The sequence below is a fragment of the Entelurus aequoreus genome, linkage group LG07, assembly GCF_033978785.1.
Source record: "Entelurus aequoreus isolate RoL-2023_Sb linkage group LG07, RoL_Eaeq_v1.1, whole genome shotgun sequence".
NCBI lineage: Eukaryota > Metazoa > Chordata > Actinopteri > Syngnathiformes > Syngnathidae > Entelurus > Entelurus aequoreus.
In genome coordinates, this window is record NC_084737.1 from 20730513 (window position 1) to 20802601 (window position 72089).

The window sequence follows — 72089 nt, forward strand, 5'->3', positions numbered from 1 at the left end:
GGGGTGGAGAGAGGGAGAGAGAGGGAGAGAGAGAGAGAGAGACAGAGACAGAGACAGACAGAGACAGAGAGAGACAGAGAGAGACAGAGAGAGACAGAGAGAGACAGAGAGAGACAGAGAGAGACAGAGAGAGAGAGAGAGAGAGAGAGAGAGAGAGAGAGAGAGAGAGAGAGAGAGAGAGAGAGAGAGAGAGAGAGAGAGAGAGAGAGAGAGAGAGAGAGAGAGAGAGAGAGAGAGAGAGAGAGAGAGAGAGAGAGAGAGAGAGAGAGAGAGAGAGAGAGAGAGAGAGAGAGAGAGAGAGAGAGAGAGAGAGATAGCCATCACTTTCCAAACACACCTGATGTACTGGATTGTCCGTACATGTTGATAAATTAAGTTTGCTTGTGTTTGAAGTCGAAATATTCCAACACTGGAAACTTGGCTTTGCAATAATCTGTTCTCCTTCTTATTTTGTTACCTTGCAATGCTTCTCACCAGCAACAAGCAAGGTTCTGTTACTGTCGGAAGTTAGCAGTCCCGCCTCTACTCACAGAGACAAAGATTGTGGATGACTGACAAGAGGGTTTATACGAATATAGCAATATATCGATGCTGGCAAAGTTATCCAGTTCAATGTCATTTATCGTTTGATTAATTGACTTTTTGATTAACAGCCCAGGCCTAATAATCCCACAGTAAAAAATCTTCCCACCAGAAAAAGAGCAAAAGATGTCATGAAGCCTTCTTTGGTGAGCTCCCACGTTCCCCCGTACTCCTCCTCATCGATCTGCTGAAAGCTGCTGAAGTATACGTACAGGACACCCGCATTGATGATGCAGAATCTGAAGAAGCAAATGCAAAAAGGGAATATCAGCCTTTCAGAACAAACAAATGCAACATATAAAGTATGAGGAAATATGTTTAAGTCAGCAGTAGCTGAGGTTGGTCGGCAAAGCTGAAGAAGAATGCTTACTTACATGGCTATTCCCAAAAATCCTTTCAGTGGGGCAACCCCCCAAATTACACCAAGGATCACCGCAATGATTTGCCGCAGCCAGTAAATGACATCTAAAAACTCATCCTGCAACGACAAATGGGATTAAATAAATCACTGCAGCAATGTTACAAATTGATCCAAATAAATACTATGTTGTGTTGATAACAATTGTGTGCAATTCTATTAGGGTTGCGCTATATAAATTATAGAAATATGGCCGACAATAGAGATTTGAATACGAATGTCATGTCGTGATAATGCATGTTGATGACAAGTTTTAGCGGTCCCCGCCAAATTTGACAGCGACAAGCTGTAGGGAACGCTTCCTCAGCGCAACGCAGCATCGTCGCCAGGGATATAGCAGCAAACGTCCTTCCACATTGCAAAGCTGCTTCTAAGTCACTAACCAAGTACCATTAACACTTGAGGACGAAGAATAGCCAAAAATTCTAAACTACACACCACAAGGGGAAACAAGAAGCCATGCTAACTGGAGCTCTTAAATGTAAACAGATCATTACAAATATTGACGATACCAAGTATAGTATCCTGGGCTGCACTTGGTTAAACTGGGGCCTTAAACAGAATATAATACAACCGGAAATGATGTTACCACATACATCATAATTAGCAGCATTTTGTAATCCGTTTTGAAATGGTTCTATTATATGCCCAAATAAACATATTGTGATGTATTGTTAGCACAAGAGGATGCAATGTATATCGCAATATACCTGTAGATTTTAGGCCATACAGCACTACCCTAAGTGCAATTAATAACTACATGGAATAACATTTTTAATACACAAAAATATATGGTCACTTGCATCTGAATTTAAGGGCAGTTAATTACTGTTCATTTTCAATATACTTTGACTATTTTTGAGTTATAACAATGACTAGGAGTAGTGTTGCACACACTATGTGGTGATAGTTGACCTTAAGTCACAGTTTGGTGTCATGGAACAAAAACTGAGATCCTCACTTAAGTCGGAGTCAACAAAACAGTAACTAAAGAATGAATGCACATGGTTTCTTCTTGGCAAAATCATTGAATATAAATTGTTGGCAGTGAAAGACTGCACATTCATGCAATGTTTGTCATGCATGTACAACTATGCCACTAACACTTTAAATCATTCAGATTGGACTGCGTTTTAAAAAAAAACTGAATAGTACTAATCTTTAGCATGAGTGCAAGCTAATGTGCTCTGGTTAGCAAATCAGGTATTGGGAAGCCAACATGACGGATTGTATATCTAGAGCGCTGCTGACTGACCTTCTCCTCCCAAACTGCATTACTGTTGAACGCTTTGCTCCATGTGGATTGTTTTACACCCCCATTCTGTAGATGATTTTCTTCTTTCCGCTTCACGCTGCTCGTCATTCTCCACGGCTTCCTTTAGACACCAGTGTCGAAAAACAACAACTCAAAAGGACTTAAAAGTAAAGTAACGTGAATTAGTATAGTTGAATAAGGTTAGGTATTTGCGGTGAGGACTGTCCGCTGATCTGACAGATTTCAGAAGCTAGTTTGCAAAGGCCGACTGAGCATGCGCAACGTTGTTTGACCCCGACGAGGAACAGCCAATCAGAGAGTGCGACGTCCCTGCGTTTATGTTGCCAATAAGGCCAGTAAGATCTACAGCGACATCAGGTGGTCAGTTTCGGTACATATAAATACATGCATAAACAGTCGTGGTCAAAAGTTTACAGACACTTGTAAAGAACATAATGTCATGGCTTTCTTCAGTTTTCAATAATTTCTACAACTAAATTTTTTTTTGTGATAGAGTGATTGGAGCACATACTTGTTTGTCACAAAAAAAATTCATGAAGTTTGGTTCTTTTATAAATGTATTATGGGTCTACTGGAAATGTGACCAAATCTGCTGGGTCAAAAGTATACATACAGCAATGTTAATATTTGGATACATGTCCCTTGGCAAGTTTCACTGCAATAAGGCGCTTTTGGTAGCCATCCACAAGCTTCTGTCAAGCTTCTGGTTGAATTCTTGACCACTCCTCTTGACAAAATTGGTGCAGTTCAGCTACATTTGTTGGTTTTCTGACATGGACTTGTTTCTTCAGCATTGTCCACATGTTTAAGTCAGGACTTTGGGAAGGCCATTCTAAAACCTTAATTCTAGCCTGATTCAGCCATTCCTTTACCACTTTTGACGTGTGTAAAGGAATGGAGAAAAGGTGAGGCCTTTAATCCCAGGAACACCATACCTACCGTCAAGCATGGTGGTGGTAGTATTATGCTCTGGGCCTGTTTTGCTGCCAATGGAACTGGTGCTTTACAGAGAGTAAATGGGACAATGAAAAAGGAGAATTACCTCCAAATTCTTCAGGACAACCTAAAATCTTCAGCCCGGAGGTTGGGTCTTGGGAGCAGTTGGGTGTTCCAACAAGGCAATGACCCCAAACACACTTCAAAAGTGGTAAAGGAGTTCCCAAATCAGGCTAGAATTAAGGTTTTAGAATGGCCTTCACAAAGTCCTGACTTAAATGTATGGACAATGCTTAAGAAACAAGTACATGTCAGAAAACCAACAAATGTAGCTGAACTGCACCAATTTTGTCAAGAGGAGTGGTCAAAAATTCAACCAAAAGCTTGTGGATGGCTACCAAAAGCGCCTTATTGCAGTGAAACTTGCCAAGGGACATGTAACCAAATATTAACATTGCTGTATGTATACTTTTGACACAGCAGATTTGGTCACATTTTCGGTAGACCCATGATAAATTCATAAAAGAACCAAATTCATGAATGTTTTTTGGAACCGACAAGTATGTGCTCCAATCACTCTATCACAAAAAATAAGAGTTGTAGAACTTATTGGAAACTCAAGACAGCCATGACATTATGTTCTTTACAAGTTTATGTAAACTTTTGATCGCGACTGTATATATACAGTTCATGCATTTATGCAAATATAATACACAATAAATATAGTGTGTGTGTGTGTGTGTGTGTGTGTGTGTGTGTGTGTGTGTGTGTGTGTGTGTGTGTGTGTGTGTGTGTGTGTGTGTGTGTGTGTGTGTGTGTGTTAAAGTAAAAAGGAAGAAGACCATCTTGAACCTTATTGATGAATAAGACATCATTTGTCATTTATATTCTGCCAGTTATGTGAACCACACTTTATTGATTATCTGTGTGAGCTTTATTTATTCATCCAGTTTTCTGTGTGTTTGTGTTACATTTTGAGAGGAAGTGAACAGTGTCATGAATTGCTTCGAAAATGGAAAAAGGGTAGAATTAAATAAACTCTGCTTCTTCCTACTCATTTTCTGAGTTGGAATGTGAAACTGTAAATATGTGATGTACTGTATTGTAACTGCATGCATGTTCGAAATAAATTAAACTAATACCCACTTAACCTAACATGCATCTGTTTTAATGTGGGAGGAATTCCAGAGTACCTGAAGAAAACCCACAGAAATGGAAACTCCACACAGAGATGCCCAAAGGGTGATTTAAATCCCAATTTCCTCACTATGCAGCCAATATTTCATATGTACAATTTATATAAAGTTAAAATGCCAATGATTGGCACAAACACACTAGGTGTGGTGAGATTATCCTCTGCATTTGACCCATCACCCCCACCCCCTGGGAGGTGAGGGGAGCAGTGAGCAGCAGCGTTGGCCGTGCCCAGTAATCATTTTGGTGATTTAACCCCCAATTCTAACCCTTGATGCTGAGTGCCAAGCAGGGAGGTAATGGGTCCCATTTGTATAGTCTAACAACACCATTCTGTAAAATGTAGTCAGTAACAAAAATGATGCCACAGAACTATAATTACTTTTGATGTATAAAAAACAGCAACAAATATGTGCCACTTTGTTAGCTTTACAGCTGCTTTAAACACAGTAACTGGAGAATTGCTATGCACATTTTACTTCATAAAGGAACGAACAAATATGAGAGGAGGAATAGATCATATTTTTAAAGTGGTTATGTAAACTAAATTGCACAGAAAGTGGAGCCAGATGTAAATAAAATGCAATTACAGAAAAGACAATATATAAACATATTAACATAAGACTTGATGAACACATCAAACCATACAGTGTATATTGCTTCTTTCAAAAGTTTTAACAGCCATTTATTGGATTAATGTCATACACTGGTATGTCCAGTAGATGGCCTCCTTTTGATTGTTGAGCTTGACATACCATGGATCCACATGCTTTTAACAACAACTGGAGCTCAAAATAACCATGACAGTTTGACCCCAATTTTCCTGAGCTGATTATATATTAGTAACTCCATGTAGTAACGACATATCTTCCACACGTTGTGTGTACTTTTTGTGTGAATTTTCATTAAAGACAGACAATATTAGACAGACAATATTACAATTTAATTAAAAGTTTTATTTTATAAATTGACAATGAGGATTATGGGGATTTTGGACTAAATTTTGCCTTAATATTGTTTTGGTTCATTTCTATCTAACAAGATGAACACATTGTTTTACGCTCGATATAACGATATTCAGCACAGACACAATATGTGATATTTTATCTAACAAAGAATTCACCCATGTGTGGACATTTTAGGTGTGCCCATGCCTGACTGGATTGACAGCCAGCTAGGCAAAACCAGATATTGTTGCAGGCAATACCTAGCTTCAAACGTTGAAAGTTCAGTATATTACAGATCCTTAACTTGCAAGTTTGGTGGAGAAACATGCATGGTTCTGAAATAGCTTTTTGGGGTTTTTTTGTGCATGAAATACAGTTAGAAGAAGTGTGTCTACTACAGACAAGCACTCAAAACATTTTCTCTTCAGTTTGCATCCTTGTGGAAAGTTTTACCATGGCTGTTTTGTACACTGGTATGTAATATTGTTTCATAAAATGCATCATTTGGTTGACTTCATTGTAATGTAGGCAATGAAGTCAGGCTATGAAGGCAATAAAGACGGCTAATAGCCTGGATAGCAGCCGTGAGACTATCAAACATGACTTTTAACACCATCACCTGGTACATGTTGGTGTTTTCACAGCAGTTTTCGGCTGGTAAGTTCAAATAAAGGCATTTTTAATTATGTTTCACGTGTAGCATTTAGTAGGCTGTTAGCGTTAGCCAAGCTTGCTGCAGGTAACAACGTACAGTATTTTGGGGGGAAAAAAGCATTTTGTCTGTTTACGTCTAGTCTCGGGTAAGCACAAAAATGAATGAGTATTATTTTTGGAGAACTAGTGCATTTATCAAAGTATCTTAAACTAATAAGCGGCTTACTCTTTCGGGGAAACCTACTTGTGAAATGAGACTGGACACCATCTATTCATCTCAAACACATAAGAGATGAAAGCCGTAGATTATGCGCAATTAGAACAGAGGACAATTAGCCTTTTCAGACTTTGCATTCGGAAATTCTTAACCGGACTGCGTTGACAAAATATATAAAAGTTTGGCTTTGACAATGGCAGCAGCTTACTCAAATCTCTTGACCATTGGACATGCTCATATGCAGTGGTCCCCAACCTTTTTTATTTACATTTTTGTCATAAAGAAATACAATCATGTGTGCTTACGGACTGTATCCCTGCAGACTGTATTGATCTATATTGATATATAATGTAGGAACCAGAAATATTAATAACAGAAAGAAACAACCCTTTTGTGCGAATGAGTGTGAATGAGTGTAAATTTGGTTAGGGAGGTTTTTTGGGTTGGTGCACTAAGTGTATCTTGTTTTTTATGTTGATTTAATTTAAAAAAATAAAAAATAAAAATAAATGATTTATTTATTTTTTGTGCGGCCCAGTACCAATCGATCCATGGACCGGAACCGGGCCGTGGCCCAGTGGTTGGGGACCACTGCTCATATGGATCGATTCCACCGATTAAACTTTATTTCATGAGCTAGCGAGCCTTTAAAATAGGGTACAGTTTGTCTCAGTACAGTCCCTTAATTTATTTTTGAACGATCCATTTTAATCCAGTTTGTTGCTCTCTCTCACATTACCGCAGGTACAGTACAGCCATGGAAACAGAACCTTAAGTCCAGCCAAAATGGCTACCCGGTACCATGAATTGATTTACGTGGACCCCGACTTAAACAAGTTGAAAAACTTATTCGGGTGTTACCATTTAGTGGTCAATTGTACGGAATATGTACTGTACTGTGCAATCTACTAATAAAAGTTTCAATCAATCAATCAAAAATGCATTGGGAAATCATGTGCCCTTTGGAACCATATAGGAAAATAAATAACAAGAAAGTGGGATAGTTTGTAGAGTTTATTCAGGGAGGGGGAAACAGAATAAATTGACATAAATACTGTATTATAGACAAGGAATTACTCAAATACTGTACTGTAATGACCTTGAGTGAATGAGTAAGTAAATGCAGAATATATTTCACAGCCATAAACACTAGGTAAATTCAATGTCAAGTTAATCTGAATTAAAATGAATGTTATTTTTTTGGTTTAGAGTTGAATTAAGCATTTGGTGATGAGCAGTGGGGTTGTTTGAGGAACATGGAGCTATTTGTGCGTGCCTGTCTCTTTAAGAGCTGTCACCTGGGGGAGACAGGTGTGTAAATGGCGTTAAAGCAGGGCCGTGTGCCGCTAAGATGCACCAAAAAGTTTGACCCCCCCGGTGTTCGGTGACAAAGCCATGGCGGCTGCTCTTGTGTAGTCGAGCTCTTCGCTCTCACGCCAACTCCACCGTCAGTGACGTAGACATCACGTGTCCGTCTCTTCCCTCGCTACGTCCGCCGTGTTTTCCTCCCCTTCGCTGGCTGCTTTCACACTGGAACCACTCGAAATAAACAAGCCCGAGACGAAGGGGGTGGTCGCGGTCGCCAGCAGCCGGGTTCCAGCGTCTTGCCACCGGCCGATGGACCGAGCAGCTCCCACCTTGAAGTTACCATCAATGAGGCGCAGACCGCCCGTCAATTACTGGTTCCGCTGAGCTCCTGTGGTTGAAAACTTCTGCGTGCGTATGTTCCGACCACGGCGAGGTGAGTGTCGCTTCCTGGTCTCCTCTAGCACAAAAGGCCGGTTCACCTCCGCCGAACTTCGCCGCGGCGGAGCGTCCACCTTCGCGGGCTACGGCCAGCTGCACGTCGCCTGCTTAAAATGGCGACAGTCGACTGAGAGGGAGAGAGAGAGAGGGAGAGCGAGAGGGTTGTTCTAGGAACTGAGGGGTGTTTGTCTTTCCTCATTCAAAGCTTTTCGTTTTATTGTCAAACCCACCAAGTTGTGGGACTCACTCCGCCTGCCTAACTTGAGTAGGAGATGAACACGCATCGTTGAGGCAAATGTTTGACGCAGCTGCGCGCAGGCTGGCTATGACGTTTCCTACTTGGCTTTTTTTTTTTTTTTTTTTACTAACACATGCTACTTTTTATATATTATTATTCATACAGTGCACATTGAATTGCAAACACTTAAACCTAAATACAATTGTTCTTCCAACTATTGAGTAATTGCACTTTTAAAGATTGCAAGTTTTGATTAAATTAATTTACTGAGAAGCCATAAAGTAATGGATAATAGTTACCAATTTGTTTGCAAGTTAGCCTGGTAAAAACTCATGCAGTGTTATGAGTGTATGTGTGAGGCTCTTATGGGGGGGGTTAAGATGTCACAGACCTGCATGTAATCCCGCCAGCTCTATCTATGTGTTTACTAGTAGACTAGGTCAAGTTGTTCTGTTGTGAAGGCAGAAAGCGACAAAAGTTTGGTCGACTAAATGCGCTTCAAGCTTGCAGTGTTTGTTCCTTGTGCTGCTGGAAGCCAATGTTTACTCTCTTGGAGAAAAGATTCTTGAATTGCCTTTGCACATTGGTTTGTTTATTGTATTGTCTTCACTCAAGGCCTTGGTACCTCCTTCATAATCATTATGATTATTTGTTCGCATGGATCTACAAAGTTGACATACTCCTAGCCAATTATATTTCCAAGAGCACACTGATCCCATCCAGCCATAGTAGGTTCGGGTCAGCAAACGCCTCGGCTTTGCACTGTGTGCTCGGCTGGTTAACAGCTTGTGATGTCAGCCATTTTAGGCTGGACAGAACAGAGCACGATGCTCCGCCATTTTTTCCCTCTCTCTCTCTCGCTCTCTCCCTCTCTCTATTCAGCAGCCCAGTTCTGCTTGCTCCAGCAGAGGCCACAGCAATGCAGGCCTTCACAACCCACGCCGCCATCTGCTCTCTGACCTGAGAGTTGCCTCGAGGATGATCTGACCCTGTAGGAAACTGTCATTGAAGTGTTCTTTGTATTGAGTCCGAGGCATGGGCGATCAAAGAAGATGTTTGGCTGAGTTGAAGTGAATGGTTACAGATAGTTAATTTACTAGCGCCTAAAGGTTCATCATTTACCATCTAAAAGATGTTGCGCATGGGTTGTGACACCATACCTGCAGGGCCTTGGTCGCTGCAGGACAAACCCTGAGCAACGAAGAGCAGGAACAGGGCAGTAACCCGGGCACACGTCTGGAAGAGCACTCAGACGTTGAGTCAACAGGAAGAGTCTGCATCATCTCTGCCCAATAACTTTCTTCTAGCAGGGAAACGTCCGAGTGACGTTCTAAAATAGAAGCAAGGCAGGGCCGCGCCAAATACTGCCAACAAACAAACCGCTCTCGATCCAGTGATTGTGTGTGTGTGTGTGTGTGTGTTGGTGGGTGGTGGGGTTAAGGGGTAGGAGGTGGTTGCTATGGGGACAGTAACACACCAGTGGCGCTGCCGACCTGTCTCCCTCGAATAAACATGCTGCGAGGGGGAGTAACTATGGTGAGGGAGGGGAAGCAGAATGGGTGAGGGGGCGGGAGGTGAGTATGAGTGACGTAAAAAGCAAGGAAGCATGAAACAGAGTAAACAAGAACCTGAACAGTGTCATCAAGCGTGTCCGCTGCTTGGTGATGGATGTTTTTGTTCACACATAGCACTCGCTATGCAATCCTATGCTATGCAGCTAAGTTTGCAGGGTCCCAACTCCCCTGTATGTATGTGTGCACGCGAGTGTCTGCTATTATTGCCCTTTACTCGGTGCAGGATTCACTCGAGGCCGTAACAAAAGTCAGGCCGGGGAGTGAAAGGAGGTTACCTTGTGCAGAGCCACTGACCAGGCGTGGATAATACAGGTTATGAAAGAGCAAGACAAGACAAAACACATTTGTTTTTGTATCATCTGTGACTATCCCACGCAGGAAAACGAGCCACCTCGCTACCGCCGTAAACAAGCCTCACACACAGGCATGCAGGCAGCCACCCCCGCACACCACATACACGCACTAACGTAAGCATATATGCGCCCTCGCTCGCCCCGCCTCTGTCTCTCACAGGAAACCTACACATGCAAATGCTGAGACAAACTGCATCACCACAAAGTGACATCCAATTTGAAGCCATAGCTTTCATACCTGATGAGTCAACAAACGACCTGAAAGTGTTGTTGGGAACGTGGCCTGCATTGTGCTTTGTTTGCATCCTCACCCGAATGAGACCTTCAGGCCTGATCTTTTAGGCACACATTTGCAGACTCACTGGTTTGGAATATGAGACACGGCTGTTCAATTCTACACGGTCATATTTTGTGTTTTCATTCATGTTGGTTGCATGACGATGTTAAAAGCATGTGTATGCCTTCTACACAGTTGCCGAGGCCGAACTTTAGCCTATGTCCACTGGCTGAGAAGCTTCTTGGGTTGGAACATTCCAGGCTGAGCAAGCAAGGAAGGGGGCGGGGGGCACTGCACGATTGTAATTTGGAGCAAAAAGGGGGCGTTGAAGAGCGGGGGTGGGCAGGGTGCTGCGGTTGGAGGGGGGTATCTGGAAGGAAAATTCCTCTGAGAAACACCTCCGCGCTTCCTCCACGACAGTTAACACCCCTACTCGCCCTAAAGTGGCCTCCCATCCCCCGCCGTCCTCTCCCGTTAGCTCACGCTTGTCACACCCAACTCAACCACGTAATGGATGGCTGAGACTGTCCACCCATAAGCCTTTGTACCGTTCATGTGATCGCTCTGCCTTGGCAGCATGGTGCCCTCTGATGCAGAACTGAATGGCAGAAGAGCAGGAGGGGTGCACCATAGCCTGAGTCCAGGGCAGTAACTCGGGTAGGGTTGGAGGGGGGGTGCACAAAGGAACAAGGGGCATCACGTTCCTTCGACAGTCGCGGATCGTTTGCGTGTTAACCCTTCACGTTCTTTACTATGCTACTTTTACAGATAAAGACATGAAAACAGAGAAACTTTTTAGCTTCTAAGACTTGACGCACACCGTTGATGTTTTTTGTGTGATGTCAATAAAAGTGGCACGAATTATAACCCAAGTTAGCATAATTTCCATGAGCAAAGAGACCGAGAGATAATGTTTAAGAGTGTAGCACCCATGATGAGTGAGGTTTGATTAACAATTTTAACTTTCCTAGAAACTTTTGGTGTGTCTGTCAGCACCAAAGAGTGAGCCTTTGCCGGTGTTTGGCGAAGAGCAACTCTCTGACTTGGCAGACATTTTGATATGGCATACTACTGCATCTTGTGTTAGAAGGTGCGGGACTTTGAGAGGCTTTTGGATTTACCTGTTAAACTCGAGAGCCATTAAGCGTTTGCAAGGTTTGGCCACTCTGTGCATGAGGCATCATGTCTGCGCAGAGCGGCCGTGAACTGTTGCCCCAGAGCCATCTTTCAATGCTTCATCATTCCCTTCTCCATCTGGGGGAGGGAGGGTGTAGTGGTGAACCTCTCACACAGGAAGCTTCGTCATTTGTTTGGATACGCCGGGTACAAAGGTAAAATACTATAAAATGTTCTAATATTCCCACTGATAAGACTTTGATTGGTTTGTCTATTTGTATCTATAAACCACATACAAACTGATGGATGTTCTAGTTTGTCACAATATTTGTGAAGGTGTTCAAGCTACACAAGCTTTTTTTTTTTTTTTTTCCAAATACCCTTTTTGTGAGGGGGTGTGTCATGAAGGAGGGGAAGTGAGACATAGCGACGTGGGGGAGGGGGGAAACAAGGGGGTAAGACAGGAGCACTCCCAAAAAGCCTTCAGTTAGTTAAGAAGTGAAGAAGCAGTGGGCTAGACTAATTCTCCTTAATCAGTCTTATGGCGTAAAGAAGCCTTTACTTAATCATATTTGGGGGTTTCGTAGGTTTCAGTAAGGCCTTGGAACAAAGGGAGACTGGTTGCCAATATCTTTGTTTCGTGTTTATAATTAAACTTGGCAAATCATGAAACCAACCAAGCCTACTGAACAACTTATTGGTGTATTTTTAGCTTATAATTGTAACTGATGAATGTTTTGTCATCTCCAGTTTTGTTCTCCAGGCTGCCATGAGAGCTACAAGTTGACCTATGGACATGCTGTGTGCTCTTCCTCCCTCCACGCCTGGCCTATAGGCTACTAGCAGCGGCCCATCCTCCCAATCACACCCCACTTGCAGCCATTAGAGCACCCCTCCCCGCTGTGTGGCCACACTATGGCCAGCAAAAGGAAGTCCACTATACCTTGTATGATCCCCAGCAAGATCATACACCGATCAGAGGATGTTGAACCGGACATTCCTGTTCTTCAGCGGCAAACAGCGATTTCTGGAAGGGGCACACATAGCCCTGCAGACTTTCCTAAGACCGAGGCAGCTGACATTGTCTTTGATGACATAGGGACCTATATTTGCAAGCCTTGCAACTTTGAAACCTATGACCTTAATTTGTTCTTGGACCATGTGTACGCTGGACACCCAGAATTCCGTTCAGACCCGAGTTTCCTCTGTGTGAACTGTGGGTTTTCTGCGCTTAAATTTGAGGGCCTGGCTCTGCATAATGCCAGGATTCACCCAAGCACATTTAACAGCCCTCTTCAGCTGAGAAAGAGGGACAAGAGGGTAGTAGTAGAACAGACTATAGTAACTGGGACGGACGAGGGGAAGGATAATGAAATTACCTTCACTAAAACCCCAATCATGAGGATGCTAAAAGGCAAATCGGAGCTTAAACGAATTGTAATGTCCCACGCAGTTTCTTACGATCCTTCCTCTGACCCACACTCCATCTCCAGCTCTAAGGAACCTGAGAGGAAAGAGAATTCGGTTGCAGTGGCCCATGTACCCACAATCATCCACAATGGAACCACTAAGGTCACGCTACCTTCAGCAATCCAGATAGTCAACGGCTCTGGAGCGTTACCTGTGCTCAAAAGCCCCATCACACAGGTAAACTGCACTTTGTCTTGCGGTTCTCTTCATTGTTGAACTTAATTGTTTGCTAAATATTTTTTGTAGGTCGTGTCAGTTCAGAACAAAAGCCTGCATCAGTCTTTACCCATCACAACTTTCCCAGATGCCTCATCTTCCAAAAATCTCCCTAAGGTAATTATAGTTTTTTTAGCTTTGTTAAAAGTTCAACATGTATCACAGTCTCTTTAAACATCTTCTTCCTATCCAGGTGATGATTCCTCTGAGCAGCATCCCCACCTACAATGCTTCAATGGACTCCTCCTCCTTTTTGAAGACCTCTTTTGGTAAATTCCCATATCCTACAAAGGCAGAACTTTGCTACCTGACTGTGGTCACAAAGTTCCCGGAGGAGCAAATCAAGATCTGGTTCACAGCGCAGAGACTCAAACAAGGGATCAGCTGGTCCCCTGATGAGATTGAGGAGGCCAGGAGGAAGATGTTCAACACCATCATCCATACTGCATCCACCAGCACACAGAATCAGTCGCAGAGTCGCCCAGGTCCCACTCATCCTACAATCACGTTCCTGGGGGCCACTGGGATTCCTCAAATTCTGCAGGGCTCTCTTGTTAGCCAAGGGGGAGTAATCGTCACTCAGCCCGTGGTGGCTAATGGCATTCAGGTCAGTAGCGCCCCTGTGGCACTGGCTGTCACACCCAAGCCCCAGGCAGCAGCCCGGCCCATGATGCAAGCCCGACCTGCTGCAGCCCTAGTAGCCGACAAGGGCACCACCATGATTGTGGGGGCGGTGGCCAGCAGCAGTACAGGGAGCAATGTCATTAGCAGCAGTAAAAGTATCAAGAGTGGGGGAGGGGTTGCTAGCAGCGTCATTAGTAGCAGCAGCCAAGCCAGCATTATCAACCTCACTCTGGGCAGCAATAATCTCGGCAATGCAAAGGTGAGCAACGTCGGCACGAAACACAAAAGTGCTAATGGCAGGAGCAATAGTAACACAAGCAGCCATGCCAATTCTGCTCGTGAAAGCACTGTTGCTAAGAACCCCAATGTCATCAAAACTACCAATACAGGCGTCGTGCAGAGCGATAATAAAGATGGCAAAAAGCTGACGGACAGCAAGCCTTCACATGGCAGCAACACAACAGACAACAATGGACTGAAGAGCAAAGATGTAAAGGGTAATAAAAATGACACCTCAAGCACAAGAGCAGATGATGTGGACCTCGGTGACTCCTTCAAAATGGATGAGGCCTCCTCCCCTTCTTCCAAATCCTCCTCGCCATCTCCAGCCGTGGGCGCGTCCAGCAGCTCCCTGAGCTCCCGCAGCATCAACGCATTCCTGGATCCCACTTTTTTCAAGGGCAAGAAGTCTCAGGAGCAGCTCAACACTCTCAAGGATAGTTTCCTGTGCAACCAGTACCCCGACCAGGAGGAGGTGGATCGCCTCATCTCTTTGACCGGGCTTACCGTGCGAGAAGTACGCAAGTGGTTCAGTGATCGACGCTACCACCTTCGCAACCTTAAAGGCCCGCGCTCCAGCACAGGTGCTCCCAACAAGTCATCAGCAGGGAGCGGCGCGTCAGGGGGCGGAGACACAGACAGCCCCAGCCCTATGGATCTATCTGAAACCAGCAGCAATGGTGCAAAAACACCCCAGCACAGTTCTGCTCCTCTGAGCCCGACCTCATCGGCACATACTCCCACCTCTCCCACCACTCCCTCACGCAGACTACCCAGATCACCGTCTCCTGATTTCACAGCTGTCCGTTACAAGGAGAGAGAACCCCACCAGGTGAGTGCCACACGTTGTTTTTACATGAAATTATGGTATATTGTCTACTTTCCTTACAGTTTTCCGTTCAACGGTATTGTACATACACTCAGTGTAAACTCACAGGCACAGGGATCAACACATTCTCTGATTTTCTTTGGTACCCATTTGCATGGCCACTTGTTGCTTTGTGGAATGCGAACTGTGATGTCTGACGCTTTTTGGGCTGTTTGAATGACAAAAACTAAGGAGCTGACAGAAATAAAAGAAGCCACACACAAAGGCGACTACTGTACAGTTTTACCTTGATTATATAAAAAAAAATGTGTTGAACGCTCTCCTCAGCCACAGGTATACGCTGTTCCTCTTTCCTAAACTCCACACTGAATTGCAGGACAAGGAGACGACAGGGGTGCCGAAACAAGCTCGCTAGTTAGCATTGTACGCATCATCAAGCCAGCTTACATGTTGTTGCCTGCGTTCGCTCTCTGAGCCACAACGTTGACGCCTTTCTACGTTGCTGCTAATCATATTTAGATCATTACAATCCGAACACTGTTGATTCCGAACCAGTTGTAGTTTTAGAGCATTTATTAGGAACAAGCGAGAAGGTATATTTTTTATGTGACTGGTGTAAACAGAGGTCACAACACAGGAAGTATATTGCCTGAGGGGGCGTGGCTACAGGATCGAGTTGCCAAATGGGAGACGTTTTCTGAGTTCTTTGCATGCATGTTATAGGATTTCACATTATATTTTCAATGATAGTAATTAGAGATGTCCGATAATATCGGCCGATAAATGCTTTAAAATGTAATATCAGAAATTATCGGTATCGTTTTTGTTATTATCGGTATCGTTTTTTTTTATTTTATTTTTTTATTAAATCAACAGAAAAAACACAAGCTACACTTACAATTAGTACACCAACCCAAAAAACCTCCCTCCCCCATTTACACTCATTGGGACGGCGTGGCGAAGTTGGTAGAGTGGCCGGGCCAGCAATCGTAGGGTTGCTGGTTACTGGGGTTCAATCCCCACCTTCTACCATCCTAGTCACGTCCGTTGTGTCCTTGGGCAAGACACTTCACCCTTGCTCCTGATGGCTGTTGGTTAGCGCCTTGCATGTCAGCTCCCGCCATCAGTGTGTGAATGTGTGTGTGAATGTGGAAATACTGTCAAAGCGCTTTGAGTACCTTGAAGGTAGAAAAGTGCTATACAAGTATAACCCATTTATCATTTATTATTTATTCACACAAAAGGGTTGTTTTTTTCTGTTATTAATATTCTGGTTCCTACGTTATATATCAATATATATCAATACAGTCTGCAAGAGATACAGTCCGTAAGCACACATGATTGTGCGTGCTGCTGGTCCACTAATAGTACTAACCTTTAACAGTTTATTTGACTAATTTTCATTAATTACTAGTTTCTATGTAACTGTTTTTATATTGTTTTTCTTTCTTTTTTATTCATGAAAAGGTTTTTAATTTATTTATCTTATTTTATTTTATTAATTTTTTAAAAAAGGACCTTATTTTACCATACCTGGTTGTCCAAATTAGGCATAATATTGTGTTAATTCCACGACTGTGTATATATAGCGGTATCGGTTGATATCGGTACCGGTAATTAAGAGTTGGACAATATCGGAATATTGCATATCGGCAAAAAGACATTATCGGCCATCCCTAATAATAATCTTAGTAAATTATCTACTAAAAATACAAAAATATTTGTGGTACATTACATTACAAAACACAATACAAAAATACAATTATAGTCAATATTTCAGAATAATTAGATTTACTGCTTTACATCTTATCATATAAGTGATATTAGTGATTGTTTCCTTGATAAAAATACAAATATTTTGAATGGCTCTTTGAAAGGAAAGGCTCCTCAAAATCCAGCCGTAAATTCCATCTATATAATCCACGACATGTAGGAGGAGGGCGAATCGATCTATAAATTGGTGTTGTTAATACCAAGGGTAATATCAGTATTTGATCGATACAAGAGTAATTACATCAATATTTTGATTTGTTGTCGTATTTGTTAATGTTTAACAAACTCTGTCACTAGACACAGGAGGACTTTAAGGGCAAAAACCAATGGGTCTAAATAAGAGAGTTGTATATTGTAGTATTTACTTTTTGGTTTGGTTTGAATTCACTTTGAACATTTATGCAGCTACAAGTGACACATCCTATAGTTTACATATTTACATTTGTCTTTACAACATGTTCGAAAAGGAGAAGGAAGAAGCCCAATTTATTTAATCCTACCCCTTTTCAATTTCCTGCCCTCATTTTGTAACATAATTGACATCAATGAACACAACAGATCTCTTAATTTAAGTCAGTTATGATTCACATATGAGATTAATAATATCACATTTTCAATAGTTAAAGATTCTTCCTGTAGTACATTCTTGGGTAGCAAATTATCGTTTGCTTTGTGCATCATTTTTAGATGTTTGTAAATGTACTAAATCATTGAACTTCAATATTTTTGATTCAATAAAAAGTTTGTACGTTCTCTATATACAACTTTTGTTTAATAATGTGTGCTATTGACTTTGTTTTGATCAAACAACTGTATGTAATAAAAGATAATAAGGAACTCGTTTAAACTAGGGCTGGGCGATAGGACCTTTTAGTAATATCTCAATATTTTTAGGCCATGTCACGATACACGATATATATCTCGATATTTTGCCTTAGCCTTGAATGAACACTTGATGCGTATATTCACAGCAGTATGATGATTCTATGTGTCTACATTAAAACATTCTTGTTATACTTCATTAATATATGCTTATTTTAAACTTTCATGCAGAGAGGGGAATCACAACTAAGACAATTGACCAAAACTGTATTTATTAAGCAGTGGCACAAACATTCATGTCATTTCCAAAACAGAAAGTGCAAGATTGTCAGAGACATTTTAAAACAAGCTATGAGTGCACTTTTGTGCATGATGTCACTAAGATGACATATCAAAACAACACTAAATTAAAGTGCACTTTTTGTACAGAATGCCACTACAATAGTTTAAAACATATAAAGTGCACTTTTGTGCATGATGTCACACAATATATTTCAATTATTGTCAAATATAAATGAGCTGCATAATTAGAAATCAAATAGTGTATGTCCTTCGCTATGTGGTAGGTTCCTGCGGACATTATCTCCTTCTGTTGTTGACTTTGTTTCATACGGTGTTGATGTGGAAATGGTTGCTTCGGCATTTTGTTGGTGTGGCACCGGCCGGAGATGTTGACATGCGGAGTTTCAAGCACTCCTCATTCTCTAGCAGGTGACTTTTCAAATGATGCTACATTAGCAGTGATGCTACTTTTTGTAGCAACGCTTTTGCCGCATACTTATTCAACATCTTCCCGCTTAAAGCCAAACCACCGCCAGACGATGGACCCGTGCTGTTTTTCTTGGGAATTAATTCTGCCTTCATTTGTTACCAGATTTGCACCTTCTTTCTCTCGTATTACCACCCGCACCGCACCGTTAGCATCACAGCTAACGTTACCATGTCGCTAGCTCTCTGCTCCGCGGGAGCGTGTGACGTTGCACACGTGACGTATGTAAGAAGGTGCGCTTGTTTTAAGTCTCTGTGAGAAGGAGAGACAAGAAAGAGTGAGAAACACATGCAGTGTAATGCCAGCAGCTAAAAACAACTGCGTGAGAATGTATACGCGAATATCACGATATAGTCATTTTCTATATCGCACAGAGACAAACCCGCGATATATCGCCCAGCCCTAGTTTAAACATTGTGATAATATTGTTGAACTGTCAATAGCAATTTCCATAAATAAATTGAAACATATACAGTTAAAACAAGTGATCTGTAATGGTATCGGCCAATCTCACTCATGGATGATCGGTATTGGAATCGGCAGTATAAAACCTTGATCAGAACATCCCTACTTAAAACAATTCACAAACGCGAACTCTGCATAATTTTTTACATGAAAACTTGTATGTGTACTCAAATGTCAATGTACTCGATGGCACTTTAATATCTGTCATGAACTGAGACCGCATTCTGCTCTCTGAGTGACTGTTTGTTGTCTGGTTCAGATAAAGGCGCTGGAGGCCAGCTTCGCCCTGGAGCCTGAGCCCTTAGCAGAAGAAGTAGACCGACTGCGAGGTGAGACCAAGATGACCCGGAGGGAGATCCACAACTGGTTCACTGAGCGGAAGAAGAAAGCTGCAGCAGCTGAGAAAAGGAAAGAAGAAGCACTGCGAGCGCTGAGAAGAACCGAAGAGGAGGCGCAGGTGGAAGTCGAAGGGGAGGAGAGACTAAACGACGATGCTTCTGGAGAACTCAAAGTCAACCCCATTAAGATCAACCTGAAGATGCTGAAGGTGACCGAGGCCAATGGTAAATCGGAGAGTGAGGCGGTGGACTGCCCCAATCTCAGCACCTCCGTTAACCCCGCGCCAAACCTCGCCCCCAAACCGTCACACTCCCCCAAACCCACAGTCCTGCGAGGCAAGAAAACCGCAGAGCAGCTGCACCTGCTCAAGCAAGTCTATGCGCGGACGCAATGGCCCAGCGCCGCTCAGTACGATGATCTCCTCTCGGGCACGGGGCTGCCCCGCCCCGACGTGGTGCGCTGGTTTGGGGACTGTCGCTACATGCAGAAGAACAGTCAGCTCAAGTGGCTGGACGCCTACCAGAATATGGCCCTGCAGGAGGACTTGCAGGAGGAGAACGTGCACGTCCTCCAGGCCCACCTTGATGGCAGAGGAAGCCAGGAGGAGTCCCAGGTACAGAGCGCAAACAAGATAGCAGTGTTTTATTTGAACAAGCACAGAATGTCGGTTACTTGTAGTACGACTAAAACGACGACATCTTTTAAGCTGCTACGTTTTCATGAGTGTGCAGCGGCCTGGCTTCAGTTTTCAATACATAAAAAGCATTTGTTGTATGATGGTCCTCATCAAACTTTGAATGTAGGTGTCAAATCCATATTTAGGCTGAGTTTCCAGTTTTTGTAGTAGAAGCTCAAGCAAATGTAGACTTTAAAAATGGGTAATTTGTGAATTCTGAGCTTCAATGACTACTTTTTGTTCTTTAGTGCATGTTCATTGCTGAGCTCAGCAGTTTTCCCTTGCTGTAGTTACAGGAACTGGCCAAGGCTACTGGCTTGACGGCAGATCTGGTGCGACACTGGTTCGCCACCAGAGCCTCTGTGGCTGAAAGGGAGCAAACCTCAGCAGTGAAGCCCCAGCCGCCATCTTCTGCAGGCTCCTCCCCCTTGGAGCCACATCCAAGAGGAGGGAGGAATGAGAAAATAGAGCAGTCGCTGTGTGGCGTCGCGAGCCAAGCGGAGGAGGGCGATACGGGCAAGACTGAGCGTCCTACTAAAGGTGCTTTGTGTCTTTTTATGTAAGAAAATGAAAAGACATGAAACATAAGACTGTCTCTACTATCTTAATCACTTACAGGAGCAGATTGAGGAGGCTTTTTCTATGCCTTGGTGGTCTTTGAGGAGCTGCAGAAAGGATGACTGGATGGGAATGGGCCTTGGAACCTTACCCCCCCCCCCCCCCCCCCTTGAAAGGATAGGTGGATGTGACCTCACCCTTTTGAGCTGGACACAAAAACCTTTGGCCCCACCCCTCACTTCCTGTTTGGTCTCCCCCCTCTCCTTCATGCCCTTTCCAATATCCTGCCATCTGCTGTGTTCTGTGTAGAATGTTCAAGTAGAAATGGTGTTTATGGAAGTAAAAAAGGCTAGAGTATAAGTAGCTTCCACAGATTTTGATCAGTTGTGAGGCGAGGGGGTCAACAGTTGTAGACGAGGCTTGTGGAGTGTGGCGCTGCTGATTCACTGTAGTTTTCTGGGTGTTTCCTGAAGCCTTAAAAGTAAAATCATCATCTTGCACTCACTCACTTTGGACTCTGGCAACTGACATGTGAAACGTGCAAGTTGGGCCTCTTAGCATCTTACAAAAACAGAGCACTGATGGATATTTGAGCAAAGTTGCTTTTTTGGGGGGGACATTTCCTCCTCATGAACCAATTTATGTCTAACTAGGAGGTGGAGTCTTTGTGCCGTAGCTTCAAGTGCTTCTTGATGTCGAACATTTTTAATGGAACTTTCTTACATATGTTTTGACAGTAAAAGAACAGAACTTTTCCAGAGTTCTCTACTTAGGTTTAATGTATCATTTTTACAGGTGATATTTGCAGAATAAACTGAATGTAATTGTTTGCTCCATGGCTCATTACTAGTAAAAGTCATCACACCCTACACCTCACATTAGAGCATGTAAAGGATCATGCACATGAAATAAGACAAAATTGTATAAAGTATTTTATTGACTTCTCAGGTTTGAATGTTATGAAAGGCAAAATTAAAATGAATATGTCTTCTCTGTCCATAGTTTAGGCACGTTACAGAAAAGGCGACAGCGTTTGTGATGAAACATGAGAAAACAAAACCGACGTGTATGGACCCTACTCAGCCATCTATGCACCTGTTGGATTCTGACCTCTTTAAATCCATCACTGCAAGAACCAATCACACAGGAGTTTGCCCTTCTAAAAAAAAAAAAAAAAGGGCATCAAGCAATGTCTTTCATGCATTGTTGGGACCTTATCAGTCAAAACAGGGGCAACTGTACCATGTAGAGGGAGGGACTTTTAGCAGTAATGAAGCATGAACAAGAAACCATGACAAGTGGCAAGAAATATAACGCACACTTCTGTCTTTCAGTTTTAACAACCCCTGCTCTCACCTCATAGCGTATGGCTTAGGTGTGTCCCAGTGGTCCAACACTGAGCAACAATACTGAGTTTACATTATCAATACATCACATAGAAAACACTTTCTGAAACAGAGTTTTATACATACAAGCTTCATCTTGGCCCACTGAAGGCACCTTGACATCCAACCTAGTTGCGCTCAACCCACAAACATGTGAAAAGGCGGAATGTGAGTAAATGAAGACAGCAGCCATGCGTATACATTTCAATCTCGATCACTGACATAACACTGGACATGATGGCAGCTGCAACATTTTACATTTAAGTGGCGGAGTTAAAATGGCATGTTTTTCCTCAAATGGTATCTTTGTGATAAAAAATAAACATGTAGCAGTGACATATTCGCTGACACAGCATATTAAAAACAGTGGAGTGTTTTCCGATAGATTTGACACTAAACCGGCTGTGAAGAACTGAAATAAAGACAATATGGCTTGCTAACAGCATCACAATAATTTTGTGAGCACACATAGTGACCTTCGGATGTATAAACTGGTTTATAAAAAGAAAATGTGTGTTTTTTGGAACGTAAGAAGAACAAATGGCTGGCTGTGTGTGTTGAGAGTGATGTATGAGTGTGCCTGTTCTCAATGCTATGACTTCCTCCTGATGCCTTTCACAAAAAACTACATTAAATATGCAAGAGGAGGTGCATAATATCCTCCAAAGCGCAAAGACATTAAAAACAGTCGCAGAGAGCCCTCATGTTTTACACATATACATCAAAAAATTGGAAAGATCACAATATGAATGTTAAATAATTAAAAACATGGAGACAGGAGCTCTTTGAGAGCAGGTGAGAAGCTGCTGTCCTCTAGCCGACAGCACAGCAGGAATAAATACATTATGTTCATATACACCCAATTAAGTTGAGCCAACAAACAATCAGGAAATCGTTTCAGCACACTCAACTTGCCTCCATCTTTCTGCTGCTATTTTACATTTGGAACGCAAGAGGACAACACCTCATCCAACTTTCTTCTTCCTGTGAGTAGCAGCCAGCTTCCTCTTCCTTCTTCTGTATGGACATCAAAGTTCCTCCCTCTCAGGCGCTGAGTAGGCTGGGCGGACACGAGGGAGGTGGCGGGAGGTATGCCTGAAACTTAGGCCAAAGCGGCGGTGGGCGTTTCCCTGGAAACTTCCCAGCAGTCAGTGACATCATAAGTACGGGCAGAGGCGACTGAGGAGGAGTTGGAGGGTAGTTAGGGAGGTGCAACACTGAAGTGTCTCCGTGGTAGTTTGGACTTAGACACGATTCTCTCCACCCACTCTCGTTCGCCGCAGCATCCTGAGGTGGAGACAAAGGACAAGAGTCACGTCTGGAGCTTTTCATGGCGCTCACAAACTACCTTCTGTTCTGTGGGTCCATGTGGTCCAGCAGAGGCTCCTGCGACACCCTAAAGTCGTCCAAAGGCAATTGGTAGCGGGAGTCGAAAGAGCCCTCTCGGCCCCTGTAAGCAGCGACTGCCTGGGCCGGTGACTGCGGCACAGGGGACATGTTGGAGGAGGTGGACGACACTGAGCTGTGATCCACGAAACGTTCACGTCCAGTCTGGACCGAAACCGAGCTTGACGAGGTCATGGAGAATGGGCACACGAGTTCTCCATTTTCTTCCTGAGGACACAGATGCAAAAAAAGTTGTCCTACATTTTCGACTGCTTTTACTGTTCAGGGTCAGAGGAGAGCCAGAGCTTTTCCCAGATGACTTGAGCGAGAGGCGGGGTACACCAGGGTTTCCCCTTAAAGTACCAATAGAATGGCAAAACAAGTTGCCTCTGTATTGAAGCTATTATCATATACTGTATATCGGATGTATGACACCGAAAGACTTACAAAGTTGCCAAGTAAATAGATAGGATCAAAATAGTATCAATCTGACAGAGATTCCTGAGCCATTTTTAGAGATAATGAGCTAGCCAGACACTTCATCGCGTGACTTAACGCTGGGAACAACAGATTCCTTCATCACCAACAACAATGCAAATCATGCAGACTTTGTGAAAGCCAACAACGATTATTTAGGCAAAAATCATGATCTAAAACCTTATATTTTGATCCTGAATATAAGGAGAATGATTTACAAGTTTTAGAAGCTCTGCTAAACAGATCCAGCTTTAGTGAAACCCTAAGCATCATGTAGCAGTATTGCTAAGTGCTAAACAAGAAATACAAACTACAAACATAATAAAAAGTTAAAGTACCAATAATAGTCACACACACACTAGGTGTGGTGAAATTTGTCCTCTGCATTTGACCCATCCCCTTGTTCACCCCCTGTGAGGTGAGGGGAGCAGTGAGCAGCAGCGTGGGCCGCGCTCAGGAATCATTTGGTGATTTAACCCCCAATTCCAACCCTTGATGCTGAGTGCCAAGCAGGGAGGTAATGGGTCCCATTTTTTGTAGTCTTTGATATGACTCGGCCGGGGTTTGAACTCACAACCTACCGATCTCAGGAAACGATAGCTTACTGTACTAAGTCTGCTCTTACTTCAATGACGACCGATATGTCCATATCTTCCCGTTTATATAAAGAATTAATCATGATGCACACAAAGGGTTAACAAGGAAAAGTCTCCGTGCAGACACTGACTTTGGTTGTTTGTGTTTGTCTCCATGTCCAAGTATACATTGAATGTCACAGATGAACAACTTCTAGATTCATGGCTAAATCCTCCTAATATCCAGATGAGAGGCATGACTTATAATCGAGAATAACTTTGACGAGCCAAGACGCGATGATGTGGGAGCAGCAGGATATCGCCGCCAGCTCACAGTAAAGAAGCAGAGGGCTACTTAGCTGGGTGCTATCTATCCGCCGCTAAAAAATATTTTGTCTGCGTTAGCGCTTATAATAAAAACATGGCTAATATTTGGTTAATATTCAGTTCACGATATGTATATAGAGTGCTGTTGGCGGGTTTTGGATGGTTATTTAGAGGGTTTTGTGGGCGGAATAGAGCGCCCCGTTGACGGACTATTTATGTCTTTATTTATTTACAATTTCAAATGCATAAAAAAGAAAAAAATATGTGTTCATGTCTTATATAGGGATTGTTGATGATAGACAGCACATCTCTCTCTAATTTTTGAGTATTTACAGTATGACCGATCTGATAACATGGTCTGAGTGCAGAAGTGTAATTACAGTGATGTCAATCTACAGAAATTACCAAAAACGTTCGGAGCCAAATATTCAAAATGGCTGACTGAAATTGTGGCATTTTGTGATGTTTAGATGGTACTTTCACATACTTTGCGGATTGTAAATACAATTGGATATGGTTTAATGGATACAATGAAACACAATTAAGCATATAAAGTAAATTTAGTTTTCCACTCTACTGGTACTTTAATGCAGTGGTCCCCAACCACCGGGCCGCGGATCGATTGGTACCGGGCTGCACAAGAAATTAAATAAATAAATACATAAAAAAATTAAATCAACATAAAAAACACAAGATACACTTACAATTAGTGCACCAACCCAAAAAACCTCCCTCCCCCATTTACACTCATTCGCACAAAAGGGTTGTTTCTTTCTGTTATTAATATTTCTGGTTCCTACATTATACATCAATATAGATCAATACAAAAAAAAAAATCAAAAAAAAACAAAAAACCATATCACCCCCCCGGTCCGTGCGACAAATTTTCAAGCGTTGACCGGTCCGCAGCTACAAATAGGTTGGGGACCACTGCTTTAATGTAACTAAATGTGGCTTACCGCCATGGTTAATTGATGGCCGACAGGCCTTGAAAATAAGGGTCTTTTACGTGAAAACCAATTAAAGTAAAATAAGGTATTGTACCCTCCAGAAGTAGTCACACAAAGTTACTTTTATTGCCAATCTTATGCTAATAAACGGCACAATTCAATTCAGTTATGTGCAATAAAGTGAAACTGAAACATAACTTTTTCCGATGCTGCCACTAATGCATTTAATGTGTATATTTTGTACCTTGTTTCTATCACCTCATCCTGGTTCCCAAATGTTGGTGTTGCAAATAAATGAACTAAAGTGAGCTTTGATGACATTGGTGTTGAACGAACGGTTTAATCCGATGCTCGGTTTTGAGAGCAAACTTATTCTTTCTAGACTTTTATGACATTGTCTTTTACAAGTGACAGATTAAAATGAAAGAAAAAAATCTTGACGGAAGCTCATGACATGATCATGTGCCCCCCTAGTGGCACCTAAACAAGTGTTTGTGCCACGGGCCGGCCCTGACTACACTGTAAGAGGTCCTCTAATGACTTCATTTAAATTTGGATCAAGTAAGAGGTGATATTAAGTAGCACTGCTTACTCTGCCTCTGACGATGTCCATGTGGACCAACAAGGATGCCAACTCCAGATCCTCATTAAAGCTGTTCTTCAGAGGGACTGACCGATAACCTGGCACAATGCAAATGAGAGTGGAAGATGGAGGAGGTAATAAACACAACAGCATGTCTGTTTGTTGTGTTCATGTGCTGCTGCGGCGTACCTGTCTTCAGGCCGTGAAGGGGGAATGTGGCCTGAGCCAGGAAGTTTTGGTCACTGAACATGTCGATCTCATAGACCACAAAGCGCAGGAAGGCAAAGGCAGAGTTGCACACTGAGAACTGAAACGGCTTTCTGGGCCATGTGGGGTTCAGACCATTATCAGCTAGAAAGAGAAACCAGATAGAGACAGTCAGCTTGCTAATAGGTGTAAAAGACCACAATGTCTAATAGTGTATTTGATGTAATACAGGCAGATTGGATGGTGGCCTTTACTTATACTATACTAATACTTGTGTGAGTGTGGAAATCTGTGCTTGTTGATTGGTCGATGGAAAATGTTTACTTCTGTGTTATCCATCCAACATTAGCAATGTCTATTCACATGATTCATATTTCATATCAATAATGCAGAGCAGCTGGCGTTGGAGAAAATATCACTTACAGTACTTGCCTGAACCCCAGAGCTAAAGCAAGACAAGTTGTAAGAAACCCCATGAGGTATATTTGAGGCATCTAACATGTGAGCTATTATGTGATATATATACTGAAGTTTGCACTTTCTGAACCGTTGTTAAATGATGTCTCTTCTTTGGTTTTGTATACTCATTATTATTATTAGGGCTGTCTAATGATTAATATATTTAATCACGATAATCACATTTTGTTCACAATTAACTCAAAATTATTGCGATTGATTTCAGATAAAAATATATTTTGATCATTAATCAATTAAGTAGACCCTTAGGTTTTTAATACCATGACTGGGCAATTAGTTTGTTTTGATAACATGTTTTTGAGTCATTATGCTTTTTTAAACAGCTCAAAACAAAATGGACATAAACTCAATTCTGCAAGCGCTAAAACACGCCAGTAAGCAATAGTGCTTTATTTATGAAGGAGACCTCCTCTCAGTGAGGTTATTGTCATTACGCTATATTGTGTAAATTGTCATTATATAAAAGCATCACACACATTATTTATATAATACTGTATATCTGATGATACACAGACATAAACACACCTATCTCTTCTTATTACCTCTACCTATACGCTGTTGAGTAAGATGTTTTGGTCAGATCTTATGGGGTTCACTGACATTCACTACACCAATTAGCGGTGGGGAGGCTCGTAGGTCAAATTTTTGCTCGTAACCTAAAGCATAACAATTAGCCAAGAGACAGCTTGTGTCCTGAAAATGTCATAAACTGGGGTACTCGTATCCTGAGGTACCTGTGTAATTTTTTTTTACCAGTAATAATCTCCACCAACAATTGAATTGGTATGAATGCTTGAATATATACCAGCTTTTAACACAATGGCAATACAGTGAAAGAGTTTGTTAAAACACTAGCGAATGTATGCTAACATATCCTCTTTGCCTGAAACACACTAAACATATGCATCTCTAGGAGGAATGTAAGTAAGAAGGAATTTATTTTATTTTTAAATCAATATTTACCTTCTGAATCAGTCTTTTGCTTTGTGCTGTCATACTCCGCCCCACACACCTCGATCTCAATCAGAGGACAAACAATGCCACGCCCATGCTTCGGTAGGTGCCGTGCGCCCAAAACCTTTAAAGTGGAGAACAAGGGATGCACCCTTAAAATCTAATCTAACACACAAACATAATGACATCACACATACCTCAATCTGAAGAGTGACTTCCTCCAGGCTCCGCACTGTGTGTCTGTCAAAGGGATCAAAGGTATCGTCCCTCATGATTGGGGGCTGGAGGACGTAGCCGCTCCTCCCGTTCAGCATGAATAATGCCTGATTCATCTGCATGGGCTTGTCTGTACGAGGTCCAGACAGGAGCAAGGAGCATGAGCGTAAAAATAGTCACACCTTTATTGTGTCTAAAATATTGATAAAAATGGTGGATACCTGCTGTCTGGAAGTTAAGCGCTACCAGCTGCGAACCGCAGAGCCACATGGGCAGAGGGTCGTAGTTAGACGAGTCCAGTCTCTGGCCTCGCGGGTAGATCCTGGACAGCTGTAGTCGATTGTATTGCAGGAACTTCTTTCCTTTGATCTTATTGACATACTTCTCAGCCTTGGTCTCGGGAAAAGAGGACATGTCCCGAAAACAGGCACGCTCTGTGCCGATCTCTACAGGTAGAGAATCAAAGTCAGAACTGACCCAATTGAACTGGTGTTGGTGTTATCATTGACTTAAAGCTGTGTACTGCTTGCTTCTTACTGTCTTCATCAAACGGCACAGGCCTACAGTAGACAACCAGGTCAGATAACTCCAGTGCAATCTTCTTCCTCCTTTCCATGATCTTACCCTCCTCCAGCTATGCAAATATACACAACTGTTAACATGACTGCAAAATTATACAATCCAAAATAATAAAACGGCCTAACTAAGAAAAAACACACTGGTATAGGACTAAGATAAAATCATCATGGCAGGTTGAGAGCAGCACATCGTATATAACATACATCCGTAAACGTGGATGCATATGCAAAAGTGCAATATATTTATCTGTACAGTAATCTATTTATTTATATCTGCACCTTATTGCTCTTTTATCCTGCACTACAACAAGCTAATGCAACGAAATGTCGTTCTTATCTGTACTGTAAAGTTCAAATTTGAATGACAATAAAGGAAGTCTAAGTCTAAATGTGTGTTTGTATTTACGGTGAGTCATGAGACATGCACCTTGGCCTCAGAGGTCACCGCAACCTCACGGATCTTTAACACCCATTCCTTTAGTTCTTCCAGACTACTCGCAGCTACTTCCAGCACCCGGCTTGTTCGCATGGCTGTCGTCGGCACCAGGGAAAAGACATGTGGCCTGCTTCCTTTTCCATCGGGACGCACAACTGTATGGAATACACCAAAATAAAGAATTCCGGTAAATACCAAAAAATTATTAAAAATAAATGTCTTAACCAACCGCTTGAAAAAGTAATTTTCCAAATACATTTGTTGCTAAGATTAATTCACTTTTTGATTCTCTACTTTTTCTGTTCAGGGTCAGAGATTAAGATTAAAGATTAAAGTACCAATGATTGTCACACACATTCACTAGATGTGGTGAAATTTGTCCTCTGCATTTGACCCATCCCCTTGGGGAGCAGTGGGCAGCAGCGGCGCCGCGCCCGGGAATCATTTTGGTGATTTAACCCCCAACTCTGAACTTGAGACTATGCCCAACTGACTTAGGGTGAGAGGCAAGTGACACTTGAGAAAGGTCACTAATCAAGCACAGGGCACATACAAACATGCTTTTTACACAGAGACATAAAGTCTTGACTTAACCTAAAATGCATGTTTTCAGACTTTGGGAGGAAACCCAAGTACACAGAGTAATCCCATGCAAACAGGGAGACACCACACAAAGCATATAGCGCAGAAACCTCGCGAATATCATCAAAAGTCAAAACAGAACTGTGCAAATCCAAGCCTAATTCAAAATTACTTCCAGTTTAAAACTTGCGAACGAACGTACAAACAAGTAGTGGAAATGTACATGTCAAATTTCAACACTGCCACTGGAGGGAGCCAAAGCACCAGTTAAGGGTAGAGAAGAAGCTCAAACTAAGCATTTAACCATTAACAGCTGTGATGGTTGTGCACTGGTTGGAGGGTCTAAAATACTGCAGAACAACAAACAAAACTCTTATAATCAAAACAAATGAGGGCATATTATAATAGGCAGAGGCACCTAAGCGATAGCAAAACAAGTTGACATTTTAAGAAGATAATATGGAAGCAAGGCTGCCCTCACAAAACAGGAAACACAGTGTGGACGGCAGGGGGTTGTGGGATTTATTCACCAATCTGACAGGAGGAGACGTCCACACTTCCTCTTAGCAGATCTCCTAGGGGGCTGTTTTCTGTCATCTCCTGCTGAACATGGAAGAGGGGCCATGGTGAATCAAGTGAAGCTGAAGAAGCAGATAGGGTTGTGTGCATTTGAGCCTCACGGTTCTGTCCGGCTCTGCTGCTGATGGACTGATTTCCTCAACATAATTCGCAGGAAACCATAGCTGCTTCTTCCCTAGACAGTCCCCCTTCCACCTGAAAGAGGTAATTGGCATTGTATTCCCAAGCGCATCTACTTGATATATCAAAGCAACCAAATTGAAAAAAACACTATTTTAAAAATAATTATAGCGAGTTGATTAATGAATGTAATATCTACCATCCTCCTTCCTGTTTATCCACATTTGAAATTATGGCATTCTTTGTGAATGAGAGTTCATCATCTCTTTGGGCTTTATACTCATACATTGCTCTCACAGTGCACTGTAACAAGCAGAGAGAAGGCTGTGGAAATGCAAGAAGAATTTCTGACAGGGAAATCCTCCACAGTGGACACTGACCTTAAAAGTCGGCATTTGATTGGCTTCGACGTAAAAACCTGGATTCCTCCCCTCATACAGGGACCCGTAGTCCGGCTCCTGTCCGACAACACAATGTCTCTTGTTGGTTTATCATTATTGCATTTAACAAAACCCTTTGAATCATAAATATCTGGTAGGTCCCAAGCGTGGTACTCACAGCAGTGCCGATCTTTTCCAGTGTGTCCTCATTGATGGGATATCGCAGCTTCATTTTGCGATACAGAGGGTGCTTTTCATAGTAGCTGATTAGATCTACAAGACTGTCAAACTCAGAAGTCCCAAGCACCACAGTCTGACCCTCCTGCTGCACACGGCAGTGCTTAATCTTACCCTCGGCCCTGCGTGTCAACCACACAGACGTCAATCTACAGTCATTTCAAGATGAATTATCATTTACCTATTCAAATGAGTTCAACAAATAATAATTATTCTTTTTATTTGATTTGTATAGCGCTTTTCTATCAACTAGATACTCAAAGCGCTCACAAAGAAGTGAGAACCCATCGTTCATTCACACTTGGTGGTAAAGTACATTTTGTATCCATGAAACAATTAAATAGGAGTGACATACCTGAAGGAAATGGCAAATGAGTTGGATTCTGCCCTCTTCCTGACAAGAAAAGCTCCGTCTCTGGGAACCCTCATCAGCATGTTCTCAGCATGACTCCTGGAAAGGTTGGCATGGTACCATCTGGAACAATCAGCCAAAAAAATCTGATAAATTCAGGTACACCTTTTGGTCTTCATCCTGACATTCTGTACCACATTTACTGTACAATTTAGCAACCTAAACAATGAATGTAGTAAATGAAATAATTATACAAATAAAACAAAAGAAAACATTCCAGTAACAGTTTTGAATTATTTATAATCTGGCCAGTGGGCACTCACTCTTTGCTCTCATGGGCGTTGGTTTGCGGCACAGGCTCAGTAAGTTTCATTTCAAATTCATTGCAACGCAGCGCCACCTGCTGGTAGTGGTTGATGAGGGCAAAGAGTGTGTCAAACACGAGGTTGTCAGTCAAGTAGAATTTGGGGCTGCCGGCTTCTTGACGGGAGTGTATGCGACAGTGCTGCACCCGTCCTGAGCGCCTGGAAATACCAATAGGAAAGACGGAAGCATAAAAAGAAAATAGAGATGGATCAAATGACGCAATACTGTATGTATGTGTTTATCGGCTGACAGTCTGAGTAAAATTGTATTGAATGAGTCAAAATAGAACCGTGTGCACAAGGAGTGTGCAAAAGGAGAGCATCGTCCTGGTTTTATGTTAATTCAATAGAAAATGTAAACAATTGTGTTTGCCTTTGGAAAGTGTGGTTGTTCTGGCAGCATATTATGAGACTTATGGGGTGTGTGTTTACAGAACTGCCACATCATATTGAACAGCAGCAAAGCAGCACATTTTCACATTTCAGCTAAATTAATAATAACAAAAATGATAATACCGTACCTGATTTTATAGATTTTTTGGATAGCAAATTTAGGAGGGCGCTGATTCACTGCTGTATCAACTGGCCACTTGGTTTAGGGTCTGGGCCAAAGATTTGACTTTTCTGTTATAGTTTCCTACATTATTGTGATGCTTCAGTGCTAAATCATTAAAATGGTTTGCACAAAAAATCTTTGATTACAAAAACACGTTTTGCAAAATGTTTTGTTATTTTGTAAATAAGAAAAAAACTTTGGCATATAGTCATTTATAGTAAACTACAATGTTAATCATGTTTGTTAACTCAATAATGTTAATTTTTGCAGAATCTACAGAGCTCCCCATGTGGAACATACCAGAAAGACAATGTGTAGTCTCCCACAAATGTCTCACTCTCGCGGACCAGGAAAGAGCCATCTGGCGCTCCAGTCTCCAGACAGTACTCTGACAGAAGCCGCTCAGCTATCTGTCTCCCGTCACGCCCTGCACCCAACTTCCCATGAAACCACTTTTCTGTAACATGCTGGTCCATTCCATTGGAAACCTGGCAATTAGGAGGAGCCAATAATAAACAGTCACCTTAAGTCCACCACGAACAGGAAGTACTGAACTAGCCTGTGCATTTTTTTGGTGTAAGCCTGTAAACACATTACAGGTCTACTAACCTCTCTGTGCTCTTCCTCCTCATCATTACCCTGGTTACTTGAGGTCTCTTCTGAGTAGTAAATCTTACTGCTGGTCAGGACAAAGAAATGAGGGTACCACTCCTGCGGCAAGAGGGACAGTATATGAGGAGAGGCAGGATGCATGAGGTACATTAATTATTTAGAACATCCATGTGTTGCACAGAAAAGCAGCCATCATCTAACCAGGAACAGCAATGCTGAGAAGCCTGGTTCAGAAAGGGGTTGTGTGAGAAATGTTGCAGAAGATACATGTCAAGTTTCTTTCAAAGGGTAGTTACATGATTAATGGGGTCCTCCAAATATAGGATGCCGTTTTTGATGGAGTTGCTGATGTCGTTCTCAGAGTAGGGCGTAGTGGTGGACACCTCCTCATAGGCACTGCCCTCAGCAAGCTTCTTATGCTGCTCAACATAAGAGAGCAGTGAGATGAAGGATGAACATCACCCATTACTTTATCCCAAAATATCAACAGAGACAAGTGAAAACTAGGGATCTGCTGATCAATCCGCCACTGATCAGTATCGAACAATTATCTTAAAAAAGTAAGTAATAGCCATCCCCTCTGGCTAATATTGTATTTATTTTTAGTCCCCCAGCTGACAAGCTAACAGCTAACTATGTATCTCCATATATAGCATATAAACTGCATTCCTTAATATCTTAAGTATCATTATCAAGCAGCATAATCAAGTATTAGGACCAGGCTAAACATGTTACACCCAGAGAGCAAGAAGGAGCTGGCATGCTAATAACTAAGCTAGCCGCTAAACCAGCGAGCCATTAATTATAGCCTAGAGCAGGGGTGTCTAAACTACGATGAGTCGTGAGACGTCATATGTTAAAAAGGATGTCTAACCCGCGATATGTCTTAAGTTTAATACTAATTACCTTACCCAATCTAATTGCTGCAAACATATCATCATCGAGTGGAAACATTAGTAATTTCGGTCAATTACTATGAGTTTTACTTTAAATGTCCTGAGTAAAGATGTCCGATATTATCGGCCTGCCTATATTATCGGCTGGTAAATGTTTTAAAATGTAATATCAGAAATTATCGGTATCGATTTCAAAAAGTAAAATTAATGACTTTTTAAAACGCCGTTGTACGGAGCGGTACATATCCGGTAAAACACGGATATAAACCCAGTCAGCAGCCTGGCTAACAAGCGAGCTCGCTTGGTGACTGACTAACGACACCATGTCTATGGTTTGGGATTATTTTAAAGTGTGTCTGACGGATAAAAAACTGGCAATTTCCAATGACTGGAAAAAGTTGGTTATGCGAGGAGGAACCAAGACGTCTTCCTTTAATACGAGCAATTTGATCTCCGACCTCTTCAAGAATCATAAGGAGATACACGATGAATACAAGCGGAAGATGGATGAAAAGCAAACACCGAAAAAAAGTAGTACCACACAGTTGTCGCTTAAAGACTCCGCCGAGAAAAAACAAAAATACAACAAAAACCACCCCGGGGTGAAAGCTCATGTTGTGGTCAGGGACAACGCACGCAGTATGGCAAAAGCCGGTGGAGTTTGGTGTGGCTAGTCTGCCCTGCATGGCGCACACTTTAAAACTCGCAGTGAACGGAGATGCCCTGTCTCAACGCAGCATTTCAGAAGCTCTGGCTGACTGGTAGGCCACTTCAAGCACTCACCACTAGCTTGCAGCACATTTGTGTTACTCATACAAATACGTTAGAGCAGGGCAGATTGACCACAGTTTATAATTTCCTGTTATACAGTATGCCAGGCAGTCTTGCACTAAATGAGGACTATGTTATTGTTTACTTTATTACTCTAGTATACTCTGGACTGAAGCTGTGTGCCTTCATTGTTTTTGTAGCTGTTGTTTTGAGGCATGTTTAAAAAAAAAAAAAGAATAATGCACTTTCTTAGACTTAGACTTTGTGAAAGTCAAAGTATAGTATTTTCCATAGTTGTAGTGGGTATCAGGATTATCTCAGGGGGAGCATATCCCAAATTCCAAGCTGCTGTTTTGAGGCATGTTAAAAAAAATTATGCACTTTGTGACTTCAATAGTAAATGGCTTTATATCAGGTTGTACTGTATTATTACATGTTTGGCAAACTTCTCTCTTCAGTTTGGTATGAAATTAATATGCAGACAAATCATTGTGATTGCCGCGTTAGTGTAAAAACAGCTATATAAACTTGATCAGCATGAGCGCACAGGTACTTGATCTGAATAAGACAGTACACAGAGTTGGAACAAATAATAAAAAACAGAAGGTTTGTGTAAAATTGTAACTACAACTGAAGTTAGTATAGTGATTTAGATGTTAAATTATATATTCTTTATCTACTTACATTACATATATTTAATATCTATATCACAACACTTCAGAACTGTATAAATATATATTTTGTATATACATTGTGTGAACATATATGTGTGAATATATACACACACACACACACACATATACATATATATATACATATATATATATTGTATGCATATACATACATATAAATGTTATAATAGATTATAATAATATGTATGTGTATATGTACACATTTATATGTATTGTCTATATACTGTATGTTTGTATATACACGCATACATTGTTACTTTACATGCAGTCTGCTTTCGGCCCCCGGCCAAATGTTTTATCCCAATGCACCCCCGCATTTCCCCAGTCAAAATGTTTGGACATCTCAGGTCTAGAGAGAGGATAATATAAGAAGAATTGTTGGTGTGTAAAGGGAGGACGGGTCGATTCATAAATTGGTGGTGTCGTTACTAAGAGTAGTATACTAAAAGGATTAGATCAATTTATTTATTTTATTTTCTCAAAATAGTTTTATGTTAATGTTTCCAAATTCAGAGAATAATTACCTGGACACAGGAGGACTCTGAAAACAAAAATGGTTTCAATGATAAAAGATTTTAGTTTTAGTATAGTTTTTGATTTTGTTTAGTTATTGTGTAATATTGAATTTGTTTTTGCTCAAATAATTGTTAATAAAATATATCATAATAATAAAAGAAAATAAGGAAATACGTAAAATAATGTGCTGATATTGTTAAACAGTCAATGGCACTCAAAATAAATACATTGAACATTTTACACTCAATACATGCGATTGGTATTATGGATAATCAGTATCGGAATCGGCAACATACATCCCTGATTGGAACATCCCTAGTGCAAAAAGATTAACAACCTTTTTTTGAATGAAAAACAAAACAAGAAAGCCAATGGGCACTCAACCTTGATGAGGATCTTCTTCTTGAGCTGGTTGGGTGATGGCAGGCCATCTGCTGCAATATCCACCGCTTTGGTCAGCAACATATCTCCAAACAGTTTCTTAAAGTGAGTGGCCATGTTCCTCTGTTGGACAATACTACAGTGGTCCTCAATGGACAGGATGATGGGGAAACTGCAGGAAGGATCAGGCTTAAAAGTTGCAATGTCCCTTTTTCAGTGCAATTGGGTGACATTTATAATAATAATAATACATTTTATTTGGTGTAGCGCTTTTCAGAGTACTCAAAGACGCTTTACAGTAGAATTTCTTCAGACTACATTGTTTCTCCACACTTCATGTGCAGTCTAATTATATTTCCCATACATCAGCAGAGACTCCTGTAACAAGACACCGAGAAACTCTGGCAAACTCACTCTGACGTGACAAAGGCATGCTCTTTGATGGTGGTCAAGACATCGCAGAACTTGATCTTTGTTGTGAGGGTGTGCCCATGGTAGATGACTGGCATTCCATCTGGACCATCCCAGCAGTCCACTGCAAAAACAAATGCATGTACTCAGTTCCGACAATAGTACACTGCAAAGAGGAATGAAAATGAATGAATGACGTATTACAGAGCTATAATTTAAACCTTGGAATGCAACCAGTAAGTAGTTGAATTCCAACATAATTTGTGTTTACTTTTCTATGAGACAAACAAACTCTTGTACGCAATTTATAGATACCTGCTTGACAAGCTCACATGTGATGTCATGTACAACGTGCAATAGTTATGAAACAATGTGTGAGTATGAGGGCGTGGTGGTTACTGGAAAAGTAAAGCTGAATGTCAAAAAATGGCTGCAGACAAACCAAAAATGTTCCAAGTTACTGCCCTACAAATATGGTAGTGTATGAAATTGTGTGGGTGGGTGCTTAAGTATGATTTCGATGAATTATCTAAGAGTACTATACTTTTACTTATCTGTATTGTATTATGTATCATTGTGGTTTTTATCTACTTGTAATGTTTTAACCATGTCTACTAACTACAGATGGAAAATAATTTGGCAAGAATATGGTGTTTACATTTAATTTATGAGAAATGTTCATCAAGATGCAATGTCCTTTCCAAAAAAATAAATACTTGGACTCTTCATCACAACATTGAATATAGTCTTTTAGAGTATACATTTTTTAATTTGTGGGTAAAATGTGTGTGTTTACTCACATTCAATACATCGGCAGCCCATCCTTAGACAGCGAGCATACGCCTCCAGAGACGACTCACTGGAAAACTGGTCTCCTGTCAGGTAGCTAAAAATAAGCATGAGAAGTGTCAAAAGTATGCATACTCCTTACACTCTGAGGCACTTGCACACAAAAATCATTCTGCCATTCATCATTTTCCTTTTTTGACCTGTGTAAACACTTCAGACAACATCTGAAAGTTCTCATTCTGCTGTTTCAATGAGTATTGTTTGGTATCTAGTACACAAGGTTCACATATGAACTACCTTTCACACCATTTTTAATTGAAGGAAAAATAATTTTCCTGCAAAACACAGACCTCTCATTTTCGAACATGGGTGTTGAGTATTCCATTTTTATCTGATTGGGGGACGTCCGTGGAAAAAACCTTCTAATTGATTAAGTTTTAAGCAAATTTATTTTTTAGAGGTCATTTGATCCATCAGCTTGTGTGGACATTTGACACAATCTAAACAGATGGAGTACTTTTACATTAAAGTTCTGTCTCTCAATCCTTACGTGTTGTGTGAAGAGGAGATCCAGTAATGCGACAAGGGGTTGTTCATATTCTCCGGACACACTTGGTCCAGGGAGGAATCCCAGATGGTGTTCTCTTTGGAGAACAAGTATGTCAGAAACTATAAAGGCAAGATCAAAAGATACAAGAAAACAAATTACCATATCACACACACATCAGTTATGGATTCGAAAAGTTCTTAAACGAGCAAACTTTGACTTACATACTTGCAGATATTGATACATTTGCAAAATAACAGAGTATAATATCCAGCACACATGACTCCTACCACATAGCAACTTGGGCTTAAAGTTTTGTAAAACAGGTATTTTGTTTGTTTGTTTTACTTATCAATGGGATATTTCCTAAAAAAAAGCAAGGTTGTACTTTATTTAACTTGAAATTGATGGTTGAAGAGTTCTGAAAATGTGTGGAATATGTAACAATACAATCCATATTTTAATATTTTACAATAAAAGGTTTCCCAGCATGAAGCCCTTTTTTTTTTTTACATTCATATGACCTCATGCATTGAGAGACAGTACTAACTCCTATAGACTGGTTTGCACAATTGCTCACTGTTCTCTGCCCTGTTCAGTCAACCAACGCTTTATGGTGACCACAGAAAGTGTCTGTCACTTTATACACAACACCAACACAGTAACCTTTTCTAATTGTGTGGGAGGATGTGTTTAGGCCAAGCTCGGGCCCACTTGTATCAATTACTGAGCATTACTTCCATACACAATCAACATGTTTGGGTTTGTGAAAATCATTGTATGTGAGAACTATTTTAGATTTTTCACTAAGACAGCAAAAATACCCCAAAACAGAATGTTAGGAAAAGAGTATGTGTACCTCGTCTTGGAGGAAATAGGGCTGTTCCACTTCCCTGAGAGGGTCTTTTAGGTAGCTGAACATAAAGTCCTGAACCATGCTGCTGTCTGCTGCCCACAATTCCTGTACAGTATTATAAAAGAATAATAAATAATAGCGTATGTTTAATAACACATAAAAGGAAGACAATCTTCAAAAAAAGTAGATGTGCACCAAGTAGATTATTACCATCTGAGATTCTAGGAGGAAGCTTTTATAGTCTTCAAGGGAGATCCTTTGTTCTGGTCTGTCAATGAACCTGGCAGAGAAAGTACTGCTTCAGCAAGCACACATCTGTCATGATGCTGAAAATTGGCTTATTAGCCTAGTTTTGGCCTACCTCTGCAAAAACGGAATCTCCAGCTAAAAGAAGGAGCAAGGAGGAAAATTAAGTTAATTCAATTGAGTAATTTGAAGCCTGACGATGGGCACAAAACAGTTAGTGTGAGATTGTCATGACAAGCACCAAAATCATCCATTTATTTGAATCTGACCCGAGCATGCTTTCTCCTCATCTGTGTATGATTATTTATGCCCTAATGGCCTTCACCAGAAGGGCTTGGTGAGTTTTAACTGGACTGTATTGATCTTGCAGTCATTTGAGAACAGACAAATGGGGGAGGAAGCATGCTTTGGAAATGGTATCGGATTGTGGGGGTGGATGGTCGACGGGATGCATGGATTAAGCCATGTCTGTGTTGCCATGATGGACCCATGACAAGACGCATTGTGTAAACTTACATTCTTCTGAGCATCAAACATTAGGTTGCGATAGAGCTGGGCAAACTGGCTGAAGGACACTTCCCCATTCCTCAACTCAGAGTCCTGGAAAACAAGACAAAACGTGATAGTCTTTCAGCTCAAGTGTCATACTGAAGTAAACAGGGAACTCAAGTGAAAGAGAATTAGGAGGTTACTGGAAGTTTCTCTCGGAGGAACCTCATGTTGGGCACCCTGTAGTTGACCTGGCTCAGCATGTTCTTCAGATCCTTACAGGATATCCTAGACACAAGCCCATGCTTTGTTAAAAAAAAAATGAAACACATATGGAGATGCACGTAAACTGGGTCCAGAGGCGTGCAGACAAACATATTCTTAGCACTTTAACGGTAGGCTTTGGCCTGGGGAGACAACCCCCCAGCAGCAACACACAGACTTGCTTTGTCGTGTAGGAAGTGACAGACAAACATCTCTGTGCATCTCCTCAAGTCCTGTGCAGCTTGTTTCCTGCTACAGGAAAAAGTGGCAGTATGTAGCTGGGAGGTTGCAAACACTCACGCACACACGCACACACTCTCATAATAATCCTTATGTAATGTAATGAGAGTTGAACGATTGAACAATTTCTGAATTGAACCAACTTACCTATCTTCTCTGTTGCGATCAACGGCGTAAAACTGTTTGCGTAACCACCTAGGGGATATGATGTATTTTTTTATATTACAAAAGGGATGTGCAGATAATGCATTGTTTAAGCATACTGTGGAATTGAATGCGGCTACATTAGGTCTCCTTACCTCTCTATCTGAAGTGGTGTTGGGGACTTCAGTGTATCAGCCACAAGCCAGTTTAACCCCTTCACCCACATTGTCATCTCCTCATCAGAGGTTGCTATTATGTTCAAAAGTCATGTAAACATCAAAGTAACACACACATACAAAAATCATAAACATAAAAACTATAGTAATGCTTATGATGGTATTCCTGTTAACATATTTTAAAACAATTCTGCAAGAGCATACCTGCAAGGCTGAGTGATTTGAGGCGAAACTCTGTCCCATACAAAATGACAAAGCCGTGAGCTTGATCTAGTCGTGCAGCAGAATCCTCCATATAACGCTCAAAGTCGCGAGACTTCTGTCCAGGTCGTATCTCCTTGATTTCTCGGATGTCGACTGCAGAGGAAACACACACATGAAAAGTGAGTTTTTGTCGGATGTCCATGCAAACACAGGTAGGTTTAAAGGGGACCTATGATGATTTTCCGCTTTTCTGACTTTTGATGTCGTGTTAAACAATGCAAAGCCTCAAGTCAAGAGTCATGCATTTGGATGTGAGTTTGCATGTAGTTTTGGAAGGCTTTGATCGCTGGGTTTATGAGTATTTTCTTAACGGTGGGACATTTGTGACGTCGAAGATTGACAGATGAACATATGGTATGTGGTCCTTTTGGAGATGCTGTGTCAGCAAGTCTCCTCCCCCTTTGCTAAGAAAGACTGCTGCTTCAGAAGCTTACGTATTCTTCTTTCATGCCTTTACGCCTGCTGTATGTCTATTAACATTGTTACCATAAAATAAATACTTTGGTGTATATTTGTCCATGACATTTTGACCACTACAAAATTGGGGAAAGTGGGCAGGTGTACCTAATAATGTGACTGCCAAATCAATATAATGTTTACAAAGTTTATTTTGGCCTTGACCAGAAAAAAAAGTAGTGGTGACATCTGTCTTCTTCAAGATATATATTTAACACTGAATATTTTCAAAATATACATTTTGATACCTTTGAAAAGAGAGCAGTACATGGACGCATCCTAGAGACACTTCCACAAACGATTATACGGTTATAAATGTGACTGTGGAGCAAAATTAACGCAAAATGCACACCAAAGCATTTCCAATACATATTATCTAGTCAAGTGTTTTGTAACCATAGGGGCCGGGACCTGCTGTTGGGCCACGATAGCCCCTCAGAGGGCCGCCAAAAAATATGTTTCTCAGCTGTGGTCCATACGGGTCGCAGGCGTAGTCACTTGCAATACACTTTTTCACCACTTGTGGCAGTAATGACAATATCAAACAAACCGAAGAAGTCTGGCGCTAAAGTCAGAAAAAATCAGATTTCAAAAAAATGTAATTTGTGTAAACGTAGTTATAAAAAAGTTTCTTTAGCGCAAAAATTATGACTAAAGTGGTGAAATTGCATTTTCATTTACACTTTAATTTAATAGACAGTTTAGTTAACAAACATTATGGTTATTATTTATTATCAACATAGGTTGAATGTATATTTTTAGCATTGCATTATTGTATGTAAGTTTATTTTCCATCAGTTTTTAGAAGTCCCTTCTTTTGCACTGTATTTGATTAGTATTTATTTTTTGTAAACAGCCTGACATAAGCCTTGATAATAATCTTTGTGATTAACATATTGTTTCATATTATTTGTCGTGGTTGTAAACTGTAAGTACCGATAGGTTAGATATAATTATTGAATATGATTCAAATCAAGAGTAAGATTACTAATTCAGTGTTATTTGAGTGGGCACTTCAAAGAATGGCAACAATATTAAAAAATATGAAAGAGGGTGGGTTGGGGGCTTGGAGGGAGTTGTCAGTCCCAAATATAACACTTGAAGTTAACACATCAGACATATACAAATCATTAAAAATATGGCACACTAACCCAATAACCAAATTTATAAAAGTTGCATCAAACTGGCTGACTTTTGCATTATCATCAATTGGGTGACTGTAGTAAACAGGCAATATTTTATTATGTTGCATAATGGTATACCAGACAGACCTGGGAAAACCAAGTGTCAGGCACTTCTGACACTGTTGATGCCGATGCCAATCATGATTTTTGTAGATTATAAAATTGACGGGGGAAAAAAAATCCTTGCCATATGAAAGAAATGGGGGCCACTGGCTACGTTAATTAAAGACAATGATGTCTGCTTCTATGGCTCCGTTTACACTGGACACCAAAGTTAAACATTTTATTGGTTCTCTATTGAGCAGGCAAACAGGTCCGTGTACGTCACTCATCTTTTTGTGTTGTTCCGGGTCACTTGTTGTTCCGGTCAACTTCCTTTTTGTTTCCACTTGATCAAACTGCGCATGCAAGTGATGTCGAAGCCACACTGGGGCCTGTGCATGTTTATGCTGGAGTCTGATAAAGATCACATTATACTTGTTCTCTTAACAGTCAGCTGGAAAAAACTGATTTAAAAAAAAAATCGGATTTTGCAGTGTAAACATAGTCATTGACTATGTTTACAATGCAGGCCAAAGTGGCCTAAATTGGATTTTGTTGAGATCTGATTTTTTCCAGCTGACTATTTACACTGCAAGCAAAATGCAGTCAGACTCCAGTGTAAACGCACATAGGCCCCAATGTCGCCCCAATGTCACTTGCATGCACAACTGGAAATATGTGATGTATAAAAGAAAGGGCATCTCTATCCTCCTTCAAAACCGCAATAAAAGTTCACCTCCAGGCAGCTACAACCCTAAACTAACACCCTCCCCCGGATTGCTAATAATCAAATGCAGATACTCTTTCTTATGCCTTCTGATCTCACTCACTCACTCACTCACTCACTCACTCACTCACTCACTCCCTCACTCCCTCACTCCCTCACTCCCTCACTCCCTCCCTCACTCACTCACTCACTCACTCACTCACTCACTCACTCACTCACTCACTCACTCACTCACTCACTCACTCACTCACTCACTCACTCACTCACTCACTCACTCACTCACTCACTCCCTCACTCACTCACTCACTCACTCACTCACTCACTCACTCACTCACTCACTCACTCACTCACTCACTCACTCACTCTCACTCACTCACTCACTCACTCTCTCACTGTGCAACCTACTAATAAAAGTCTCAATCAATCAATCAAACAAACATTGTATTTGTATGCATGTTCAAAATAAACTGACAAACCAACCAACCACTTCGATAAAGTGAAAACAAAGGAAGTTAATCGGGAGGAAGTCGCTACTACTACAAAATAAAATAATGTGACAACACCTTTTACGTGAAAGTAAATTAAAGTAATATAATGTATAAAAGGATGTATATAGCGTAATATATTTGGGAGGGTTGTAATCTTTTTGTGGCTGTTAAGTAGAGGAGACACTGACACCAGCGTGGATCTACGGGAGCTTTATTTTTCAACTCGCATATAAGTCAAATCCAGTCCTTCATTTGTTTCCATTTGTTTCATCAATTGCTATTTCTTCTAAATCAAAGTATATATTCATATATTACATTTGGCCTATTATTCGTGCACTATTGACAAGTGATGCACCAAAAATTTGCTTGTCTTAAATAAAAACAAAACCCAATGTTGTGATGAAATATCCATTTCCGCTGGAGACTGAATCTTGCCCAAAGCTGACGAAAAAAATCACATTCCGGTCACATTGCATTTAGACTGAAGTCGCACTTGAAAAGATCGGATTCAGGACTACTTTCTGATGTGGCCTGAATCTGATCAGATTTGAAGCCCTTTGGAGCGTTTACACTGGCAAAAATGTTTCAATCTGAGGGCAAAAAATCCAATATGGTGTGCAGTGTAAACAGGGCCATTATGACCTGCCTGTAATGAGCAAACACAGCATTTACATGTGTGGGCTGTGAGGTAGCTTAAACGGTGGACTCCTCAAACACACACACGTTTTCAGCTTCTGCCACTCTTCTTGCTCCTTCACCACACTTCCTGTGTTTTGTCGCCTACACACCACATTTGCTTGTGTAAAGGTGTGCAGGTTTTTTGGAGTTTTTTTTTAAACCCAGCTAAGTCTTCACACAGTGAATTTCACCAAGCTGTTCTTCTTTTTACTTTTCTTCGAACCCCTTGTAAAAGCTAACAGACTTCCGCTAAAAGGAAGATGCCTTTGACAGGTTAATCTGTTTTACACTGCTCTCTCAGCTCTTTGTGTCAAACTTATAGGGGTCTTTTTAAGCAGATGCCGGAAGTAAGGAGGTAGCCAGGAGGTATCACATTATTCAAGGAGATGAAAAAATGCATCCTGCAACACACTCTCACGCTTCCTTCAGCTCTCCATCCTCCCTCCCTCAAACACATTCTCACACTTTTCTGATTAGACCTGAGCTAATAAATCAATTAATCAAATAGTAAATGAAAATTAACCCGATAACTTTGCTGGCATCAATAAATTGCCACATCCGATTGTCCGTGTGTGTCCGTTTGTTTTCTTCGTCTGTTGTTTTTAAACAGGCTGCAAGAGGTTTCACGCCGTGCATTGCTCTCAGCACCTGAGTGTGTTTACTCAGTAGCATAATTTAATGAACAAAGTGAATCCTCTTGTCATCCCTACATAATCTTTGTCTCTGTGGGCGGAAACGTTGCACACATGCACAAGAATCTCTCTAGTCGCTAGTGACAAACACCGCAACGTAGCAAAAATCATGAGGAAAAAAGATGACTACAAAGCCAAATGTCCATGAATGGAAATATTCTGGTTTTAAACCGAATAAGTAAGAAGAGCCCTTCAACACAGAAGAATGGGCCAGTATGTCGAACTTGTTAGAAAGTGATAGCAACAACAATAAAAAAATATATTTAAAACAAACGTCCTTTCCAACTAGGGAAAAAATGCAATTGAAGTAAAACTTTTGATAACAGTGGTTTTCAGTCCATTTTTTAAAAATGTTTGTTTACTTATTTAAGATAAATACAAGTTGTTGACCTTTGCAAAGAAACCGATGCAAAGTGTGAATGCTTTTGAAGCCCGTAAACGTGCATGTACATGACAGTTATAGATGCTGGAAAAATAATCGACTAAGGCCTAATAAACAAACTGCAGTCTGAGCAACTAAGCTATTAAATTGTGCACATTGAATCTACAGCAGTGGTTCTTAACCTGGGTTCGATCGAACCCTAGGGGTTCGGTGAGTCGGGCTCAGGGGTTCGGCGGAGGTCAAAACACACCTGACTCATCGTGTAATTACAAACTTCTCCCTATCGGCGTATTACGGATACAGCAACAGCTGACTGGTTTGCAGGTGTGTAATTTGTTGTGAGTTTATGCACTGTGTTGGTTTTGTTGTTTGAACAAGGTGATGTTCATGCACGGTAAAAAACATGGTAACACTTTAGTATGGGGAACATATTCATTAATTAGTTGCTTATTAACATGCAAATTAGTAACATATTGGCTCTTAACTAGTCATTATTAAGTACTTATTAATGCCTTATTCGGCATGGCCTAATTATAACCCTAACCCTGACCCTAACCAAAAAACTCTGAATTAAGTCTTTATTACTTAGAATATGTTCCCCTAGTGTCCATCCATCCATCCATTTTCTACCGCTTATTCCCTTCGGGGTGGCGGGGGGCGCCGGAGCCTATCTCAGCTACAATAGGACGGAAGGCGGGGTACACCCTGGACAAGTCGCCACCTCATCACAGGTCCAACACAGATAGCCAGACAACATTCACACTCACATTCACACGCTAGGGCCAATTTAGTGTTGCCAATCAACCTATCCCCAGGTGCATGTCTTTGGAGGTGGGAGGAAGCCGGAGAAGTCTTTGTTACTTAGAATATGTTCCCCAAAGTGTTACCAAAAATATATAACTTTGTCTTGAATTTGAAAAAACAAACATTTTATTTTTCACTAAAAAAGGGTTCGGTGAATGCGCATATGAAACTGGTGGGGTTCGGTACCTCCAACAAGGTTAAGAACGACTGATCTACAGGCTGTGCTCTCTTAGCACAAAGTAATCGATCTATACCTAAAGGAATAATGACAATAGGAAGTAAACTTGTCACATTAACTCAGTCTTTCTCAAATAATGGGGCGGATCCCCTGGGAGGGTGCAGTGCAATGCCAGGGAGTGCGCGTGTGACCCCGGGGAACATGCTTTATCAGTACCATGCAGTATCATGCTTCAAACCCCGCTTTGAAAAGCTGTGCACCACAAAATGTGCTCATTGTTGCCATTAATCTGACTTCCGCATTTTAATAACAAAATAAAAAAAACTCAGCACAAAATGTTTAATACATTTTTTTGTACATTAGAGTGTTTTATATATTAAGCTGCTGAGTTAATTTGCTGAAAAAATTTAATGTATTATTATTTATTTACTTTATTTACTTACATTTTTCATTATCAATTGGTTCAAGTCGGTCAAACAATGTTTACAGTTTAAATAGATGTAATAGTTTTTTTTTTTCAAGCAAATTGATGGACTTTAAACCTTTTCTGTTACAAACTAAAAAAATTTTTAATAAAGTTATTACAATGTAGGATGACCTACATTTCTTTATTTTTTCTTTAACGTTAATAAGGATACAATGTTATGCAGAGTTGTACTTACAACAATTTTATAGAGAAATTATACTACTTATAGTCACGGCTGAGCTAAATGTTTTCTTCTCCCTAGGGGGGGCGTATCAGAAAATAATTGAGAAGCACAACATTAACTGGAAGTAAAGCACCCCAACAACTGTTTTTTCTTTATCATTAAAATACTTTTACAAATTAAAACGGAATAAGATCAAATTTTTAGACACTCAAAAGAAAATATGGATCTTAAGAAGCCAGAACAATATTTAATATTTCTTCTGCCCAGAGTGAGACAGTGCTTCTATATGAGACAGGAGCACGTGTCATTCTCTTTTTTTGTGCATTCTAACTACTGAAAAACTGCTAGCAAGAGGCAGCAAACTATGTAGGCAATGAGGTTTTAATCTGTCCCGCCTATAAAGCCCTCTAAAAAGACATCCATCAATGTTCTATAAACATTCTATAAGTATGTATGTAATGAATTAACAAGCATATTCATAATATTTACATATTTTGGTAATTTTAAGCATTGCCAGAACTTTTATTTTTGGGCAATTGATTTCACAGAGGTCATCACAAAGTTCACCATTTCCATCAACAACTAACTACCACTAATCATGACAGACTTCATGAGAACTACTTAAGGATAAATGATCCACAACCTTATTTTTTTTTAGCCTGAATATAACGATGGTGAACTACAGTTTTTACAAGCTGGGTACTAGGCCAATCCAACTCTAGTGAAACACCAAGCATCATGTAGCGGTATTGCTAAGTGTTAAACAAGAAATACAAACTACGGACATTATAAAACAACCAGTTACTGTACAATGTCCGCTCCAACTGGGATGCCAACTGATGGGATGTTTATATCTTTGAGCACTTGCGTTAAACCGTTTAGATGATGAATTCATCATAATCCTCACCCCGGATTTCCATTAGATGCTGAACAGTTGCTGTACAAAACCATCAGAGAACAGCACAGCCATCCACAGTCTCGCAATCCCCACCACCATTCTGACTTTTACGAGATCTCGCGAGTCTGCCCGTAATCATGTGATAAGGGAAGTTGTAATTAATCGAACCACATAGAGTTTATTCTGTCCTTCCAGAGGAGCATAAGAAAATAAACTCGGTCCTGCTACTAATAATAGGAGCTGCAGCAGCAGCTCAGTAGGTCAAGAGGTAGAGTTACCTCTTTGATCAAGGCGCTGTGTTAATAAAAATACAGCCTCTGTGTTAGCTAGTACAATAACAATGTCTCTAATACTTTGTTAATATACAGGCCAAGGCATATCGTTGGTGGTTTTTGGATGTTTTTAGAGGGTTTTTTAGGCAGAATAGATGAATCCCATTCATACTTGCCAACCTTGAGACCTCCGAATTCGGGAGATGGGGGGGGGCTGGGTGTGTATATATTTTCAAGTATTTCTTATATATATATATATATATTTTCAAGTATTTCTTATATATATATATATATATATATATATATATATATATATATATATATATATATATATATATATATATATATATATATATATATATATATATATATATAAGGGCTGCAACAACTAATCGATTAAATCGATTAAAATCGATTATAAAAATAGTTGGCGATTAATTTAGTCATCGATTCGTTGGATCTATGCTATGCGCATAGGCTTTAAAAAAAAAAAAAATTATAATTTTTTTTTTTTTTAAATAAATCTTTATTTATAAACTGCAACATTTACAAACAGCTGAGAAACAATAATCAAAATAAGTATGGTGCTAGTATGCTGTTTTTTTCCAATAAAATACTGGAAAGGATAGAAATGTAGTTTGTCTCTTTTAATCGATTAAATCGATTAAAATCGATTATAAAAATAGTTGGCGATTAATTTAGTCATCGATTCGTTGGATCTATGCTATGCGCATAGGCTTTTAAAAAAAAAAAAAAAAATTATAATTTTTTTTTTTTTTAAATAAATCTTTATTTATAAACTGCAACATTTACAAACAGCTGAGAAACAATAATCAAAATAAGTATGGTGCCAGTATGCTGTTTTTTTCCAATAAAATACTGGAAAGGATAGAAATGTAGTTTGTCTCTTTTATCCGATTATTAATCGATTAATCGAAGCAATAATCGACAGATTAATCAATTATTAAATTAATCGTTAGTTGCAGCCCTAATATATATATATATATATATCGTATTTTTTGGATTATAAATCGCAGTTTTTTTCATAGTTTGGCCGTGGGTGCAACATATACTCCAGAGCGACTTATGTGTGAAATAATTAACACATTACCGTAAAATATCAAATAATATTATTTCTCTCATTCGCATAAGAGACTAAGCAAATGGCAGCAATCGTCACTCACACGTCAACCAATAAGAATTCGGCGGGGGAGGGTCATGGCAGAAGTGCATTGTGGGCCATGGGTTGCTAACTGCTATATGCTACTGCCGTAGCTATTAAAATGGATCACATCAAAATTGGCGGTAACTTATAAAAACTGAGAAGGGCTGAACTAAAATGGCACCGAAAAGGAAATCATATACTGCAGATTACAAACTGGGCGTAGTGAAATATGCAGCAGAGAACGGCAATCGAGCAGCAGAAAGAAAGGACATACCAGAGGCGACACCGGGGAGGAAGATTTCATCGGATTTAGCGATCGGGAGTGACAGATTGTTTGGTAAACGTATAGCACAGACCTGGGCATTCGGCGGCTCGCGGGCCACATCCGGCCCTTTGTGCGTCCCTGTCCGGCCCGCGTGAGGCCAATCATCCATCCATTTTCTACCGCTTATTCCCTTTGGGGTCGCGGGGGGCGCTGGAGCCTAGCTCAGCTACAATCGGGCGAAAGGCGGGGTACACCCTGGACAAGTCGCCACCTCATCACAGGGCCAACACAGTCATAAATTACAAAATAAATTTAAAAAACTATCTATGTCGAGTGTGCAATACAACGGTGCTGCATTGGTTTTGAAAAGCGTTATTTGTATTACTTCTGTGTGGACGTATGTGCGTGTGTGATTGTGAGTGAATGTGAACAGCGGCAATCACAAATTACAAAATAAATTTGAAAAAACATCCATGTCGTGCGTGCAATACAACTGTGCTGCTTTTATTTTGAAAATTGTTATTTATGGACATATGTCCGGGTGTAACCTGTGAGTGAAGGTGCACAGCGACAAGTAATGCCTAGTTACCACCGAAATGTCAGTTCACGCTAAAAAGAGAAAAGTTGATGACGAATGGCGTGTTTCCAACAAGACATGGACTGCCAAGTAATTCTTTACAGAAATTAAAGGTAAAGCCTTGTTCTTAATTTGTGGTACACAGGTTGCTGTGTTTAAAGAATATAATTTGAATCGCCACTACACAACGAAGCACGAGGAAAATACCGGAATCTGTCTGATGGAGCGCGCGCAAGGGAGGCTGATGCGTTGATGGTAAAACTACAAACCCAACAAGTACTTTTTGCCATATTTCACACCCCCAGAGATGCAGCTGTCAGGACAAGTTTCGTCATTTCTCACAAAATCGCCAGAAAAAGTAAGGCGTTTTCTGACGGAGAGTTTATCAAGGAGTGCTTATTGGACTCTGTTGCGCTGATATGCCTGGAAAGTTGGAGCTTCAGCTGAAGAACAGAACGGCCAACTTTGACTGTTTTTCGCTGGCTTTGGATGAGAGCTGCGATGTACGTAACACCGCCCACCTGCTCATTTTCTTACGTGGGATAACTGCAGACTTTCAAATCACGGAGTAGCTGGCAGCCATGCAGTCAATTAAAGAGACAACCACAGGTAATGACTTGTTCACATAGGTTAATGCGTGTTTGGACATGTTATGACTGAAATGGGACAAGCTGGCAGGCGTGACAACAGATGGCTGTCCGAATCTGGATGCAGGATAAGCTTTAAATTAACCCTGTGCAGAAATTGACATTTTTGCTTTGTATTATACATCAGGAAGTGTAGTGTAAGACAGTGTTAAAAATAAAACCATCAAAAGCAATCTGCTTTTGTATAAAGTTAACTTAGGTTAAATGAAATTATTATTATTATTATTATTATTTATCTTACGGTATATCAAAAATAATATTGAGCAACATTTAATTGAAATATTGTCGATGTGGCCCTCCAGCAGTGCTCGGGTTGCTCATGCGGCCCCCGGTAAAAATTAATTGCCCACCCCTGGTATAGCATGTTCTATATGTTATAGGTATTTGAATGACTCTTGTTGCCATGATGTGTTGCGTTAACATACCAGGCACGTTCTCAGTTGGTTATTTGTCCACTGCTCCCCTCACCTCCCAGGGGGTGATCAAGGGTGATGGGTCAAATGCAGAGAATAATTTCGCCGCACCTAGTGTGTGTGACAATCATTGGTACTTTAACTTTTTAACTTAACTTTATTGTGCATTTTTGGCCGGTGCGACGTATACTCCGGAGCGACTTATAGTCCGAAAAATACGGTATATATATATATATATATATATAAATAATCCGTTCATGAATGAGTATATCCGTTCAATGGAGAAGTCTGATCTACAAATTTTGCAGGCAGGATACCCCTTCACCTTCGAGCTGTCCTGGATAACCTGAAATTATTTTTTCCAATCATTTTGGAACTTGCAAGTAGGGATGATACTCGAAACCGGTTTTCCCGGTTGTTTGATAAGAAAAGAACCGAGTCCTCGGACTCAAATCCCTTTTTGAGAACCGGTACCCGTTATCGAGACCACTATAGTAAAGGAAAAGAGTTGATTCTTTATTCGAATCCCTCGGAACGAATCCCGTCCCGACCAGAAATGCTCCGTGTGACATCACAAGAAATTATGTCACGTAGCTCAGTCATTAGGCGCAGATAGGGAAAGCAGGAAAAAAATGGACGGGAAAAAGCGCTCCAAGGTGTAATAAAGTTCAAAACAAAAGCTATAATCCATCGAATAACTTTACTGAGAGATTTTAGCAGGGTAAAACACATGACGAAGACTTTTACGACCAACCGGAAACATAGCAACCAGGCTAGCAACGCACCTCCTTTACGGCAGCTGTCGCAACGTTCTTAAAACAACCGCAGCACATACATATATGACATCTCCCTTTTTTAACTTTTGTTTTTCTTTCCTTGTAAACAAAACAAAATCACACTGTAGATGTGTTGTCTGTCTAATTATAAATAATGCAGACGAGGCGTGTTGGCTGAGTTCTTGACGTTTACGTTCACGGGTGACGACATGCAACACTTTTCGGGGCTACCGCGCATGCTCGTAACTCCCGTTGCATGCTGGGTAGTGTAGTTGTTATATTCTCTAGCTCATAACATTTTCCCCCTATAAAGAAATAATGTTAACTCAATAAAGTGTATTTCTTTTTTTAGCTTTAACTTTTCATTTTTTAGCATTGTAACCACATTTGCAAAGAACTTTTCTCTTCATAGAATGTTCTTTCAATAAAGAAATAAAGTGCAAAAATGTCAAAGCATCATAACAAACAGTTATGTCAAATAGCAGCAGAAGTGCACTTTTTGGAGAGCTGTATTATTTTCAGTTTTGTGCCCAAGGGACTGATTTTATTTACTATGTTATTATTTATACACCTATAGTGATCACAGAGACAGGTTGTTTTTGTGTTACTGTATATATTTGTTTTTCTGAAAAATCCCACTTAATATACTTTGGGTAACAACAGTCAATATTTATTTATTTTATTTTATTTTTTTAGGTGGGTAACAGTCAATATTTATTTATTTATTAGATTTTATTTTTTTATTATATAATAAAAGTGAGCTTTTGTTAAACCAAATATTGTGGGTTTTTTTCCATATACAACAACCTATCTGGACTCGATAAGAGAATCGATAAGGAATCTGTTCGATAAGAGGATTCGATAATAGGCTCGGACTCCATAATTCCTTATCAAACATCATCCCTGCGTACTTCTTCTTCTTACTCGTCATCGCCATGTCTCTTCTTCGTTCTTCTGCTTCGTCTCTGTTATGTTTTTGGACATTACTACTTGCCGTAGTTTTGAAGCAATGCATGATGGGAATCCGGATGCTGTGTGTCTGTGTATTAACGTGCCGGCTGGAATAAACACACGCTGAGAAATAGCTCTGTGCCTGCCTACTTTATGGGTTGTAGATAAACCTATGGATAACGGAGACATATATAATAGTCTCCTTTTCAGGTGAGAGAGGACGCTAAAGGCAGTGCCTTTAAGACACACCCCCAATATTGTTGTCCGGGTGGAAATCGGGAGAAATTCGGGAGAATGGTTGCCCTGGGAGATTTTCGGGAGGGGCACTAAAATTCGGGAGTCTCCCGGGAAAATCGGGAGGGTTGGCAAGTATGATCCCATTAGCTACATTGTTAGCTGTCTCGTACTAGCGTTTTTACCTATTTAAGATGCACACTAAAGAGAACAACGTGTGTTCTTGTCTTACATTTCAATTGTAAATGATTGGTAAAATTCCCCCAAAAAGTGCAGTTTCCCTTCAAAAGTAGAACCAACAAGTGAAGGAGATAATACATTTTCACCCAATGTAGTAAACAGGCTCTAAGAGCATGTATTATTGCCAGGTACTTCCTTTTGTCCTGAGCCCATGAGCATTTTTCAAGCAGTAGAATCAAAACAGCGCAACATTACACAAAGTAAGTCATTTTATAAAGTTGTGCATAACTTTAATGATTATTTAACAATTGTGCCAAGAAAACTACGTACATAACATCTCCTGTTTCAGTGCAGCGTCTACTTGCACTTCAGCTAATCCAGGCTGTTGCTTGGAGGGCAAGGGTTAGCAGATAATAACAAATTACTGTCATTCACAAGGGCATTTCCACACATTTCACAAGGGCATTTCTACACATTGTTAAACACATTGTTAAAGGAATCTTAGGTGTTTCCATACACAACCTCGGTACTACCTGTTCCCTTAATTTTCAGTCCCACCACTTGGCTAAAATGTGCATGGCTGGAATGACATCACATACCTAAGGCGCAAATATAAAAAAAATATGCATCCTTAGAAAAAAAAGCTGGTCAGAATGATGACAGTGTCAAACAAGTTGAGCGTGTGATTCCTCTGAAAGCAAGCCACAGTCACTAACGGAAGTTACATTTATCATGTACGGGATTCCTAAATAAATATGACTGCCAACTTTCATCACTTGGACAAAAAAACGAATTAACCGAATGATGAATAATACAAATAAATAAACATGCAGATAAGATTTCCTGCATCCGCTTTTACAGTTATAAAGTAATGTATCTGTGACGTTGCACCTAACTCACTAAAAAAATGTGTGACAAAGTGTGTCCATCTGTCAGCTATTTTGAGAATTGTCTGTCACGGTTGTGCTAACCAACAGGTCTAGTTAGGCGTGTGTTGCGTGAGTAGTACAGAATCATGCCAGAAGGATAAGCACACCTAAACAGTGTCAACATGCACTTCCCAACCAAAAAAAGGATGAAGAATATTGTCAAAAGTTGTCAACTGATTTAAAGAAAATACATTGTTTTGAAATCCAAGCAAGAGGTTGACTTGTGTCCTGTCACTGTTTGTTGCTTCAATATGAAAGTTATTTAGGCGAACAATGAGATCACAAAAAGGAAATCAATTAAGAGTGAAAAAATGTATAAACCAAATCTAAATCCAGAGCCAGACAGTAATGATTCCCTGCACTTCCATCCATACACTATTTCTGTACACAAATTAGGTATCTGGGAATATATCACCTCTCCAGGAGTATCAAATTGCAGCCATGTAAACGACCTTTGCTTGGAGAGAATATGATACTATTGTGAAAAAAAACAAAAAGGTATGCCTCTCTCTCTTCTCTTTTTTTTTTATGTGCGTGAGAGTGTGTTGCATCCGGAGCAGAGCACAGCTGTGCACAAGGCATCCTGCTACACGAGTAGGTAGACTCACCAATAAATGGATCCGTAAAGGAATGCGTACCCTCAACAAGAAGTACTATTACGTTGCAATGAGCGCAAACCATTTCCTCTTCCTGATAGTGTAGATTTCTGTATCCACTCTCACAGACGCCATGAAAATGCAAATATATTCCAGGAAGGGTTCTGTCAACACAAGCCCCTTTCAAACACCCTATTAAAGTTGGGAATTTTCTGCCTTTTTTCCAGGTCGAGGCTCTACATTCATCACAGACGGGTAGAAATGGGTACCGAAACTCGGTTCCATAATTTCACTAGTGCTTTCAATTAAACTGCTTAATTAGATTTAAAAAAGCTTCAATGTATATTCTGTTACTTGGCCACTGCAATAGAGCGCACATGAGAAAGGTGGTTTGTGAAGGCCGTGATCATTGTGGCAGCAAACAGCGGAGAATAGGGTTTATTATGTTATGTTAAAAATGTTGATGATGTGTGCATATATTAGATATAGGGCTGGGCAAAATGGACGAAAAAGTATATCTCGATATATTTTTACTTAAACTTGATATTCTATATATATATCTTGATATATTTTCCGGTGAAAATATTTATATAGATATTCATTTTTGAGCGAAATTCACTGAAATTTAAGTGAATGACAACTGTACTGTAAACAGTCAGTGGTACTTTTATTAACCTAGTTAGTCAAGATGGGTATTAACACCACAGAAAAGAAACTGTTTAAGTAGCACAGAATTACATAACAAATAAAATAGAAAAATATGTTTTCTATGTAAAATAAATAACATAGCTGTGCATATAATACAAAATGTATCAAACTCAGATAAAAAATTAATTTGCAGATAGGCACTTTTTAATTCTCAGTCGACGATGTAATGGACTGTCACACATGTACGGTTCTGTGGTCCTACTAGACCACATGTCTGTGGTCACCGCCAAGTAAGTGACTTGACTTAATTGTGCGACTATGATCTTGTTGTTTGTTTCAAAATGATTCAACTATTCAATGTTGAAATATAAAGAGTGGAACTAATGAAGAAAATGTCAGCTACTGTCTTGTTGTAAAACACCAATGAAAATTAAATGTAGCATTTAGATAAAAGTAATCACATGTCTGCCACAATCATGTGTGTTCTTAAATGTGTATTCCACCTCTTCCAGTTTCGATTTGGGCTTACATGGTAAACAACTCAAATTAATGTTTTATCTAGACGCATACATTTGTCCAAAAGTGGCCAAATAGACACATTGTGGGTTTCCTGGACGTCGTCTACATTGCTAAAATAATAATCTAAGGAAGAGAATCACTCAGCCATCTTCCACTAGTTTTCTTAATATATATATATCGCCTGCTTGAAAATTCCCTCTTCTCTTCTACAACTCTCTCGTCGTCATTTGGGATGTCTATTGTGATTTCTAATCCTGGTCCGATGACCCGTCCTATGTTGCCTTTGATTGGCCTAATCTCAACCAATCGTGACTCATCATAGTAAACAACCAACCAATCATGGATGTTCTTATACGTGCAAGCACGTCTTGGAAGGAGGAAGGGGAGGGCTTTAGTAGCCCGTGGAAAAGAGCGGGGTAGAACAAGGAACACAACAAATAAGCAGCGTTTGGTCATTTTAACGTAAAATAAATCATATTGATATTACGATATTTTCTTAATTCATATCTTGTTTAAAAATATATCGATATGTCTTACAAACTCGATATATCGCCGAGCCCTACATTGCATGCGCGACAGTATGTGACGTATGTAACAAGGTGCGCTTGTTTTATCTTTCTGGGAGAAGGAGAGACAAGAAAGAGTGATAAAAGCCTGCTGTGTAATGCCCGCAGCTCAAAGCAACTGTGTGAGAACGTATACTCACGAAATAGTCATTTTCTACATGGCACAGAGACAAACCCGCGATACATCGAGTATATTTGATGCATCGCCCAGCCCTAATTAGAAACACATATCAAAGGTTATGGCGAGCAGAAAATCAGTTTATTTAAACTATTTTACCCAAAATACGCAGTGATGCATTGTATTTTATCCGATTGGTCGATTAATCCAAACCAATCAAATAGAGCCTATGTTTGGTGCGAAATGAATGCAGACTCAGTCACCTGCTATAAGTGTTTGAAGGTAATATTGTGCAAGCAACGTCTTGTAAGTGATGTAGCATCCTGACAGAGGCACAGAGTCATTGACACACCAACAGCAGTGCTCAGGTCTAACACCGCACACATGTTTCACCACCGCACTCTACACAAAACAAAAATTGTGTTTTCAATTTTCTTACTACCCGTTCAGGCATTGTAAAATAGTACCAATTTGGCACATGTAAATGTTGTTCATTGCTCATCCCTACTGACAAAAGCATGGGGAACGACCCTTGAATTTGCCAGCTTCATAAGTAGAAACAGGGTAACAGAGTATTGTAACAGACAGGATGGCGTCTGTGTGAAAAGGAATAACAGAAAGCCGAAACATGGGTCACACTTGAGAGTGAGACTCGCTTTTCCCGCACTCTAGTATGGAAAGCATCCCAGTCCAATAACTATTGTATACGACACACCAGAGACTGACACAAAGGGTGCCACACTTCCGATGATTTGATTTTCACTGTATGAACGCACTCACAGGCACGACACTGGCAAATAGTGATATACCAATTTTGCGGATTCTCTCTGTGAAAGACACTAACGGTACTGCCCTTACATGTCAGGAATGATTCACCTATTTGTAAACAACAGTACCACACACGGTCACGCAAAATTTATCAGAATGCTATAAAACTTAAGCAGTTAATGTCCAGGTGTTAAATCAGAATCAGAACCAGCTGTATTGGCGCGGTACAGTAGGTTTAACACACAATTAATTTAACTTGGTAGACTGTGCTCTCTTTGTTCAATGTAAAACAATTAAGAAAAAGGTAGTATGCTTCTACAACAACAAAGTTGACACACACCAAACCAAATCTAGAAATTAGTATTTTGAAAAAAATTACAAGGCTTAAACATTTGTGTAATCAATGAGGGAACGGCAACCATCTAGGATCTTGGACCTGGACATTCTGTAGATATAGTACAGCACATTCTCACTAAATTTTAAACAGTCATGCAAAAAAAATCTACCCAACAGGCTGATATATCAAAAACTGTAAACAATAAACCAACCCATGACGAGAGGTACATATAATTTATCAGTGATTGCTACAGGACTTACATCTTTTTACTTTTTTATTAAAGTATTTAAATAACTTAAATGTTATTCTCTACTGCAGTTTTCGGTGCAGAAACATATGTATTGTAAAAAGTCCAATTCAAGGTTACAGTAGCACCACCTTTTACCTATCTTTCACAACTACTTGTCAAACTAAATACAATAATTAAAGGCCTTACCTACGGATTTGGCAGATTTTGATGATAAGAAATCCCCGTTAGCTTATCAAAATAATTAATGGAGAGTTAAGTGTAAATGTGAGGCACTTACTCTCGCCCTCTATTTTGTCCGTCCCCCGGGTCCAAATGATGGTCCTTGTCTCCAGTTTGACCTGGAAAGTCCTCCTCTCTGGCCTTTGGGATTTTTTCGAATAAAACAGCGTAAGCACAGTTCCCAGCTCCAGGTCTCGGTATAAGTTGTTCATCTCCGCGTCGTTGTCCATCCACGGGACGGGACCGTTGGAAAAGAAACCCGAGGTCCCAGCCATGTTCACTTCCCCTGTTTGTTATCCGTTTCCTCTCAGAACAATATGCTCAGTCCAGGCCTAGACAGGGATACCTACAACAGGAGAAGAGAAGGAGGAGGACGAGGAGGGGGAGGTCCATGAAACAACAATTCCACTTGGTGTCCAAATGTGTCAGACATGTACATACTTTGCTAACCAAGTTGACAAAGTCAGAAGGCATGTCTGATAGCTGTCACTCCTATTCACATTTTGAAAAGGAAATATTTCCTGTCAGGTTTTTCTGAGAGTTAATGCAAATGTAACTGGTGTTTCAGACAAACCCAACATACACCGTAAATACTCATGAAGATTGGTACACAGCAATGGTAAAGATAATAAGTGTTAAGGTAACACTCGCTATTGGGTGGTGCCATTACTAGCTGAAGTTTAAGCCAAAGTAAGTACATTTTTAATAAATACCGCACCGTTTAGATAAAACATTTTAAAAACAACCCTCAAACTATGCAGGTTATTTCTAGCCATATAATATTGTTTGCGCTTGAAGGTATTGTATTTAATAAAAAATTTAGATAAGTGCAGCGTCCAATAAAATGCAAAGCAGACAAATAAATGATCCAAAAAGAACAAAAGTCAAATGCTAACTTTTTCTTCAAGATAAAATCAGGCCCTATCATCAACAAATACAACACAACGATGGCCAAGGTGATTAGTCAAATCCAATCCTGCAAGATTCAAGTAGCATTTGTTAATGAGCAGCTAGAGATACTTGCAGTGTCCAATAAGGGCCTCCGCGCAGCAAACACAAAAATGATCTAAAAACCAAATGAACATTTCTGCAATTATAAACGTTGCCAGATTGAAAACAAATGCAAATACCAAACACACACACACCCCCAAAACAACGCAATGCTTGAAATTCACAGAACAAAACCTGAAGTTTCCCAGACTTAAGGGATGTTCATCTTTAGAGGCAAGAAAGTTGGCTGACTTTTGAATAAATGCAGGATGTAAAGGCACGTATTACTTTAAGTCTTTGTTAAACACTTGGTCTCATTCCAAGGCCAACATTGGCCATGTAAATAAGTTGCTCTACAATAGTGTAAAATATTAAGAGCAACTGTTGTTTCGCATGTTTTGGATCCTGCAGTGTTTATGTGATCGCAGTATTTTTAACATGCCACAAGTTGCATAGTGTTGCTGTTTTTTTCTGGTTAAGGGAAGATATTTATAATTTGATATTTAAAAGTGTAAGCAACGCTCAAATTAGAAAATTATCACATTTAAAAAAGATGATATAGCAGGCACTAGAAAAGTCTTACTTTTTTAGGTGTATTTTTAATTCTCCTATATTGACGGTGCGCGCTCTGAGCTGCCATCAAATAGGTATGCAATTACCGATTTAAAACAACAACAACAACAAAAACATCTGGCACGGAGGGTAATATCTCTTTTACCCAAATACACACATACAGCACAGCCACGGTGATAACAAGAAACGTCTGGCGTAAAAATCAGGCCAATGAGAGCTAGCATGTCGCTAGTCCCCAGACATGATGCGCCTGTTTTCAGACCCTCAAAGGGTCCCAGGTAGAATTTACTATCGCCTTTTCCTGTCCTTTACTAGCCTGCTGGAATATTGCGGGGGGAAAACAAGTGAAGAAAGAAGGCGTCGCAGTGGCTGCCGAGCTGGGCTGTGCTGTGCTGGACTTACCGCCGCAATCTCGGCCTGACCGCACATCTCTAACCGCTGCACAACTCTCTCCAGTGGCGCCCCTGTTTGCTGCCGTTCGTCCACTATTCCGGAATTAGATCACCACCAGGCCCCCGGGGAGGCTCGCCTGTTCCCGTCAACAAAACGCTCCAGTTTCCCCTTCTCCCCTATGCGTGTCCATAGAGGCAGCAAAGTGGAGCAGTGGTGAAGGTACGTAAGTCTGTCTGTGGAGGCTCCTCCCCCTCCTAGCGACCACCAGTAGCTCAAAATACACTGTTCCGGTGGAACGTTTCACAATAAAAGCTCAACACAGTGGAACACGCACAGCCCAATGGCAAGGGAAATAAATCTTATAACAATATGTAGGGCAAGGCACGGCGAGACAAGTTTATTTTTAGAGCAGAATTAGTACACAGGGCAAAGTTTTTTATAGAAAAATACAAGAAGGCAAAAATAAAATACTTATGATAAAAATTGAAATCACAAAATAAAATCATTATAAAGTTAAAGTACCAATAATCGGCACACACACACTAGGTGTGGTGAAATTAACCTCTGCATTTGACCCATCCCCTTTTTCACCCCCTGGGAGGTGAGGGGAGCAGTGAGCAGCAGCAGTGCCTGCGCTCAGGAATCTTTTTGGTGATTTAACCCCCAATTCCAACCCGCGATGCTGAGTGCCAAGCAGGGAGGTAATGGGTCCCATTGTTATAGTCTTTGGTATGACTCGGCCGGGGTTTGAACTCACGACCTACCGATCTCAGGGCGGACACTCTAACCACAAGGCCACTGAGCATGTCATAAAACATCCATCCATCCATTTTCTATCGCTTGTCCCAACGGCGGACAAGTCGCCACCTCATCGCAGGGCCAACACAGATAGACAGACAACATTCACACTCACATTCACTCACTAGGGCCAATTTAGTGTTGCCAATCAACATATCCCCAGGTGCATGACTTTGGAGGTGGGAGGAAGGCGGAGTACCCGGGGGGAACCCACGCAGTCACGGGGAGAACATGCAAATTCCACACAGAAAGATCCCTAGCCTGGGATTGAACCCAAGACCTTCGTAATCATAATTTAAATCAAAAATCAAATACTCTCAGTTGTCATATAGCCTGGATTTGAACATTGCCAATGTTAAGGTCTGTTTTACATAATCTGGAAGACTATTCCAGGTTTTAGGAGCATAAAACTGAAACGTAGCCTCACCATGTTTGGTCCTGATGCTGGGCACCAACAGGAGACCACTAAATTAAATTAAAGTACCAATGATTGTCACACACACACTAGGTGTGGTGAAATTTGTCCTCTGCATTTGACCCATCCCCTTGTTCCACCCCCTGGGAGGTGAGGGGAGCAGTGGACAGCAGCGGTGCCTCGGCCGGGAATCATTTTTGGTGATTTAACCCCCAATTCCAACCCTTGATGCTGAGTGCCAAGCAAGGAGGTAATGGGTCCCATTTTCCCATTTGTCTTTGGTATGACTCGGCCGGGGTTTGAACTCACAATCTACCGATCTCAGGGCGGACACTCTAACCACTAGGCCACTGAGTAGGTACCTGAGGTTCTCAGAGCAGGAGATGGTTCTATTGGTTCTAACATGTCAGAGATGTACTTTGGCACAAAACCATTAAAGAGCTGTTTTAAAGTCTAGTCTCTGAGCAACTGGAAGCCAGTGTAGTGACCAAATATACTAATACCGTACTAATATTGTGATATTTCCTGGTTCTAGGTAGGACTCGAACGGCAGCATTCTGGATGTACTGCAGTTACTTTACAGCTTGTTTAGAGAGCCCATTGAGAAGGCCAGTAAAGTAGTGTAACCTGCTGGAAACAAAGACATGAATTAGTCTTTCTAAGTTTGATTTAAACATTATTCCTCTGATTTTGGCAATGGGCGGTAAAAAGCTACTGATGTCATTGACTGTTAAAGTTCAAGTCTGAGTTCATTATTACCCCTAGATTTCCAACCTGATCATTACGTTTCAGGGAGAGGGTCTCAGGGTAACTAATAATAGTTTATATTTGCTTCTGTGGGCCAAAGACAATGATTTCTGTTTTGTCACCACACACTGATGTGTTCGATGCAGCGACAAAGTCAATCAATGGGCTGACGTTCACCTGCCGTCAGTGACACACTTCTAATTCAATGGGTTTTCTCTATTTTCATGACTAAAATAGAATTGTTTATCCTCGCGACTCCGAAAGGGACAAGCGGTAGAAAATGGATGGATGGATACATTGTATATTGTCACTGAAGGCATCAACACGATGAATGAACACATGTGGAGTTATGTACTTAACAAAAAAAGGTGAAATAACTGAAAACATGCTCCAAAGACATGCACCTGGGGATAGGTTGATTGGCAACACTAAATTGGCCCTAGTGTGTGAATGTGAGTGTGAAGGTTGTATGTCTATCTGTGTTGGCCCTGTGATGAGGTGGAAACTTGTCCAGCTGCCTTCCGCCCGAATGCAGCTGAGATAGGCTCCAGCACCCCCCGCGACCCCGAAAGGGACAAGCGATATAAAATGGAAGGATGGATGGATGTTTTATATTCTATTTTTTTCAAAATTGTCACCCTTTGCTCTGATTACTGCTTTGCACACTCTTGGCACTCTCTCGATGAGCTTCAAGAGGTAGTCACCTGATTGGGTTTTCACTTCACAGGTGTCATAGTTTTGATGCCTTCAGTGACAATCTACAATGTAAATAGTCATGAAAACAAAGACAACGCATTGAAATGAGAAGGTGTGTCCACTTTTGACCTGTACTGTGTACATATATATATATATATATATAATTTTAGCGCCGATGATGAAGGAGTCTTTGCTTGGCTGATAGAAGACTTTTCTTTAACAATAGTATCGATCGAGGCTCGAACCAAACAAACTAACATGAACAGAACACCAACCAGATTCATAGTGTCAAAGAGGAAAGTTCTGAGAAAAGAAGGAGCTAAGAAATGAACTAAAGTAGCCACTTCCTTCACAGTGAGGCATGCTTGGAACAAGGAAGTAGAGGGAAATGTTATAGTGGCTCCCCCCAGTGCCGCTAAAATATTGATTCTGTGCGCAGAGAAAAATATCTTGATAATCCATTTATTACATCCCAAATAATTGTGATGATTATAAGATCATTACATTAAGTATATCATAATTATTTGACATTCTGAATATGTTTAAGTATCAACGTATTTGTTCAACACTCTCTTTCTGAATGAAACTCCCGAAATAATATTTTTTTAAGGACATTCCGATTTATTGAGATGCATCTGTGAAAACAGCCACATTTACTTATCTATTTGCATTTTTCAATGTTTAATGTGACCATTTCTGTTTGCATATGTTTGTAAATTTGGTGTACAGTTATATGTGTGTGTTTTTTCTGCCATATGTTGATTTTTAACAAACACTTGCAGATTTCCACAATACTGGAGTTGGTAATAGAAAAAAAGTGCATGTATTTTCATCTGTCAAAATAATGCTCCTATAGAATACGATCAGGTATTAACCATGAGGCAATCTGTAGACATAAAGTCGCAAACTAGTCTGAAGTGATTACATAACATTTTTGTCAACACTACAAAGTACCATAACATACCATACCAACTTTATTTATAAAGCCCTTTAAAAACAACCACAGTTGAAGAACAAACGGCTGTACACCACCAAGAAATACAGGCAAAGGACAGACTAAAAAATTTAATTTAAAGCAGAGGTAAAATACACATTGAAAAAGCAAATACAAATTATCTTAACAACAATTTGTTATATAAAAGCAGTTAAAAAGTTAAAAACAGTTAAAAAAGTTAAAAACAGTTTAAAGTCTCATGCTGGGTACTGTATGTTCCTATAAACTTCAGGACAACTTGTACAAAATGTGTTATTGTCATATATAAATAATTTAATATCGTGGTAATATTGTGGCAAATAAAGAAACAACCATTACACTGTAATTAGTCCAAAGTGTGGAAAGATTTTGTCAGATCTAATTCTAATGACATCTGTGTGCTTGTGGTCAAACTAAATTGTAAGGGGTCTTGCATTGGATCAGCAAATGCGTACGTACTTCTTGCATAAAATGTTTTAATGTTCTTTAACTAGTATACAGTATTTAATTTGTAGTTGTTCTGCCATTGGAGTGTTTGAACTTTATCTGATCATTAGCCTAGATTTGCTGTATTGTCAGAATCTCTGAAACTTTGTCTTGATTATAAATAAAAACCCAAGCATTGACTGTACTAAGAGACTCTATTAGGTATATAAAAATGTAAAGTTATCGCTTTCAAGTGATTCCAAGTATCAGGACGTTTTACCTTATTTTTTCTGGGATAGTATTTTTTTCGACAGCTTGTACAAATACACAGGAAGATGGTAGAGCTAATATTTTATTCTGAAAACTGCAATCGTGGAAAAAAATAATGCATTTAAGCCGTCGTCATAAATGATTAAAGAGCAATAAATGTTATTGTCCTTTTACATTTACTGGACAGCTCCACATCCCTCTTCAGGAATGACTAAAAGAACAGTTTTCAAATAAGTGCTGTAATATTTTCAAGTAACAGTCCATCTTTTGTTCAATGAAAACTGTAAACCCACATAACGTGCATATTAAGATCCATAAAGAGATGTTTGTTCACGATTTCAAACATTTTTTTAAACACTGTACCAATACAGGAGGTACATCCCTTGAATAAAACATAAAGCATCAGAACATATGCCTTTCTGTCTTCTAAATATAGATTGCTTGGCATTCTATTCTTCACAGTCATCAAACTGAGGTTAATTTAAATCAATCCAATCATATACAGAAGCTCATGGGCATACCCCGAACAAAAACAAAACAAAAAACAAAATAGTTTATCGTTTAGCGTATTAGGTTCTTGAAGTTTACAAAGTGACCAAACTTGACTGCAACACTGCTGTCCACTCCACAGTAGCCAACAGGGTTATTACTCCTCTGTTGTCCTCTGTGTTTTTAAAATTTTAAAATTTTGATTTCTATTTACTGTTTTAATTGGTTTTACCCTTTAAAATCGTTTTTAATCATATTTATTTTATATTGTTTTTTTATATTGGTTTTACCGTAATTTCCGGACTATAAGCCGATACTTTTTCCCCTCGTTCTGGTCCCTGCGGCTTATACAAGGGTGCGGCTTATTTACGGCATGTTCTTCTCCGACACCGACGAAGAAGATTTCGGTGGTTTTAGTACGCAGGAGGAAGACGATGACACAATGATTAAAGACTGACTTTTCATATACCGGTAGGCTGGTTATTTTGATAACGTACAGGCGACCCCTTTGTATTACTTTGCACCGTTGTATTATTTGTACTCTGCACGAATGCTGTTCGCCATGTCAAAGATGTGAAAGTTTGATTGAATTATTGAAAGATTTATTGTTAATAAATGGGACGCTTTGCGTTCCCAAACAGTCATCTCTGTCCCGACAATCCCCTCCGTGGTAGCAGGAACCCCTATATACTAGGGTAATTACACATCAAAACCCTGCGGCTTATAGTCGGGTGCGGCTTATATATGGAGCAATCTGTATTTTCCCCTAAATTTAGTTGGTGCGGCTTATAGTCAGGTGCGGCTTATAGTCCGGAAATTACTGTATATGTATTTATTTTTTGTTTTTATTCAGTCATTGGTGGAGCTAAGGATAATATTTGAATGTTGTTTTTAATATTGTTGTGCAGCACTTTGGTAACATTTTGTTGTTTAAATGTGCAATATAAATAAAGTGGATTGGATTGATTGGATTACTTGTGGAGGTTGCCCTCCAGGGGGTTCTTCGGACCACCAATCATCATCATGAGAGCCCGGATCAGGGTTATAATACAATTTTATTTTTGTAGTTCAGCGGGTTGCTTTTCAGCAATTGTCTTTTGTCCGTCACGCTCTCGCTCTCACTCCAGCTCCCCTCCAGCTCCAACAACGTTTCTCCTCCCGGTTGCTGCTTATACAGAGCGACAGGTGATTAGATAACAAGGCCCAGGTTGGCCATCTACGCACCTGTCACTGACTTCGAGGCCGGTCCTGGCACACCCCGCTTCACTGCAGGCCCCCAGGCCAAGCCCCCCTCCACATTACTATACACAAAGTACATGTACTATAAATAGTACATGTCAACATGAACACACAAGCCTTGCAAGAGTCAAGTCAGTGTCTTCTGAACGCTTTTATTTTGATTCACACACGTTCAGATAGATTGTACGCCAGGTTCCCATGCACGTCCCTGAAAAAACCTTACAACCAGGCAAAACACAAAACATTCCTTTATCCATTGTGCCGGAGGATGAGATTCTCCATAAAAAGCAGTGGGTTATGGGTTAGGGAGGGTGGGTCACCTTTTCTAAATACCCCGGCCATGCAAGAAGCCAACACAGCTCTACACTGACTTCCACATGAAGGAAAGGGTGCTGTAATGCTCCCTGGCTCCAGAAACACTCCATTGTTTCTCATGCACACATGCATTCTTTTACTTTATTTTTCCTTTGGCAGAGGTTACCTTCTTAGAATAGTTCCTGCCTTTGTCACCCAGGTAGATGTCACAAGAGTGTTTTGAGAAAAGAGCTGTCTCTCAGCTAATTGTTATGCTTTAAGTTGCAAGCATATTTGAGTTACAAGCATCCCTGTTATTAGTTGTCACAGTGAACCCAGTAAGATCCGCCACAAACATCGGGTTCTCGCGAGCATTAGCTTATAGCTAGATATGGACATAACTTTGTTTACCAACCATGGGAAGGAAGAAAGTGAGTGTGAAGGACAGTGCTGAGGAGAAGAATGATATTCATTGAATAAAATAAATAAATAATCAAAGACGTGACCAAGCATGTCACCAACTTTGCAGTACAATTTGAGCGTATCCTATCTAGTCTGCACCATACTGAAGAAGAATGAGTATAACGCCAGCCAAGAATGTTAAAATAATATCTAAATGGCAGACAAAATATGGAGAAGCAGCTGGAAGGCGATACCAAAGAATTTCACTCTCCAAGGTCAATACCGCACATTGTTATTGCATTACTTCACGAAACTACCATAGTTGTTTGTACTACATTCTATTGTATTGTTTTTGATACAAAATTACTTGTCTAAAATTTGTTTGTTTTTTTATAAGCCATGTTACATGTTAAAATTCTGCCATTTTCAGGTGGCGGGGGGAAATCACCAATTAAAACGACTTTAATCAATTTCAATGGGAGACAGTGATTTAAGTGTTCCGCGACCCCAAAAGGGACAAGCGGTAGGAAATGGATGGATGGATGTTTTGAGTTAAAAGGCCTACTGAAATGATTTTTTTTAATTTAAACGGGAATAGCAGATCCATTCTATGTGTCATACTTGATCATTTCGCGATATTGCCATATTTTTGCTGAAAGGATTTAGTAGAGAAAATCGACGATAAAGTTCGCAACTTTTGCTCGCTGATAAAAAAAAGCCTTGCCTGTACCGGAAGTAGCGTGACGTCACAGGAGCTAGTATTCCTCACAATTCCCCATTGTTTACAATGGAGCGAGAGAGATTCGGACCGAGAAAGTGATGATTACCCCATTAATTTGAGTGAGGATGAAAGATTCGTAGATGAGGAACGTTACAGTGAACGACTTGAGAGGCAGTGATGGACGTATCTTTTTTCGCTCTGACCGTAACTTAGGTACAAGCTGGCTCATTGGATTCCACACTCTCCTTTTTATATTGTGGATCACGGATGTGTATTTTAAACCACCTCGGATACTATATCCTCTTGAAAATGAGAGTCGAGAACGCGAAATGGACATTCAGTGCCTTTTATCTCCACGACAATACATCGGCGAAATGCTTTAGCTACGAGCTAACGTGATAGCATCGTGCTTTAACTGCATATAGAAACAAAAAAAATAAACCCCTGACTGGAAGGATAGATAGAAAATCAACAATACTATTAAACCGTGGACATGTAAATACACGGTTAATGCTTTCCAGGCTGGCGAAGGTTAACAATGCTGTGCTAACGACGCCATTGAAGCTAACTTAGCAACCAGACCTCACAGAACTATGTACTCTCTCCTTTTTCTATTGTGAATCACGGATTTGTATTTTAAACCACCTCGGATACTATATCCTCTTGAAAATGAGAGTCGAGCACGCGAAATGGACATTTAAAGTGACTTTTATCTCCAAGACAATACATCGGTGACACACTTAGCTACTGAGCTAGCGCGATAGCATCGTTCTCAAATGAAGATAGAAACAAAATAAATAAACCTCTGACTGGAAGGATAGATAGAAAATCAACAATACTATTAAACCGTGGACATGTAAATACACGGTTAATGATTTCCAGGCTGGCGAAGGTTAACAATGCTGTGCTAACGACGCCATTGAAGCTAACTTAGCAACCAGACCTCACAGAACTATGTACTCTCTCCTTTTTCTATTGTGAATCACGGATTTGTATTTTAAACCACCTCGGATACTACATCCTCTTGAAAATGAGAGTCGAGCACGCGAAATGGACATTTAAAGTGACTTATCTCCAAGACAATACATCGGTGACACACTTAGCTACTGAGCTAGCGCGTAGCATCGTTCTCAAATGAAGATAGAAACCCATCAACAGCCGTGCTCACCTGCATTCCAGCGATCAACGGCACGACGAAGGACTTCATCCGTGGGTTTGGCGGCAAGCATCGGCTAGGCGTAGTAAGTAGTCCTTGTTGTGTTGCTGTAAGTATTGTAATGCCCCGCAGTGGAGAAGGAGTCACACAGACGAGGAAGCGCTGCTCAATCGCTTTATTAAAAAGCGGTAACTGGTTGTAGTTCAAAAAGTAACGCACACACATACACGAGCTGCTGTTAGCCAAAACTCACGCTCACACACACAAGTTCTCCGCCAACTCACTCGCGCATGCGCGTTCCCCAAACCCTTAAAGACAGTACACTAATGCAAATATCACAGATATTATAGTATTGTACTTAGCCGCTAAGACACCGATCGATCCCACCTACAACGTTTTTCTTTGCAGTCTCCATTGTTCATTAAACAAATTGCAAAAGATTCACCAACACAGATGTCCAGAATAATGTGGAATTTTGTCGAAGAAAACAAGAGGCTTTTCTATCGGGTCCGATGGGGTCCAACCACTTCCGTTGCTTTTGTGACGTCACGCGCATAAATCATATCCAAAGGAGTTTTTCAACCGGAAGTGTGGCGGGAATTTTAAAATTGCACTTTATAAGTTAACCCGGCCGTATTGGCATGTGTTGCAATGTTAAGATTTCATCATTGATATATAAACTATCAGACTACGTGGTTGGTAGTAGTGGGTTTCAGTAGGCCTTTAAAGGGGACCTAGTATGCAATACCAACTTTTCTTACCTTTTGCTACTTATTTTTGTGTATTTGGCATCTACATAAGTCCCGAAAATTTGAAAACAAACCACATTGCAGAGATATTTACAAATTACAAAAAATTACAACATGGATGAAGGGGAGAAGATGCATTCGAAGTGGAGGCACGTAGATCTGTTGTGCAAAACTAGATGTTACAATCTCCTATTGCATACTTGAGACACCTATGCGACTCTGTGGGATGGTCAAGTGAGTGAAGGCATCCTCTGGGTTATCAAGTGGGCGCCCCCCTTCCTCAGTGTTTTGCTGATAGGCCCACGACACCTCCAGAGGGTTCAGCAGTGAGTCCCAGCGTCCCAGGATCACTCCCTAGATGCCATCAACTAACTTGAAAGCCTAGGTGGAGTCCCTTTGCTTGACCCACAGCCACTGACTCCCATTTTCAGCGGCTTTGGAGAGGTCTTTCACAGCCTGCCGGTGGGCCTTCCCTCGCACTCCCATTTCCCTGAGGAGCCTGGATGTTGAGGTGGCCACGAACCCTCTGCAGCCTACTTCCACTGCGTGTACCTTTGCTTTCCAGCCTTGTTGTTGCGCATCGGCTGCAAGCACAGTGTACCTCAGCTTCTTGCACTCGTAGGCCTCCGATATTGCACTCTCCCAGGGCACCGTGAGCTCTATGATGTACACGAGCCTGAGCGAGGCTGACCACAGAACAAGATGTGGCCGCAGGTTGGTGGACACGATCTCAACTGAGAAGCAGAGCCTCTGGCCCAGGTCTGCCAGCAGTTTCCAGGCCCGTGCCCCGCCTAGCTGTCCAGTGTCTGGTCTTGTGGTGGTGAGGCTGGCTTGACCCTCGCCCTCCCGGACAAATGTTGTTGCTTGCCAATGGGATGACGGGGGAGGAAGGGCATTGACACTTGTCCGTCAACTTTCCAGCACTGCTACAAGACACTTTAACACCTAGTTGTGCCGCCAGGTGTAACGGCCTTGGGTGAGGCTGGTCTTTCAGCCCACCAGGATGTGCTTCAGTGTTGCTGGACTCAGACATAGAGGGCATGTGGGGTCATCACCATACCACTGGCAAAGGTTTTTTGGAGAAGGCAGGACATCGTAGGCAGCCCTGATGGTAAAGCTCGCCCTGAATGCCTCCATCTCCCACAGCTCTTTTCAGTAGATCTTCCTCTTCTCCACTCCTTCCCATGCCATCCATTGCCCTTGCTTTGCCTGCACCACAGCTTGTGCGCACCTCCTTGCTTCCTCTTCTCGACATACCTCCTGGACCACCAGCTTGCGTCTCTGAGATGGAGTGGCCTTGCTCCAGGCTGGTGTACTGGCCCCAAGGCCAAGACCCCTCTTCCCCTGCTGTACTCGGTCCACAATGTCTCTGTACCTGAGTGCTGCTTTAGCCTGCTCAGTTGCAGCCAATGGGATCCACTTCCTCCCAGTGGCCAGAATGGGGGCAGCTTGGGCTACAAATGGATCATTCAAATCCAGTAGCATCATCTCCAGTCTGACTTTGGCACACTTGAACTCCTCTGAAAGACTGGAAATGGGCAGTTCTAGCATTCCTTTGCCGTAGAGCATAATACTGCTGAGGCACCTGGGAAGGCCAAGCCACTTCCTTGCATATGAGCTAACCAGTCTCTCCAGCTTTTCCACCTTTGAGAGCGGGACTTCATAGAGGGTTAGTGGCCACATTAGGCGTGGAAGTAGTCCATACTGCATGCACCAGAGGTTCAGCTTGCCAGGAAGCAGGGTTCTGTCGATGTTCTCCAGGCCGCTGGCTACCTCCTTCCTGAGCTGATCTACCTGCTATTTGTCTTTGATGGAGGCATCATACCAACAACCTAAGGACTTCACAGGCTTCTCGGAGACTGTTGGAATAGGTTCATCACCAATGTGAAAGCGGTGGTGTGACAGTTTCCCCTTGTCAATAGAGATGCTTCTGGACTTGCTTGGCTTGATCTTCATGCGAGCCAGCTCGATGTTTTCTTGGAGCTTTTTTTAGAAGCCGTACAGTGCAAGCCTTGGTTGTGGTGAGTGTTGTGAGGTCACCCATGTAGGCTCTGACAGGCGGCAGCCTCAGGCCAGGTCTTATTAGCTGTCCTCCAACCACCCATCGCGATGCCATACTTGGCAACCCTCCCGATTTTCCCGGGAGAGTCCCGAATTTCAGTGCCCCTCCCGAAAATCTCCCGGGGCCACCATTGTCACAAATTTCTCACGATTTCCACCCGGACAACAATATTGCTACACCATCCTTCACTGGGCGCCTTTTCCGGCCGGACAATAATAACGGTTACACCTCGAAGTCAAGCACGGGAAGTACGCTTGCAAATTCCAAAATCATTGGAAAAAATAATTTCAGTTAATCCAGGACAGCTCGAAGGGTAAGGGGTATGCTGCCTGCAAATTTTGTAGATCAGACTTCTCCATTGAACACGGTGGCCGAAGGGATATAGTCACTCATGAACGGTCAGAAAAGCACAAAGGTTGCGGCAACGCAGTATTATGGGCCACCTTACTAAATGGAGACCTGAGGGTGTAACTTATGCCGAGACAAAGATGGCTATGCTGATAGCTACAAGCAACATCCCGTTCTCATTTGCGGATGTTTTCAACAAATCCGTGAAGGACATGTTCTCGGATTAAGATATCGCTCGCCAGTACGCAAATGGCAGAACAAAGGCTACTCAAATAGTGAAAGGTGAGTGTACAGGGTTGCCACCCATCCCTTATAATACGGAGTCGTCCCGTATTTTAAGATTGAATTGTTAATTATTTATTTTTTTAAGTAAAG

At 40.9% G+C, this 72089-nt stretch overlaps 3 protein-coding genes and 1 long non-coding RNA gene across 6 annotated transcripts; 1 reads left to right on the top strand and 3 right to left on the bottom strand.

Annotated features, from left to right (window-relative positions):
* Positions 1 to 499: 499 nt before the first annotated feature.
* LOC133652989 (GEL complex subunit OPTI-like) lies at positions 500 to 2555 on the bottom strand. The gene is made up of 3 exons (XM_062051967.1): positions 2256 to 2555; positions 957 to 1060; positions 500 to 821 (listed from the first exon to the last, which is right to left on the bottom strand). The coding sequence occupies exons 1-3, from the start codon at positions 2361 to 2363 to the stop codon at positions 647 to 649; spliced, it is 387 nt and encodes a 128-aa protein (XP_061907951.1). The 5' UTR covers positions 2364 to 2555; the 3' UTR covers positions 500 to 646.
* Positions 2556 to 7223: 4668 nt separating this feature from the next.
* Positions 7224 to 8533, bottom strand: LOC133653496 (uncharacterized). Its single transcript, XR_009826740.1, has 2 exons — positions 8201 to 8533; positions 7224 to 8097 (listed from the first exon to the last, which is right to left on the bottom strand). It is a non-coding gene; the product is annotated as an uncharacterized LOC133653496 (long non-coding RNA).
* On the top strand, positions 7515 to 21522 carry LOC133653495 (zinc fingers and homeoboxes protein 3-like). Of its 2 annotated transcripts, none has more exons than XM_062052822.1 (7): positions 7515 to 7965; positions 12279 to 13175; positions 13245 to 13331; positions 13408 to 14949; positions 19035 to 19727; positions 20087 to 20330; positions 20409 to 21522. In XM_062052822.1, the coding sequence occupies exons 2-7, from the start codon at positions 12444 to 12446 to the stop codon at positions 20417 to 20419; spliced, it is 3309 nt and encodes a 1102-aa protein (XP_061908806.1). In that variant the 5' UTR covers positions 7515 to 7965; positions 12279 to 12443; the 3' UTR covers positions 20420 to 21522. The 2 variants fall into 2 exon arrangements, with proteins under 2 accessions (XP_061908806.1, XP_061908805.1); XM_062052821.1 differs by having other exon boundaries at positions 7516 to 7965; positions 20081 to 20330; positions 20409 to 21520.
* Positions 21149 to 60187, bottom strand: LOC133653494 (1-phosphatidylinositol 4,5-bisphosphate phosphodiesterase gamma-1-like). Of its 2 annotated transcripts, none has more exons than XM_062052820.1 (33): positions 59939 to 60187; positions 58032 to 58319; positions 40305 to 40457; positions 40080 to 40173; positions 39928 to 39975; positions 39480 to 39564; positions 39304 to 39387; positions 38903 to 38925; positions 38752 to 38821; positions 38545 to 38646; positions 37689 to 37807; positions 37150 to 37235; positions 36353 to 36473; positions 35942 to 36110; positions 32979 to 33101; positions 32680 to 32781; positions 32371 to 32558; positions 31473 to 31673; positions 31153 to 31272; positions 30739 to 30919; positions 30561 to 30638; positions 30380 to 30483; positions 30162 to 30255; positions 30012 to 30081; positions 28891 to 29054; positions 28423 to 28519; positions 28107 to 28331; positions 27867 to 28015; positions 27679 to 27793; positions 26221 to 26382; positions 26041 to 26129; positions 23082 to 23347; positions 21149 to 23020 (listed from the first exon to the last, which is right to left on the bottom strand). In XM_062052820.1, the coding sequence occupies exons 2-33, from the start codon at positions 58246 to 58248 to the stop codon at positions 22978 to 22980; spliced, it is 3942 nt and encodes a 1313-aa protein (XP_061908804.1). In that variant the 5' UTR covers positions 58249 to 58319; positions 59939 to 60187; the 3' UTR covers positions 21149 to 22977. The 2 variants fall into 2 exon arrangements, with proteins under 2 accessions (XP_061908804.1, XP_061908803.1); XM_062052819.1 differs by having other exon boundaries at positions 30012 to 30084.
* Positions 60188 to 72089: the final 11902 nt, after the last annotated feature.

What these genes read in the sequence shown, in the direction of transcription:
- LOC133652989 (XM_062051967.1), bottom strand. Translation starts at nt 2,363, where the DNA reads ATGACGAGCAGCGTGAAGCGGAAAGAAGAAAATCATCTACAGAATGGG. An exon ending in ATGCAGTTTGGGAGGAGAAG is followed by an intron (nt 1,061 to 2,255) that starts GTCAGTCAGCAG and finishes TTGTCGTTGCAG; the next exon opens with GATGAGTTTTTAGATGTCAT. An exon ending in GGATTTTTGGGAATAGCCAT is followed by an intron (nt 822 to 956) that starts GTAAGTAAGCAT and finishes TTGCTTCTTCAG; the next exon opens with ATTCTGCATCATCAATGCGG.
- LOC133653495 (XM_062052821.1), top strand. Translation starts at nt 12,444, where the DNA reads ATGGCCAGCAAAAGGAAGTCCACTATACCTTGTATGATCCCCAGCAAG. An exon ending in AGGAGAGAGAACCCCACCAG is followed by an intron (nt 14,950 to 19,034) that starts GTGAGTGCCACA and finishes TGTCTGGTTCAG; the next exon opens with ATAAAGGCGCTGGAGGCCAG. An exon ending in GAAGCCAGGAGGAGTCCCAG is followed by an intron (nt 19,728 to 20,080) that starts GTACAGAGCGCA and finishes CCCTTGCTGTAG; the next exon opens with TTACAGGAACTGGCCAAGGC.
- LOC133653494 (XM_062052819.1), bottom strand. Translation starts at nt 58,248, where the DNA reads ATGGCTGGGACCTCGGGTTTCTTTTCCAACGGTCCCGTCCCGTGGATG. An exon ending in AGAAGAAGATCCTCATCAAG is followed by an intron (nt 33,102 to 35,941) that starts GTTGAGTGCCCA and finishes TATGTTGAGCAG; the next exon opens with CATAAGAAGCTTGCTGAGGG. An exon ending in GACTACACATTGTCTTTCTG is followed by an intron (nt 31,674 to 32,370) that starts GTATGTTCCACA and finishes TGGTATTTCCAG; the next exon opens with GCGCTCAGGACGGGTGCAGC.